This window comes from Cryptomeria japonica, chromosome 4 (assembly GCF_030272615.1).
Source record: "Cryptomeria japonica chromosome 4, Sugi_1.0, whole genome shotgun sequence".
Taxonomy (NCBI): Eukaryota; Viridiplantae; Streptophyta; class Pinopsida; order Cupressales; family Cupressaceae; genus Cryptomeria; species Cryptomeria japonica.
The window spans coordinates 181,141,010-181,205,463 of NC_081408.1; the positions used below are offsets into that span (position 1 = coordinate 181,141,010).

The window sequence follows — 64,454 nt, forward strand, 5'->3', positions numbered from 1 at the left end:
CTTGACCTGCGGAATGGTTCGGCAATGGTAGTCGCTCCAACACGTCCTTGCAGTGGCCACAGAGGTGATTCGACTAGAGCTCCAGTCTAGCTTTTGGGTTGCCTGGCGGACTGGTATAGCCGCGATCGAGTTCCGGCCATGAACGTTTTAGATAGCTCTTGGGCTTTCTGGGATGGAAGTCGGAAGTTTGGGCTGTTGTCCGATTTGATGACCATTCTTCGGATGTGTGAGAATCGAACAAATAACTTATATAGGGGACTGTCACGGGCTTTGGGAGTTAAGCCTGTGCGGCACCGACAAGTCCCGACCCGACTCGGATCCGTTCAAGGTCAGAGACCTTCGGCCTACACCTCGTCCCTTCCAAAATTGCGCTAAAGCGGAATGCACAATGAAAATGCAGATCGACCCTCTCCCAAAATGCATAAAAGGATACAGGATGCAATGCGGAATAAGATAGACAACACAACATTCAAAGGTGGGGCGAGGTGCCCAAATCCTTTATTATGATCCTCAAAGATTACAATGCTGGATAGAACTCAGTATTGAGAAATACTGGTCGCCCCCAAATGGTTTGCCCAGCCAGCCAATCTGACTCGGACAATTACAAAGAGTCCCTTCGACTCAGACTGGGATCAACTCGCTCGAGAGGAGAACCAGTTAGCTCCTCGAGGTGCCAGATCGCCAAGTCACAAGACCCCAATGCTCGCCTGAGCACTAAAGTCCCTCACTACAATATTCGCACTCAGCCCTGCGACGCCGAAAACTCGCATCTGTCTGCTCGTCTGCTCGCTGCCGAATGCTTGATCGCTGATGATCGCTTGATGCTTCTGCTTCTGATTGCAAGAATGAGCATCCCGCTCATCTTATATACTGGAGGGTCGGACCCAAATAAAAGAGCCGTTGGGCGGATAGGGCCGGCCCAAAAGAAATCCCGCCAATGAAAAAGTAGCGCCCATATAGGTCCGGACTCAAATGAGTTAAGTCCGCGCTAAAAGAAGTCATCGGCCAAGTCCCATGTCAGCCCCTGCCAAAGAAATAAAACATGTCGGCCCCGCCGATGAAATGAATTAAGTCGGCTGTGCGAAACACCAACTCCATGTCGGCTATGCAAAAGAAAGAGTTCCGATGCAAAATGGAACCCCACTAAGGCTGGACCCGATCCAAAATCTGTGCAAGTATTCTACCCAATGCAGACCCGTTACATCCTCCCCCACTAAACTAGTGGCGGCGCCCTCGACGCCAGCACCCCTGCACAAAGCATTGGGAGGCATTCACCCAGAAATCTACTCCTGTCTGGGCGGGATCCTCCTGGAGAGGAACTCCATGATTATCTCCTCGTCTCGCCATAACGACTCACTGCGTTCCCAGGAAGCGGAGTCGCGTCCCTGTCCTTCGAACATCACCAAGAACTCACGGATGTCGTTCTTGCCTCCTCCTCGTGTTCGCATTGCAAGGACCTGGCTGACTCTGCGGTCCGGATTGTCCAACACATTCGCCGGGCCTCTGTTCGGAATATTTCTTGTCAAATCTTCCTCATCTGCACCAAAGACTTCGCCGGGTAGACGAAGCAATCTGTCCCAAAGCGGTTCATACGGCCTTCTCTCATGTTCCTCCCAGGTCCAGTGATCCACGGCCTCAGAACAACTCGTCATGATTTGCAAGGTTTTCCTTGTATTTTCTTCATCGGACAGATTTGTGCTACCTCCAATCGACATCAAGTCGCCATATCGGATCATTCCCTCTTGATCCCAAGTGGTGAAGATATCATCTTCACAAAGAGCCTCATTGAACCCAATGAAGTCTGGAAAGGTATCAATGTGTAGCTGCACAGGTCCCCCTTCTTGTCTCCTGAAAGTGAGGGATGCTGTAGTGAAACCTCCTGCCTGTGCCTGTTCAGGAGAAGTGACATCGCCCTGCGATCCACCTCCTTTAGCTGTGACATCCCGGGTAGGTCGGGATTCCTCTTTATCATCCGCATGCTGGTTTATCAAACGTAAGGTGCCCAATCTCATCTTGGTGCTCACCTCGGGAACGTCTTAGGTCATGACTTCCCTAGCTGCGACGATCTTAACATCATCCAAGCAGGCCAACCCCTGCGGCTCTGCTCCTACCGGCTTGCAAACAAATTTGTGTGCCAACAATTCCGCCAACTGATCCAGTTTGGCGCTGAAAGGATCTGCCTTGGCTTCTGGCTGTTCCATCCAGACCCACCGCTGCAAAGCTTCCGAACAGTTTGCCACGAGCTCGGATGCACGGGGGTAGTCTTCTGGTCGAAATTCTCCTCCAGAACCGAGAACCAACAAGTCTCTCAAGGAGATGACTCCGCTGTTCTCCCAACTATCCAAGATGTCTACCTCCGAGTAGATGTCTGGCAACTCGGCGGACCCTGTCAAGATCTCAAAATCCACATAAAGTCGGGCTGAGCCTCCTCTCAGTCGTCGGAACAAAAGGCTGGTGGTTCGAGTGTTGGTAAGGAAGTCGTTCCCCAATGGTTCCTTTGACTGCTTTGATTTGTCCCGCCTAATTCTTTCGAACTCATACAGGCCAAGCAAGACATCCTCCGATGTCATCTCGCCCCGACTCGGTACAGTAAGAGCTGATCTCTCTATCAAAACTCCTTTCAGCATCTCAAATGCTGACTGCTGCTTATCGCCCCATTTCCATCCGCGGTCCTTCTTCAACAGGTCCGTTAAAGGGCTCGCAATTCGGGAGTAGCCTGCTACAAACTTGCGGTAGTAGTTAGCTAAACCAAGGAACTGTCTCACCTCGTGCACATTGCGAAGCGGCTCCCAGTCTCGGATTGCCTGAAGCTTCTCCGGGTCTGGTCGGATCTGTCCATGACCAAGAATATGGCCCAGAAACGGCACTTCCTCCTGCGCAAAGGCACACTTCTCCTTCTTTGCGAACAGCTGATGTTCTCTCAACAAGGCAAACAACTCCTGAAGGTGCTTCTTGTGTTCCTCCATGTCTCAACTATATACCAAAATTTCATCCAGATACACAACAACGCACTTGTCCAACAATGAGCGAAACACATCGTTCATCAAGGTGCTGAAGGTTGCAGGAGCGTTAGTGAGACCAAAAGGCATGACCAAAAATTCATAGCTACCATACCTCGTCGTGATTGCGGTGTTCTCCTCATCACTTGGCGCGATCCTGATCTGATAGTAACCCTGCCTCAGGTCCAACTTGGTGAACACTCTTGCATCGACCAGTCGATCAAAGCTATCCGCTATGAGAGGTAACGGATACTTGTTCTTGATGGTGAGCTTGTTCAAAGCTCGATAGTCCACACACATCCGAAGGCTTCCATCCTTCTTGCGCTGGAACAATACTGGAGCAGCATAAGGTGATCTGGAGGGACGCAAGTACCCCGCCTCAGCGAGCTCTGCCAGCTGCTTCCTCAACTCCTCCATCTCCGGTGCAGAGAGTCGATAAGGAGCCTTCGCTGGTGGTCTTGCTCCTGACTCCAGTTCGATCCTGTGATCAACGTGCCTCCTCGGTGGCAACACAGCTGGGAGCTGGTCTGGCATAACATCCGCAAACTCGGACAACACTTCCTGGATCGCCGAGGTGTTAGAGGGTCCTGACGACTCTCCTTCATCCCAATCTCCAATCAGTGTGGCCAAAAAGAACTCCTCCCGCCTTCCCTTGCCGACCTGCTTAGCACTAAGCGCATTCAACAGGAGGTCCTGTTCTACGCTCTTCATCATCGGAACCATACTCGGTCTGCTCGGATCCAATATCAGCAAACAGCCCAAGTGTGGCACAACAGCTGCTGATGCCGACCTCAAGAACTCCTGCCCGAGTATGAGGTCGAACTCATTCATCCCAATGGCGATTAAATCAAGCACACCCTGCCACGATCTAACTTGGATGACTTCCTTATGGATCTCACCGCTCACCTGCTGCGCGGGTGCGGTCACCGCCTTGAACTGATTCGAAGTGGGCTCGATCTTGAGTCTAAGCTTCCTCGCTCGGCATGCGGAGATGTAGTTGTAAGTGGCGCCTGAGTCCACCATAGCTAGCACCTTCTTGTTGCCAAAGAAAGTCTCCACAAAACACAACTCGTGCTTATCGGCCACTTCGGTAGAATGCTGCACTGCATTGAGGAGTTGCAAGGTGCTCATTGCGGGCAACTTCTTCTCCTCGAACAACAGCGCGTTGATCCTACTCCGGTCTAGACAACTCCGTGCCCAGTGATCATCTTTGCCACAGATGAAGCACCCTGGATCACGTTCCTTCTTCTTCTCAGTCTGTGCGTGATCTTTCTTCTTCGGGTTGCCTTCTCCATTCGACTTCTTCGGTTTCTTTTTCCTGAACTCGCCGTTATGATCAGAAGGAGGTCCGCCTCCCTTCTTCTCCTTCCGACGGAAGTTCTTCTTGTAGTCCATTCGAGCTACACCAAAGCCGCTAGCTGCATCGCCCTTATAGTCGAGTAGCCCATCCGCAACTGTGATCGCCTCGGCCAAAGTCTGAACTTTTTGTCTCCTCAGCTCATCCTTCGCCCAGGGTTGCAGACCCTTGGTGAAGAGGAATAACTTCTCGAAGTCGCTCAACTTGGTGCATTCCAAATCCAACACTTGAAATGCCTTGACATACTCCTGTATGGTGCCAGTATGCTTGAGTTCATCGAACCTGGATCGAATGATCCAATCCGAGTTCCCAGGTCGGAATTGATCATAAAGCGCTGCCTTCAAGTCAGCCCAGGACTTGATCAGTTTTACCGTCTTCCCAGCGCGTTCATCTGCCTGATGCGTTCGCCACCACAGCTTCGCACTGCCGGTAAGGTATGTTGCAATATCCTTGACCTGTGCCTCATCAGACATCTTCGGTGCACACGACAGGTACTCCTCAACATCCCAGAAGAAATTATCAAGTGCCTTATCGTCGCGCTCACCGTCATAAGTTCCAACTCGAGTTGCCTTAGAACCATGCGTTCCACCCTGCAACAACGAATGGAAGATCTGTTGGCCCTCTTTGAGGAAATGGATCTCTCCCCTCAAAGATTCTATCTGTTCCGCCAGCTTCGACCACTCTACCGTCATGCGCTCCTCGAGGTCGGACTGTTCCAACTCCTCGAGTCGATTTTCATGGTCTTGGAGCCAATCGCGGTGCTTCGGATCTTTCCCCTTCGAAGACACCTTCGCAGCCTTACTCTCAGGTTGCACGACCTCCACTTCATGCTGACTGTCTGTATCTGCCATCTCGATCTGCACAACTCCGGATCTGATCCGAAGCTCTGATACCAACTGTCACGGGCTTTGGGAGTTAAGCCTGTGCGGCACCGACAAGTCCCGACCCGACTCGGATCCGTTCAAGGTCAGAGACCTTCGGCCTACGCCTCGTCCCTTCCAAAATTGCGCTAAAGCGGAATGCACAATGAAAATGCAGATCGACCCTCTCCCAAAATGCATACAAGGATACAGGATGCAATGCGGAATAAGATAGACAACACAACATTCAAAGGTGGGGCGAGGTGCCCAAATCCTTTATTATGATCCTCAAAGATTACAATGCTGGATAGAACTCAGTATTGAGAAATACTGGTCGCCCCCAAATGGTTTGCCCAGCCAGCCAATCTGACTCGGACAATTACAAAGAGTCCCTTCGACTCAGACTGGGATCGACTCGCTTGAGAGGAGAACCAATTAGCTCCTCGAGGTGCCAGATCGCCAAGTCACAAGACCCCAATGCTCGCCTGAGCACTAAAGTCCCTCACTACAATATTCGCACTCAGCCCTGCGACGCCGAAAACTCGCATCTGTCTGCTCGTCTGCTCGCTGCCGAATGCTCGATCGCTGATGATCGCTTGATGCTTCTGCTTCTGATTGCAAGAATGAGCATCCCGCTCATCTTATATACTGGAGGGTCGGACCCAAATAAAAGAGCCGTTGGGCGGATAGGGCCGGCCCAAAAGAAATCCCGCCAATGAAAAATTAGCGCCCATATAGGTCCGGACTCAAATGAGTTAAGTCCGCGCTAAAAGAAGTCATCGGCCAAGTCCCATGTCGGCCCCCGCCAAAGAAATAAAACATGTCGGCCCCGCTGATGAAATGAATTAAGTCGGCTGTGCGAAACACCAACTCCATGTCGGCTATGCAAAAGAAAGAGTTCCGATGCAAAATGGAACCCCACTAAGGCTGGACCCGATCCAAAATCTGTGCAAGTATTCTGCCCAATGCAGACCCGTTACAGGGACTGTGTTGTCTCACACAGCCCCCTTCGTGCTCCTCTATCTCGACCGATGTTGGTGCTTGAAAGGGTTGGGATCGCTCAGATTTATAAACGTGCACCACCATTTGTCAAGTGTGAGGGACGCGGTAGGTCTCCTAAATGCTATGCGGGCGCTCTCTGAGAATCTCTATCCGGCCTCGACACAGGCTCGTCTTGCTGAATGGTTTGGCACTGATAGTCGATCCAACACGTCCTTGTTGTGGCCGCCTAGGCGATTCGATTCGAGCCCCCGTCTGGCTTTTGAGTTGCTTGGCGGATTTTGCCCTATCCGCAAGTGAGCTCGGTCCCTAAACGTTCGAGAAACCTGATTGCTATGCGCCGGCTCTCTTTCTTGGGAGCCTCCATCTAGCTTTTGGGTCTCTACGGAACAGAAGTCAGAATCTGGGACCGTTGTTTGATTCGACGAGGCAGACTACGGTTGTGCGAGAATCGGACAAATAACTTATATAGGGGATGTCACGGGCTTTGGGAGTTAAGCCTGTGCGGCACTGACAAGTCCCGACCCAACTCGGATGAGTCCAAGGTCTGAGACCTTCGGCCTACGCCTCGACCCTTCACCAAATTGCGCTAAAGCGGAATGCACAATAAACAGGCAGATCGACCCTCTCCCAGAATGCATAAAAGATACAGGATGCAATGCGGAATCAAAGATAGAAACACAGCACAAGAATTAAAGGTGGGGCGAGGTGCCCATATCCTTTATTATGATCCTCAAAGATTACAATGCTGGATAGAACTCAGTATTAAGAAATACTGGTCGCCCCCAAATGGTTTGCCCAGCCAGCCAACCTGACTCGGACAATTACAAAGAGTCCCTTGACTCGGATTGGGATCGGCTCGCTCAAGAGGAGAACCAGTTAGCTCCTCGAACAGCCAGATCGCCAAAGGACTCAAGACCCCAATGCTTGCCTTCGCACTAAAGTCCTTCACTGCAAACTCAGACCTGCGACACCGAAAGCTCGCATCTGCTCTTCGTTGTCTTGCTGACTCTGCTTGATCGAATCTGATTGCTTCTGATTCTCCTTTCAAAAATGAGCATCCCGCTCAACATATATACGGGAGGGTCAGACCCAAATAAAAGAGTCGTTGGCCGGATAGGGCCGGCCCCAAATGAAATCCCGCCAATGAAAATTCAGCGCCCATAAAGGTCCGGACTTAAAAGATTTAAATCCGCGCAAAAAAGGAATCATCGGGGAAATCCATGTCGGCCCCGCCAATGAAATAAATCAAGTCGGCTGTGCGAAATGCCCAACTCCATGTCGGCTGCGCAAAAGAAAGAGTTCCGATGCAAAATGGAACCCCACTAAGGATGGATCCGATCCAAAATCTGTGCAAGTTCACTGCCCAATGCAGACCCGTTACATCCTCCCCCACTAAACTAGTGGTGGCGCCCTCGACGCCAGCACCCCTGCACAAAGCACTGGGAGGCATTGACCCAGAAATCTACTCCTGTCTGGGCGAGTTCCTCCTGGAGAGGAATTCCATGATTATCTCCTCGTCTCGCCACAATGACTCACTGCGTTCCCATGAAGCGGAGTCGCGTCCCTGTCCTTCGAACATCACCAAGAACTCACGGATGCCATTCTTGCCTCCTCCTCGTGTTCGCATTGCAAGGACCTGGCTGACTCTGCGGTCCGAATTGTCCAACACATTCACCGGGCCTCTATTCGGAATGTTCCTTGTCAGGTCTTCCTGATCTCCACCAAAGACTTCGCCGGGTAGACGAAGCAATCTGTAACAGTTTTTCAATTCTGAACACAGACACGCCTGTATACTTCACAGACGTGGTTTCCCGACACAGATGCGGTTCTATTTAACACAGACGCGCTTCTGAGATTTTTTTTTTTGCCAAATGTAATGTTGACTGTTGGAACACAGACACGATTCTGCCCTTCACAGACGTGGTTATACAACACAGACACTATTATGTCCAACACAGATGCGTTTCTATAAAATTTGTCCAATTTTTTCCAATCTGTGAAGTCGTTTTGTTGTGACCAAATCTGACTGTTTGACTGTTTTTTCGTGACAAGAGGACATAGTGTTGATGAAGACCCAATGTTTGTAAGTGTCTAGACCCAAAGTGACTCTAAGAAAAGTGTGTTGTTTGATGTAAAATGTTTTTGCATACACTTGAAGACACAAAAGACACAATGTTTTGCTGTTTGGTCTTGAATGTTTTGAATGTTTAACATAAGTCAAGCACAATTCTTATGGCTGGCCAAGACAATAGTTGTTGATCCCACATGGGGTTTTACCCCCGAGGCTACGCTATTCATAGCAGATACTTAGATGCTTGACCTCACTGGCTCCACCCTCGGCACTCACTTCTCGGGTCGGCCAAGCATTAGTCCCCACGAAAACTCCCCGTGGCGAACTTTGTATCTCTACTAAGAACCGTATGTGTGTGGGCCGCTACCAGAGGTCTGACCTCCTGCCCCAACAACTAGAAGGATTTGGGCTTTGAAAACAAAAAGGTGGTAGTAAGGGCATCCGCTCGTGTGGCCATACATGCGGCACTTTCAGCTCTGTAAATATAGAAGGCTCCCAGCCAATAGGGGTTACGCCCTACAACTGATCAAATAAATTTGATCAAACAGGTTTATGGGGAGACATAGTGTCGGTATGAACTAATCAACACACGTTATCCATAGTTTTCACCATGAATACAGTTGTTTATAGTGGTTCGGAAGAGGTGGGCTTTCCTTGCTACCACTTGGGTCGTTCTCTTCTCACTAGTAGTCCTAATGACCACACGGGAAGACAGACCCTCTAAATATTAAACAAAAAGAGCCTATTGCTCAAGACACAAAAGACAATGATTCAATTTTAGTGCACCAATTGAAGTGTTTGCTAGTCTATGAAAACAAGGCACACAATAAAAATCCAAAAACCCTTGCCAAGGACCTACAACAAAGAGTTGTTAGTAGTTTGGATTGTTTCAAATAATCACCCCTTCCTGCAAGCACACAAGTTAGGTAAATTTTAAACCCAAAAGACTTTGTGAAAATAGGGGCCTTCAACCAAATGATTTAGCTTCCAAGGCAAGCTGCACCAATTTTGTTAGCTAGATCTGAAAATGTTAGCTCAAAATAAACCAGATCTGAAACCCTAAATGCAAAATCTGAAAACTGAATCAGTAAAAATCCAAAATTTGAAACTGGTAAACATAGACGCGATTACAAACGCGGCTCTGTGCGACACAAACGTGACAACAGAACTCAGACTCACTTCCTGGACACAGATGTGGATAAAAACAGCGCAGACGCGACTTTACAACACAGACGCGCTTTCCTGGAACCTGCAAAATAAAATATTGCCAATAACATAGATGCAATTCCAGATGTCGCAGACGCGCCAGAAAATCAAAAACGTGATCCAAAAGTATGCAGACGCGAAAAGGTCAAAAAATGTTGTCGAAAACATTAGATCTGCAACTTCAAAATACAAAATCTACAACAAGATGTTAAATGCAAAAAGGGGACAAGAGTCCCACCGGGCGTGCCAAAATGTATATGGTGAAAATGGATAACGACAATAACAATATTGAAAGGCTAAATGAATTCAACCATAAAACCCTAGCCTAACAACAACAAAGATCCACCATAACATATGAAGATTACCTAAGACAATGCAAATCAAATGAAATCACAAAGATTATACCATCACATGTCCAATAGGGTTTAGATCTCCATTCCTCCTATCTCCATTGATCTTGCTTGATATATTTGCTCTCAGTTTTTATATGCACAAGAGCTCAACAAAGAACGAAATGTGGTTGCAAGTAGGATCATAGTGTAGTCAATTGCATAAAATGATTAGGATGAATAGAACCATTAGGGTTTGATAATAAAGGAAGCATCTCCTTATATAGAAGACACTATATGAAATGGAGGGATAAGATTGAGAGGTGTAAAAGGAGGTCGGCTATGATTAGAGGGTAGGTAAAAGAAATAATAAAATAATGAAAGGGGTAGGTAGTGTATGAATTAAGAGATGAATGACATGTGTCATGGGTAGAAAAGGCTAATTAATTAATTAAATAAATAAAGATTTATTTAATTAATAGAAGAAGTGGGATAATTAAATAAATAAGATATTTATTTAATTTAGGAAAGGATAATTTAAATAAATAAATGTATTTATTTAAATGAGAAATAAGGCTAAAAGAGGATGAATGAATTAATTAAATAAATAAAGATTTATTTAATTAATAGAAGAATTAAGCTTAGATAATTAAATAAATAAAATATTTATTTAATTAGACATGACAATTTTAGGTGTCTACAATGGGTGCATTTGATTTTTGCTTGTTGTCTTGTAGGCCTCCAACAAATCAGGTGCACATAAACAAATGTCCTTCTACTATAGTCATCAATGAATAAAATAAACTACACAAAATTTGAAATTGAATGAACATTAACAAGACCAGAACATTAGAATGTATCAAGTCCAACAACCTAGAAGATTTGTAAGAATTAGAATAAAAATTAACATGATTTTATTTACCATAAATGAAGTGTTTGCAAAAATCAAACTCAAGATTACAATCATCAAGCCCCTCAATGACACATTTAGTTTTTAGGATTTTGAGACCTTTCTCACCAATGTGGCCAAATCTTTGGTGCCATAATCAGCAATTGTGTCAATCTAGAGGGATCTCTTGTTAGACACAACACCAATTAGTTTGTTTAATTCATCATTCTTGATAAACTTCAATGCAGGTACAGTTTCAAATGAACATAAACCAGTTAAGTCAGTTAGGGCCAATTTCAAATTTTGATATGGTCAATCCAACCATAGACAATCCCCATGAATTCTGTCCAAAACTATCTTAATTATCTCTTCATCCTAAAACATAGGAAAATCAATCTAAGCATCCAAACCCTTATGCCCTAGGATAGCATTCTCTTCCCTAAATCTCTGTGTGCTATGTACTAGATGAATTCTCTTGAAATTTCTAAGTTTTCTATGATCATATTAGATTCCAAAGGAACATGAATGTAACTGAAAATGTCCTCTTTACATACCACCTTGCTAGGAACAACTGAAAATGCACCAATCGAATCTTTCAATAATGAAATAAAAGGCCTAAATTCAGAACTAGGTCTTGCTCCGCTATTACAACTGACAATATTAGGGTTTGTCATCAAAGATTAATTTGAACAAGAAAAATACTTTGAAAAATTCTTCTTCACTTCTCCTCACGCTCTGATGCTCTTCAATCACAAATTGCACAAATGTTTTCAAATAAGCAATGTATAGTCATCAATTAGGGTTCCTCCAAAAAGATGACACACTGTATATCCGCAAACAATGAAAAAAGTTCTGAACCATCAAACTTGCTTAGAATCCATTGAAAATCACTTCCACACATCTGCAGTGTTGAGAACAACCCAACACAAAACCAAGAGGGGATGATAAATGTGCTTTTTTAAGATCTCCCCCTTAGACATAGATGTCTGAGTTAGTTACTAGAAGAAGGGTTTGCACCAATAGAAGGTGCATATCCATCCACATTCTTTTCTTCAGTCTTATCATCACATTTCTTCACCCATTTCATCTTCATCTTCTCATTTTCCTTATTGACATCAATTTTCCTTTATGGACCATTCCATTTTTCAATTTTGTTTATGCACTGTCTCACAATGTGACCCATCTTGTTACAATTGTGACATATTGGACCTTTATGAGGTTTACCACCATTCCTTTTGTTATTTGCAAATCCTTTGTTTTTCCTGCACTCAATTTCTTTGTGCTTGTATGCATTGCAAGTATAGCATATTCCATTGAAGAAATGAGTATAACTCAAATTCCTATATCCATTCCTCATCATCTTTACTTTTGCATTTAGTAGCCCTATGTCCAAACTTATTGGAAGAGTAATATCTTATGCTAATTGTTTTATTTATGTTCTAAATACTGCATTCTCTAGCTCTATGTCCAAATCTATTACATGAAAAACAATTACCATTAAAAGAGGAATACCTGATAGGAACAAAAGGAGCTCTTTGGACATTTATTATGTTTTGATTTTTCTAATATTTGCTATCTTTAACTGTGTCTTCTCCTTTATCTTTCTTCGAGCATTCTCCTTCCTCAAATCCAAGTCCACTCTTGTCTCTATTCTGTCTCTGAGAATTAAGAACTGCATCAAGCACCTCACCTCCGCCTTTAAGTTTCAATCCACTTTCAATCCGTTCTTTTCTAACTTTTAGTTTTTCCTTAAGTTTGACAACTTCTTCTTCAAGCTTTGCACACTCTCTAGTATTCTCATCGAGCTTTGTTTCAAATTCATCAATTTAACATTTTTTTCCTTTTTCCAGCAGGGTTCTTAAACAAGAAATCTTCTCAACTACGTTCTTGTAGTTCTCTCTACTATCATCCAGGTCTGCAAGAGAAGATCTTAATTAGTCTTCCATGTCAACTATACCATCCACATTGTTCCATCCATTTTGATCCATATCATCCATGTCATTCAACTCTTCGTAAAAAATATTGTTCAAAATCCAAGATCTACCTTAGCAGTTAAGCCGACTCTTCAAGAACCAAAGCTTTGATACCAATTGTTGAACACTACCAAAAGTTGAGAGGGGGGTGGTGAATCAATATTTATAAAATATTTCCTAATCAAAATGCCACAAACCGATCATTTATCCATAACATTATGCTAGAAAGAAAATAGCAGTAACAGTAAAGACATTCACACAAGAACACCAGATTTTTACGTGGAAAACCCAGACTGGGAAAAACCATGGTGAGAATCTAGCTCACAATATATAGTAACAATTTTACAATGACAAAAAAGCTTCCTGTTGAAAGAGCTTATTGCTCTAGACTTGTAGACTGAGGCACACAACCTCGAACAAGATACAAAAAGGACTTGCTCAACTGAAGATCACTTCTTCAGGCCAAGATACAAAATTGCTAGTAGAAATAGATCGAACTATATATAAAAAATGCATATGTTAGAATGTAGATAATAGTTCATTGTGCATACTCATCTGTCTACTCTTTTATTCTCTGAATCTTCTCACTTTCTATCTCTGCATCTATTAGTCATTCACCTCACTCTCTATATATCCATCTCCATACACACATACTCGCACATATGCACCCATACACCTATGTCTTCTAACTCTGCCAATCTACTCAATATATACTAATTGAGTCCAAAACAAACAACACTAGGTTGGCCAAGATAATATGTAACATGTACACAAAATTGACCCAAAAATATATCATCCAAAAGGTAAAAAGGATGTGTGAAAGGTTTACAGCAAGTTAGCATGCCTTCCAATTATCACCAAAATACTTTACACCCAACTATTCAGACCAATATGCATAAACTGTTACAAAACTTGTTCTGCTAGAAATGTATTGTCTAAACCTAGACCAAAAACAGATTAAGCAGTTCATCCAAAGCAAATCATAACAGTTGTCTCATCAAGAATAGAAACATGTAATTACTTGAGACATATTCGATACAAATACTTATTCCAGTCCATAATAAACTTCTCCAAAGCAAACAACATAAATATTCTTGGACCAAATAGGGAACACCATACCTCCAAAAACATACTATACCATTACTTCATATTATCTTTTCAAGGAAACAAACATCTAGACCACCAATAGGATCAACTTAACATATCCATATTCGGATCACCAACAACAACTGGACAAAATGAGATTGACAAAGGTTTGACATCAATAACAACAATGACATCCAAATGTGAAACATTTATAGCCATACATCTTCTAATACATATGTTGCGAAGGCTGTGAGAAATGCGTCACCATCATCCTGAGAGGATTTGTTTGAATTTGAATCAGAGGGTCTCTTATTCTTTGTTTTCTCCTCCTTATATTCTTTTCAAAAATGACTAGTTTTGTCGTAGTTCCAACTTTTTTTCTTTGACTTTCCAAGAGACTTAGGTCTCCCACAAGATTTGGATATGCCTCTTTAATCTTTCTTGTCCTTTTTCTTACCTTTGTCTTTTGATCTACCACAAATTGGAAGAGCCTCCTTAGCTAACTCAGAAATATTCCTCTACATCCCTACAAAAAATAATGATGCTACCACCTCATCCATCTTGAACTTAGTGGTTGTAGTCCCAATTGCCATAGCAAGGTGACCCCATGAATCTAAGGAGAGAAAACAATAGTAGCATGCAACAATCCCACTCCTCAGTTGTGTAACCAACGAAACCCAACTGAGAAACAATCATGTTGAATGCATTGAGATGATCACAAAGGATCCTTCATTTTCTATCTTCAAAGAATATGTATCTTCTTTCTTAGGAAAATATTTTTTACCAAGAATTTAGCCTTATAAACATATCCAAGCTTCTTTCAAAGATCTTTCATAGTCTCCTCTTTAGGGACATTTAACATAATAGAATCTACTAGAAACAAAGCCTTATGAGGCCCTTAGCTTTTTGATCCATCATATCCCAGACATCTTGTGTTGTAGTTTGAAGTTTTGTTTCATATATTGTAGCCCATAGATCTCAATCTATGAGCATATCCTCCATCTTTAACTTCCATAGTTTGAATTTAGTGTCTTTAAACTTCTCCATATCAACTTTGTAGACGCTCTTTCCATCTTTGTAAAGGTTTGCAAAACTCCTTTAACACTCCCACAGATCCACAGATCTAGATCTTCCTAGAGCGTTGGACTGCACTCCTCTCTCTCACACACACTCAGAATAAAATGAAGAATGACAGATGGATGATTACTCCATGAAAACCCTCCCCCTTATTTGTATTGATAACTCCCTATATTTATGCCAGAGTAGCTGTGCCCTAACAGTTCGAACTGTGAAATGTGGGGAGATATCTAAGTCTTCTACAGAAGGCGTGGAACATTCTTGAACATTCTTACATATTCTTCCTGGTTTAGCTAAAAAGGTTTGTAACGTTGACAGATCTCAACATTACACTGGGCCTTCTCTAAGTTACGTGGGGGGAAGAATTCTGTCATCGTTTAATTAATCTAAATCATGTTAAAGTGGTATTCAACTACCTGTGCTATCTTAACGTCTTTGTTAACCTTTTTCAATGCCACATCTTCGGCTGGGCTTAACCAGTACAGAGTAACCGTTAACCATTGACAGTCCAGTTTGTCATCTTTTGTCTTGTTTGGGTTCGTTTTTAGAGGGAGAGGACTTACGTCTATCCAGTTTCTAGGTGCATCTAATGCATACAATACATGTTATACATACATATAACTGCATGGTAATGTCTGTCACATCCTATGCATACAATACATGTTACCCATACATTACATGTTATATATATATATATATATATATAACTGAATGCCTGCATGCCGGTGCATCATAGGGGTTGGGTAGACATTGTCTTTGACGAGTCCCCTGCTTATAACTAAGATTTTAGGAACACATCATCAAATATGATGCCACATCAGCATGCTTTTTGTCAAGGGTAAACCCCACACACTAAGCAACATGTTAAACCTAGAGAATGTCTGTCAACTCTGAGTGTTTAACACTTTTAAGCCTGGAAATCAAAGCTTAATGTGTGTGATTTAAGCCGTCCGGTTCAGAACAGCAAAAAAAAGGTAAGTCCAATGGTCTTACAAAAAGAAAACTCATAATTGTGCAGCTGATGAAGCATCACATAATTGATTGTTTTTAACAACTTTGGGTAGTCATCATCAGAATAACAACTTTAAAATCAAAACTATTAATGCAATGTTTTCAAAAAATTAAACAATAGAAATATTAAATCAACAACTATTATCACAACTATTAAAACAGACTTAGATACTAGATCCTCTACCCTCCCCACAGATTTCAAAATCTAAACGAACCCGTTTCCCCCGTTTGTAAGATCTATATATGCAGGTTTCTTGCTTTGAACAGTTTTCATTTGTCAAAATGGAAGTTTTGGAAAAGGGTATCGATATCCATCGAAGTGTATTCGAATGCTATGATTGCCGGATATGCACAATGTGCGTTTGCTGAAAAGGATTTCTAAAGAAACATTCAAACGATTGCCATTGGCAGGTGTAAAGCTAGAACCCACAACCTCGGCCAGCATCCTCACAGCTTGTGCAAAAATGGGAGCTTTGGAACAGGGTATGAACATCCAGCACACAATGAATGATAGAAGAATTCTGCAGATGTTGTAGCTACAATTGCCCTGAGAGATATCTATTCAAAATGTGTAAACCATAGACAAGGCACGTTAACTGTTTGACAAAATGCCTCCACAAAAACAGGACTGTTGTAGTCGATCAAGGAAGGATGGTGAAGGCTTATCAATACATTTGCGCAGCTAACTTCTCCAACACTTGAGAAATCTGACAGAGATGTAGGTATAGTCTAGAGGCACAGTATTTCCATCCACATTTTTTAACTACGCACTCACCACTCAGGTAAAGGAGATGTAGATCAGTAAGTTAGAATTGTACAAATTGAAAGTAACGCTTTTGATTCAGAGCTATGAAGCGCATGATATGTCATTGGGTTTTATGTGAAACACTTTCGATTCAGAGCTATGAAGCGGTGAGGCCACAATCGGGGAACCTCATCCCCACAATGAAACACTTTCGATTCAGAGCTATGAAGCGGTGAGGCCACAATCGGGGAACCTCATCCCCACAATTCATTTGTTCAAACTCGCGAGCTCAAGGGCCCAGAGCTTGCGAGCACAATAGCCCAACAAGGGTTTGAACTTTGGTGGCCACTTCACCAACAAAGTGCTTTAACCGCGACACTACAAGTCTAAAGACATAAAAAATGAAAATTTTAATTAAAAAAGACTGTTGATTTAATCTTTCATAGACATACAATCTTTACAATATGAAACTATCTTTGAATTCACTAAATACTCCTTAACATTAAATTTTATTAGGCAGCCAACATTTAATTTTAATTGGATTCAACAAATTTAATCATGTCAAAATATAATTTTATCAATATTTCATCATGGTAGAAAAAGTTTATGTAGTAATAGGTGTAATCTATTATTTATTACATTGCTTAGAAGACATAACTAATTGAATAAAATTAAAAATAAGTGATGGAATGTCTAGTGTAAGAGACATATTTGAAATAAGTTAAAAAAATTTTAAATATAATTTATTTATTATTACCAATTTAAGAACATGGTGTATGAATATAATCACCTATTAATTTCTTTTGCCCTGCCCCTTCATCTTATTACATGTATAGTATCATAAGTGGAAACTAAATAGAGATAAATATGAGAAAATATTATATGTTATTGAAGAGTGAGTTGAATCAATTAATGTTGTATGAAAATTATATTTCATTAGATAAGTGTGATTTCTAATTATTAACATAATATTATCTTAGGTCTACTATAATAAGGTTTAGAATAGGTGTATTAAGTGTCTTATACCTCTACTAAAAGAACATGTATAGAGTAGGGTGTATTAAGTGGGTTAGTGTTAGAGTAAGTGTCTTATGTGTCTTGAACATCTACTAGAACCTATATAAAATAAGTGTCTTATGTGTCTTTGATCTACTAAAATAAGGTATAGAATAAGTGTCTTAAGTCTACTAGATGAAGGTATAGAATAGGTGTCCTAGATGGCTTGGGATACTAGAAGAATGTATAGAATAGGTAGTCATTGGACTGGGTTAGGGAGGCCACATGAGCTTCTACATTCATGTGGTTGGTCTTATGAAAAGAGAATACATATTTATAAAACCAAGGGAACCTCTTTTTTATTAGTCTCTAATTTAATTGTAACATTTAAAATAAAATATTATATGTTACAACCTTAATTAAAGTTTGTATTAATTATATAGAATGTTAACTCATAATTTATAAATGTATTATTACCTTTAGACATATCCTAGCATATGTACATTCACACATAAAAATGCATAAAAGATTTAAAAAGAGTGATGCACAATAAATTATAAGTGATGTCACCAAATACTTATAATTGATCTTGATAAATGTCTCTTTGAACATGTTTTTGCAAGTGACATTTTCAATTTTCCTTTTGGATTTATACTTACTCTTTTCTTTTAAATGTTCCTTAAGAGAATGTGGTAGAGGATTGATAAATATTTGAGGAAACATGGTTAAATATTTATGCACTTGTTTATATATTTTTGGGGACATGTCCTATAAATTCACTCAGGTTTAGATAACTCTTAACTCTTAGTGTTATGCTATCGAAAAAAAAGTTTATTGAAAGTTTCAAATAACCCTACAATTTAATGGTTTCTACTTATAAATTGAAGTTACAACGAAACATGTTCATTCTCTCTTATAAGAATAAGTTTGATGGATTATCCATATAAGACTTTAAGTGTTTTATGAGAAAAGAGGTGTTCTATTTGAATGAGAAGGGAACCAATATTGATTGGTTGTGACCCTAATTCAAAAATCTAAAATATTCATCTAAAAATATATATTTTTTAAAGTTATATTTTCTAATCTAAACAAATGTTAGAGTAAACTTCATGTCTTACTAAAGAAGAGCTATTTTTTTAATCTTATAGAACTATTAATTGAAATACATGTTATTGTAAATAGTCTCTAGTAACAATTTGAATTGAATTGAATTTCAAAAAAATAAAACATATGTGCAATTAGTTTGTCTTGGTGGAATGTAAAGAAAAATATTGTTTCTAAGTTTATGAAAATCAACTCAAAAAATCAGTATGGCTACTCAAAATAAACCTATATAAGGTGGTAGGTAGCAAGGCACATTCTTCAATTGATTACATCAAAAAAGAAAATTAATTTCATAAAATGCTTAAAAAACATGCCCTCATAACAAATAACCTTGCATTGAGGGTACACCAACTTATACTTCGCAAGCTTAACTAATCAAAACAATGACGTATCCTTTTACTCTTCTTATATTCTCAATAAAACTCAAATTGTGTGCTTATTATTATCTTTCTTTAATTTCATATTGAATTTGGTTACTAATAAATGATAATATCTATACAAATGATTATAAATTAATATTTAAAATAAAATATCATTAAGTCATATGGAAACTTTATTACAAAATATAATCCTTCTAGTCTAATTATGGGAAGATATCTCACGCTCTTAATACATCAACTTAAGTATAATCCTATATGACACGTTGAAAAGAGTAATTGGAATCTATTTTTTTATTAATTCATCCTAATCTTTTGGTAGTAGTTTATTTACTCTTGTATCGATATCTTTACCTAAGGAACCTTAACTAATTGCTTCATTAATCACATACAATTTTTTCGTTGAAATCGAATCCATGTTAAATTAATAAAAAGATATAAAATCATTAATCTTTAGAGATTTCCCATTGAAGGGCCTAAATTAAATTGCAAATTTCCTCTATCAAAGCTCTTTTTAAAGTTTTGTTACATCTCACTCCTCTAAAATTTTGGGAATACTCTTTATATAGACCTTCCTAGCTATAATGCTTCTCTTGTTATCACAATTACAAATATAAAAAGATTTTATAGAAATGCATAAAAACATTCTTCATTTCTCTAGGATTACATATAAAATTATCAACAATTTAAATAGATCTTTGTCATCTTTTTATCATAGATCCTTATCATATCTTTATCATAGATCCTTATCATATCTTTATCATACCTATGTTATTGAATATTGAAGAAATTTTTCTATACTTTTGTCCCCATTTTTAACTTGATTGACCTTTGCTCTTTGTTGTGACCCCTTGAGCTAGATGATTTTGATGAAAATCATATTTATATTTTAAAATAGTCAATTTATCTTAAAGATTTATATTCTTTGGAGCATCTATTTAGTATTAATCATTTTTTTCACAAATTTTTCATTATTCATTTTACTTATGATTGTATTTATACAAATTATTCTTATAAATTTTTATCATCTCTTAGTGATTTAATTCTAAAGCTCTAAAGTAGAGAAAATGAGGGATAACATTTTTTATTATCTACAACACATTAGCAATCTTTGTCTTTCAATATATACATATTAAGTTTATAGATACCTCTTTACTAGTGTTCCTACCTTATTTTCTTCCATTAGTTTAAGTAAAATGTTAATAGGGTAATGATCGAAGATACTATAAGGGATTTACTTTAATGCTATTGTTATCAGTTGCGTCACAAGGTTGAGAAAATGCTTTATGTAAGTAAATTTTGTTTAGTCTTAAATACAATCTTTTTTCTCTTTTTGATTATTGTGTTATGTTGAATAAATATATTTATTACCTTATTTCTTTTACTTTGTGACATTAGTTAAATAAAAAGTTTTATTAAATTTGAACCGATAAGATAATTCATTTCATTTCCACCTTAAATTAGTATGTACAATATTTTATTTTATTCATATTCAAACCAGCCTCTATTTAATCCATGGGAAGATTATTTTCCAATCAATTCTATGTATCACATCTATCCTCATAGTCATTAGAAGAAAGTATAGAGCAATGTCCAAATTTAGCCTTTTAGTCTTTCATTATCACCCAAGTCACTTTGTTAGATGAAAAGTTAACTAGAACTTATAACTTTGTCTACCTATTTGGAGGAAATTGAATTGGTTGGCCTACTCTTTCTTTTCTTATGATTTGTGAAAGAATACATTTTATTTTTAAGAATATATGTAAGATTTCAGTCCAAAGTGAAGCCAATAAATTTCACTTTTTATCAAAGAATCTAAATTATTCATATAATTGCAAAATACTCTAGAAATTTATTTTGCATTAAGATCTTCTACTTCTCTTACATTATAAGAAACACAATTAAAGCTCATATTTTTATTAGGAGATGGGAATGTTTTAAAGCCTTTAGATTGAAACAGAAATTATTGTTTTGTTTATGGACCATTTCCAAAATTTAGATTTTAGAAGGCTTTAAAATTGATCATATTTAATTCAAGGTGGTGATAAATCTGTGGATACCACTTAAATTCCTTAAAAAGCTTACTTTTCATCGACAAAATCATTTTAGCTACTCAATACATGAGCATGAGCCTTAGACTAAGACCTCTTGAGCTAAGAGCCAATGATGCCAAATTTGGTGCACGATCTTGAAAGACTTTCAATCCCTGGTAAGCTAATTAAAGACAAAGAACCTATTGACATCACATTTTTCTAATTTTACCTTTAACCATTCTTAACTTGATATTTCCCTATAATTGTACCTTCCCTATCACCCTTATATATTAACTTTTTAATCATCTTTTAACTGTAATAAATAATAACAAAATTCACAAATAAACAATATTTGCTTGATGTCCAAGAAAACTAAATTCTCTCGAACCTTCCCCAACAGTAGTTGACCTAAATAATCTTTTGTCATCCTGAAAAAGGCCTACAGGATCGATAGGGACAGGCCACGTATTTGGCATACCTTTCTCTATCTGTACATTTAATGAAGATTTTGATTTTATTGGTGTTATCGGGTTTTGGATGTGCTGCCGTTGGTGCCAAAGAAGCTTTAACTGGAAAAACCAAAAAGGCCCGTCAAATATGACGCATTCAACAAAATAAAATACTTATTTGACCGTTTCTTCCGAAGTAAATTAACAGGATACCTTTGCGGACTTCTCCGGAGTTTAAGCAAGATCGATGCTTGTTCTACCTTAGAGAATTCAATATTATACTATGTAATCGCATAGTCTAAAGATTCCATGAAGATCTGTGATAAAAAAATCTTTCTAACTTGGAAAATTCAATATTATACTATGTAATCGCATCGTCTAAAGATTCCATGAAGATTTGTGATAAAAAATCTTACATTTCGCGCCTCTAAGGTCTTCTGTTGTGGGAATATCCCGAGTAAATACTCTAAATTGAGGATTTGGTGGACCTACAGCCTGCACAAGTTATTAGTTGACATTTCATTTGGTTTCCCTTTGATCTTACATTCTATACTCTTCAGTGTTCGCAATACCAATGTTTGGGTGGCATGGCAAAAGCTTTTCTCTGATGAACTGATCTGTGATCCCTTTCTTGTTGTTTTCTCTATTCTGGTCATATTCGGCTTCTTCACTACCCCCAAAACAAAATCAGGTTTGGTTAATAGGGATCACCTGATGGGATTGCCAAGAGTACGAACCCAGTAATCCTCGTCTAGGGAATTGCATATACCTCCTAATAGGAGGAGTATTCACCCCAGAATTGCATATGGTAAGACATTCTACTCTCAAACTCAGAGATTGACACCTAATAGCAGGAATAAACTCCCTAGCCAAACCCAAGAGCAAACACCCAACTCAGAGATTTCATTAATGACAGGAGAAATTGCCCCAACCTTGCATACAGTACAAGTTCAACAGTCTCTGGCTTAACACTATTGCCAAGAGTAAAACGTCAATGGTCTCAAACACTGAGATTAGAGACATCTAGCTTTGCAAATACTGGAATCACAATAATCTCATTTAGTAAAAAGGAATTGTGCTTTGATTTAGCAGAAGAAGAAGAGAGCAATTCAACAAGCGGTAATCTGTCTGTAATTAAACTGATAAATTATGACAGTGACTAGATACAAACCCTCACACAGGTCTCCGTCTTCTACATCAAGGATATACGATGTTTTCTTAAGTTTTAGAGGGGAAGACGTAAGAAGAACATTTGTAGATCACCTGTATGTGTCCTTAAAAAATGCAGGGGTTAATGCATTCCTGGATAGCCATAACATTAGAAGGCAGGATGAGACCAGATCTTCTATTCAAGAGGCAATCGACAATAGTGAGATTCTCATTCCTATATTCTCCAAGAAATTTGCAGATTCCCATTGGTGCTTGGACGAGGTAGCTCACATGTGCAGAGCAAATGGTATAATTATTCCCTTATTCTATGATGTCAAGCCAACAGAGGTAAGAAATCCTTGGAAAGGTGCCTATGCCAAGGCTTTTGAGGAGAAGAAACAAAGATACGCACGGAGAAGAATAAACGAGTGGAAAACTGCTCTCCATAGAGTTTCCTCCTTCTCTGGCTGGAGTACAGAAGATATATACGGGTATGAAAACTAACCGCTTATTTTTTGTGAAATTGTTAGTCATAAGTGATAAGAGATTTCCAATGGAGAGATAATGTTTTTTCTAGATTAATTTGTGTTAAAGATTTTTGAACCCACGTTTTGAATCACACTCATGAAGATGAAGAGAACCAAAAGAGTCCAAATGTTCATGCTACTCTGAAGAATCGTAGGAAAGTTTGGTAATGTTTAATTTATGTTGATGAGGTCAACTGCCGAGAAAATTTCCTCTGCTTGACCTCAGCTGCAGATAAATCCTAATGCAGGGGATACCCATCATTTGTGTAAGCTCGCAATGCCAAGGACCATAGACTAAACCTTAGGTTACAGATGGAATCGTTGCACTCTTTGAACCCTAAAGTTTCACTTCTGGATATCTAGAAAGTGCATTTGCCTCACCTGTTCTCAAATACTGTCACCTAAGTAAAATCACTGTTATTTATGTGTAAGCAAATTGCTTGTTAGGCATAAAATTAGAAAGAAACGCATCGAGACCTAAATTTAAGATACTTTGATCATGCTACTCTGTGAACAATAGATTTATTACAATAAGAATACTAGCGCAGTTCAAAATATGGACGCTATTAATTTTAGCGCAGCATTATTATGGATTGTCACTTCTGAGAGGGCTTATGAAAATTATATATTGGTGTAATTGATACTATAAGAGGGAAGAAGTAAATTTTCCATTGCCATTTTCTTCATTGGTACTGTTGTATGTTGTATACTACAAGTGATGATGAAGAAAAATTTGAAGGACGGACTATGATCTGCTGATAGTTTACGATATGGCAAGATTGGCAGGAATAGATTTGTCTGTCAATATTTTAAGAAATACTTTCTTCCTCGCCATCATTATAATATCGTTTCCATTCGGTAGCTCTATAGTTCTTTTTCTAAAATCTCATGTTATGTGCTCACAAATAGAATAATATCCAAATATTTTTCCTTTTGCTCGGAAATAAATCCTCTTTCTCCATTGTTGTTTGGGTTACCGATGTTTCTTCTCTATTTATCATTCTTTATTACTGTGGCGTTGAATTTACCAATAACAACGGTCAGACTTCACAGAATTTGTCTAGTTTTTCCTGAGTGCATTGTGAAGATTTCTCTTATATGATTCTGAAAATCACAAATTCTAGTTCTCAGTTTAAAGATAATCTTACTAATTATTAGAACCAGTCTAAGTGTTACAGGAAACATATATAATTAATTATTGCACAAAAACCTGGTAATATCTTATTTTACAAACTTATTTGTGTTTCAGGTTTGAAGCAGAACTTGTCAAGCTTATAGTCCAGGATGTTTTCAAGATATTAGATCAAAATGTGACCCCAGTGGACGAAGCTGTGCCCCAGCCATTAGAAGAAGATCCCTCAGATACAATACCCCAGGACATCAGAAATGAACCACTCAGAATTTCAAAGACAATCTTAATGGGTATGGAAGAACACAAGAGTAAAGTTATAAATTTGCTCAATACAGATTCTGATGAGAATGTCCTCACAGTTTCCATTTATGGAAATGGGGGTGTGGGGAAAACGTCACTTGCAAAGGCCATTCACAATCACATTTATCTCAAATTTGATGCTACCTGCATTGTTTATGATGTGCGTCATAAAGCCCAAAATACAAATGGTGTAGCCAAGATGCAGCGCCAGATATTGAAAGACCTCGTCAAGTTCAAGGATATAGTTAATGATGAGGCTCATGGAAAGATGTTGATGAAGGACCGTTTAAGGTCCATCAAGGCCCTTGTTATTCTGGAATATGTTGATGACTGGAAGCAGTTGGAGGCTCTAGCAGGTGATTGGTTTGGACCAGGTAGCAGAGTGATTGTAACAACGCTTGACCCCAACATACTAAAGAAGGAAAATGGAAGTTTTGTTTATGAATTGCGGGGACTGGATCAGGAACATGCTCTTCAATTGTTTAGCTGGCATGCTTTCATGAGAGATCAACCTGAAGAAGATTATAAAGAATTGTCATGCAAAGCTGTGGATATTTGCAATAGGCTGCCATTTTCACTTGAAGTTCTGGGTGCTCATTTGTATAACAGAGACTTAAGTGATTGGAATCAAGCTATTCAAACGCTAGCATGTTCAAGTTACTATGGCAAGTACGCCATTCCTAGACTTTGTTATGATAGCCTCAAATCTGAACAAAAAGAGATGTTTCTAGACATGGCTTGTTTATTCACAGGAAGAAAGAGGGAAAATACTATTAGCTTTTGGGAAGCTAGTCATTTGCATCCTAATGAAGGCCTAACAGAAATGAAGCTAAAATCACTCATTAAATTAGACGAGCATAATAGACTTGTAATGCATAGTGAGCTGAGGGATATGGGAAGAGCCATTGTAGCAGATGAATCACCAGAACCAGGGAAGCGTAGCAGATTGTGGAAGCCAGAAGAGGTTGAACAAGTTATAATAGAAGGAAAGGTGAGCTTTGAATTCTGTTTACTTTATTCTTCCTCCCAATATTTTCTAGTCTTTGAACTACGTCTGGGATGCGATAGGATACCAGTTTCCTTATGAATTGGACCAAACCTTTGTTGTAGACAAGATATTTGAGATGTGCTTCTAGTTTATCTTTGTATTTGGTTTTTCTACTGTGTTTCATTGGCATGTTGCAAAGGTCTGTAGTTTGTTTCTATTTCCCATAGCATAATTCAAATTTCAAAGTCAATAATTATATTGTATCGATTGTAATCTGATCAGGGAACAGAAAGGGTGAGATGTCTTACATACCTCCAGCAAGATGTAAAATTTCAAACTCATAGTTTCCAAAGAATGTGTAATTTGCAATTGCTTTGGCTTGATGGAGCTCTTCTAGAGGGAGACTATAGAAAAATGCCTCCAGATTTGAAGTGGCTAAGATGGGAAAACTGCCCTCTAAAATGCTTGCCATGTGAATGGAATATGAAACATCTGGCAGTTCTTGATCTAAGCTTCAGCAAAGGCATTGAGGCACTGTGGTCGGAACCATCCAATATAGAGGTGATATCCATTATTTTTTCCAATGACACAAAATTACAAATGCTTTAATGATATCAAAAAAATGAATAGACAGGAATACTTGCTTGATGTGTTCCTAATTATATGCCTTCTCTGTTTGTAGGGTCCGAAAAACCTCAAAGTACTTAAGCTAAATTACTGCACAAGTCTTCAAGTCCTTCCAGATTTAGCCAATCTGACGTCTCTCATGGAACTGGAGATCTGTGGTTGTAAAGAGTTGCGGGAACTGCCAGAGTCCTTTGGATTTCTGACAAAGCTAAAGTACCTTGATCTGTCAAATTGCTGCAACTTAAGCCAACTTCCAAATACCATAACTAACTTAATATCGCTGGAGGTGCTGTTTCTATCAAATTGTCACAGCATCAAAATCTTACCTGACTCATTTGAAGATCTGGGAGTTCTAAAAAAGGTCAAATTAGATGGAATGCCCTTAAAGAATTTGCCCAAATCCTTTAGATTGTTGTCCTGCTTGGAGAAGCTATCTCTTCATGGTTGCCATAAATTAAGTAGCCTTCCTCAACCAATAGGAGAATTGAATCGTTTGCGGTATCTGGATTTAAATGGTTGTTCTAGTTTACAGACTCTACCTGACTCAATCTATGAACTTGAAAGCTTATGCCGGTTGGATATGACTGGTTGCCAAAGAATCAGCTTAGGAGCAGAGATAGGGGACCTTGTTTGTCTGGAAAGGTTGGTTCTAAGTAATTGTACAGCAATATGGAAGTTGCCTACATCAATAGGTCAACTTAGTTCTTTACAATATCTGAACCTGAACCACTGCACTTCTTTGTTTCGACTGCCAGAGGAGTTGGGAAATCTGGTCTGTTTAAAGGAGTTGGTGCTCAATGAATGCTACAATTTATTGGAGCTTCCACAGAGCATCGGGAAACTTTCTTGCCTAAAGACTCTAGAAATGGAAGAAACCTACAGCCTATCTGTTCTTCCACCTAACTTCACAAGACTTACTTCCTTACAGATTCTAAAAGCGGGTAGCTGTCCTCTACCACAACATATTGGAGAGTTGTCATCATTAGAAATTCTGCATCTTAAATCATACAAAATGTCCTTTTTGCCGCCGACTTTTGGCACACTTTTGCGGCTAAGCAAACTCTACCTGCATCACTGTACAGAGTTTTTGGAACTTCCACATCTTCCAAAGGAACTCATTGAAGTGCGTATTCAAGACTGTTTGGGAATAAAGAAAATATCTAACATGTCACATATGAAGAGGCTAAAGCTGCTGATCATACACAACTGCAGGGAACTTGTTGAATTGCCTGACTTTGGGTTCTTAAAGTCACTGCAAGAGCTCTCAATATCGGGATGTAGGAATGTGAAGCGTATTCAAGGAATGGAAGGGCTGAAATCCTTAAGAAGAGTGCATGTTACAGGTTGCAGATTGGCCGGCTCTGGAAGCTTAATATTGAAACCCTGCCAATTAATCAAGGTATCTCTCATTTTCCTTTTAATCTAATGCTTATCAAATACTAGAAATACTTTACTGTAGTTACATAGATTGGTTACTAGTTTCAGAACATTACAGGAAAAGAAAGCTCAAGGACAGTAGATTCTAGCAGGCCTAGAAACTTTCTCTTCGGCAATAACCCTTTAGAAATATGGGGTAAAAAGGATCCAGGACACACGGTTATATGGATAGCTTCATTAGTTTAAGCTAGTAACCCCAACATAGACCCCGCATACAATTTGGAATGTCTCATGCGTCCAACATGGGATATTTAAGAATCCAACAGAAGATATCGAACATGGAAGTAGGTAGCTTGCTGAGGACTTCCTTTTTGTCTCTTGATTAAGAACCCATCTCCAGAATTACAATGTGATGAGTTCCATTCTGATTGGCATGCAGCTAATATAGATTATTTAAATTTTCAAAAATTGAGAGTACCTTGTATGCTAATCACTATAATCTTCTATCGGAATTACAGGAAGCACATTGTCTAGAGTTACTCAGTTTTTCTGCAAATGGGGTGCCAGAGTGCCTAGAAAAGAAGATGGAAACAAATGGTGGTGATTTACTGTATGTTACATTGGACAGTAATGAGCAATGTTCAGGGATTATCTTATGCTTTATGGCGAGTTTCAAGCGTGGGATTAATTCAGTCGGTGTAGAACTATGCACTTTACGAGATGGCAAGGAGATTTTCAATACCAGGCTTGTTAACCACTCAAAAACTATAGAGGGAGATCAGATTTTTGTGCACATTTTGCATAAAAATCACCCCATGGCTATGATGTTGCAGAGTGGAGATGTAGTCCAGGCAAAGGCAGACAGAGATGAAGAAAGAATGTTAATAAGAAGTGGTGGAATGCAATTCTTCTCTGTAGGAGAAGATGGGAAAAGAGAAGATCTAATACTGGAGAGCTTGGGAAAGGATTTGACAATGTTAATGGAAGATTACCATGAAAATCTAGTCTGTGAAGATGACGAATAAAACTGGGGCTGGAAAATCTATTCAGTGTTACAGTATTGGTCAGTGAGGCTCAGTTTTAATAGGATGGTCCCCTGTTTTTCTCCCAAAACAAAGAGGATGGTATCCGGAAATGTTTTGAACCATAAACAGAAATCAAGATAGCTAGATCCTATATTACATTTATGTGATATTGTAGCATGTTGCCAAAAAGGTCCCCGCAGTGCAGTTGCGTTTCGAGCCGGTGCAGAGGTCATCAATTTTTTTTTCTTAACTATCAACGGCTTCAGCTGAAATAAAAAGAGCATAGACAAGTTAAACATTAGTTTTATGATGATTAAACTACAGATCATTGAGTTTAAAAAATAGTTTTGATTTAATTTAATTGTGTTTTAAAAAGAGTAAAATACATCATTAAATAATTTATAATATAATTATATTTTATATATTTTTATTTATGTTAAATTTTTTATAATAAAAGTATATATATATATAACTGTTGGATAGGTTTTAATAATCTATTATCTTTTATCACATTACTAAGGAGTGAAATAGCATAGCTTTGTTGGGTGGTTGCCATTCTTATTTTATAATTTTTTTCCCTTTTAAAAAAAATAATAACACTTAGCTGACCAAAAAATAATAATAACAAGTAGAATGCCTATCTTAAATATTAAGAATTATATATATATATATATATATGCAACAACTATGTAAATTGCATATAAACATCAAAAAGTTCTTAAAATCTTTTCTATCCATTCTACATGTTAGGGATATTAGAAAAAAATGTTCTTATTCTAATTCTATATACAGAAATTGAGAATGATTCTCAATTAGTCTTCATTTTTTTGTAAGATGAGCCTTATCTAGTTTATTTTTTCAATTATGAAGAAGTGTTGTGTGAGATCTGTTTGATGTGTAAGAAATAATGATCTATAATAGATGATTATTCTAGTACCTCAACGATGTTGTAGCTATAGTTAATTCAGAGCTCTCATTGTATTTGATATAAAATGCACAATGAAACTAGTTTATATCATTTGTTTGTAACTAATCAACACTATAAATAGTCTTGAATATGGTTTTTGTCATAACCAACACTCCTAATTACTTAAACGATAGGCATGCAGACTATTTTCTCCATAGCATAATAACATTTTTAAAATACACCTCTAAAATAGAATCACTCAGATGCAAATGTTCTTTCATTTCCAAGAGGGTATGAAGAGACTTTTCTAGCTAGAAGAAAACTTATAGACTCTATAATTGAGTTACTCGAAATCAAGTTGAAGTGGATCTAAATACTCTTTTTTGTTTAAGAAAAATAGTGATCTGAAAACGTGGTTAACAACTTGTGCTCCAGCTGTAATCCAAAATTACATTGAAGGTATATCCGTGAGGATGTAGCTATTCTGGTTCCAAAATGTTAGAACCGTACAACATACATGCATACTCATGTCCATTTGTGGCCACTTGGTAGGATGGCATGGAGGTCCGACCCCACAACTAGTGATGGTGTGGAGATGTCGGAGACCAGGTAGCCCAATGTAAGTTGACCGTACGGTGAACGACGAATTATTGACTGCGTCGCGCAGTTAACTACACATAACATGTATATAAAATCATATGATGAGAAAAATCATGTATTCAAACCATATTTGAATGACCTCATTTTTTGAGCATTACCACTTATTATGTTGTCTCATAATTGGAAATAGTATTTTCCTATTTTTTCTCTTACTTCTCCTCTTCTTCATGTTTTTCTTTTATGTATGCTCCTTGAGATTCTTACATATTTTTATGTTAACATTAAATACTTTGCTCTTCATTATGTGTAATGTCTTTATACTTTTTTCTCATTCATATTATTTTTTTCCCATTGATTGTAATCAAATATACCCAAGAACAATATTTAACTCATCCATATCCATATAGAGCTTAAAATCTTTTTTTTTTAAATAGTATTCCCATTTACTTGACTATCCTTGATTTGGTTTTCTTTAACTACACGAGTAAGTCCATATTAATGTAACTATAACTATTACTTGGACTTATAGAAATAATAGTCTTACATTTTGAAAGCATTCATGAAATTGAAGGATTGAGTCTTCCATTTTTTTGGAGATAAAGTGCATGTAATTATATCTTTTATCTTTTCTTCATCATTATTTTTTTTTTCTTAACCAAGTATCAATTATTATTTATTTTGGTCCACTTCTATCTACAAAAACTAATTTCAATTAATTTAAAGGAAAAACATCTTTGTTTATTTTTCAAAACTAGTAGTGGTCCATGAGTTGTACCTTATAAATATGATTTTTTTTTGTCTATTCTATCTATTTGTGTATACAACCTTATTTATTCTTGCAAGCTCATTACAACTTGTGATATTAGAGCTCAGTATAGGATTGTGAGATGTCAATGGGCTATCACTACATGTAGGAAATAGAACCCAAGAGTTCTTTCATGACATAGCCAACCATTATAGAAGATCATCCATCACCTTTTAATGAATACACATAACCACCAACCATCACATGGAAATTTGATATTAAACTACACATGGAATTCTAATAACCATATCCTAATTGAAGATCACCCATGAACCTTACACAATGTAAGCAATCAACTAAAATAAAAATAACTAGAGAAAATAAATTAGGGTCATGATCTCTAAATCAAGAAGATAAAACCCCACCTACAAACTAGGAATCAAGCCATTGCCACCATTGATATATCCACATAAATAACCATCAAGTGTCAAAGCTCCATGCATACAGTAAACTCCATGACACCATGATCACTACACTTCAATGTACCTATGCCAAAATCAACTGAATTGAGATCTACAATCTTTTATACATTATACTCAACAACAATAGGTTCAACAATACAACTATCTTAGGTAATGCCATATTTCTACATCACAATGATAAACATACCAATGGACCAAGTAGCCAAAAAAGGACAACTATAAGAATCTAAATCAACACTAAAACATCTATGGGTATAGATGACCCACATTTGAGTTATCAATTTGGTTTGTAATTATAAACAACCTACAAGAATACATAAATAATGGAAATCACAATATAAAATACATGTACACTTTACATTAATGGCTATATAAAATCAATAAAAACATAGATATTGCAAATAAATTATCCATTACTCAACAATAAATCACCTCTATATTTAATTTGTCAAAAATTGCCATAGCCATGGACCCCCCAAAAAATCTATACTAATATTAGTTAATAAATCATATATAAACACTTCCAAACATAATTCCCTCTATAATACTTATTAAGTTATCTTAGACACCTATAAGAAGTTCAAAATTGGACACTATGGGCACAAGATTGGACCTATTGAATCATGGAGAGAAAAAAATAGCTTCTAGCTAGCATTTTATATCATTAATATTTAAATATGGAAAAGCCACTAATACCATTATGAAGTTATCATAAAGATATTTCTAGCAACTATGAATGTAAAAGCTAAAATCTTAGGTGAAAATTGTGCCTTCCAAAAAAAGGTCCCTTGTGGCATCTAAACAAGGTACCCTACCACTATTTTGGTGGTTCATGGGTTCATTCCACTGGTTGACTAGATCTGCAATCATAACTATGACATACATCTTTTCCTTTTCTCATAGGTGTATTGGTTACAGATGCCTTAAAAGCTAATCCAGATGTCTTAGAAACACTACTATCAAAACCATTTAATTCAAATGCAGTTAGTTTACCAATACGAGAATCAACAGTGAATTTATCACTACTTACTGACCTTAACTCTTGAATAGCAGAAACTCTTATAACATAGGTAGGTAAAAGAGTTTTTAACATTTTACTTACAATAGTGTCATCTTCAATCTTTCCTCCAACACTTTTAATACCACCGATAACCTCTTTGATTATATGTCCATAGTGAGCTATATTCTCACCTTCTACCTATTGGCATTGTTTTGTCATTTATGTCAATCGATATAGCATGATCGGTATGGGAGATTGAAGTGTATTGGTGACATTGATGTCAGCTAGTATTGCAGGTCACCGGTACACAAGTCAGTGTTGGCATGTGTTGAAGACATGCACTGGAGACCGGTATGGTATGATGACCAGTAAGTAATGTGTTGGCATTGAGTGGTTGCCAACCGGTAAGCATGTGCCTGGTAAGAGAGCAACATGTTGGGATGTTGATTGTGATGAAGAGGCAAAATGTTACGAGAATCACATCAACACCAAAGGCGAAGCATGTGCAGGCCACTTGTAAGGGTTGGATGTTATACAACATGACTCCCACTGGATGAAGAGAAGATTGACAGAGAATGTGTTTCTTTAGTAAGCAAGGATGGCATATGGGAAAGCTACCAAATCATATGTCAAGTTGAAGATGCATCTACTCCTCAAGGATGTCACATTAATACCAGCAGGTGACACAGATCCTTTCCCACTAGTAAGTTGTAATACCTTGCTTATCCCATAGTATACATGGCATACATCATGACTCCCCAGGATAAGACAACCAGAGTAAGCCAAGGCAGTTGATTGGATGCATAGACTAGATGACCAAAGTAGAAGATGAGGAAGCCTCCAGAGTTTGAGATCAGAGATGAGCACTAGATCTGCAGAGAAGGCATGATATGCTACTGGAACAGAGAAGAAAGAGTTAAGATGATGAGTTTTCCACCTTGACAAATCGGTTGAGAGGAGAACCAGTCAGATGAAGAAGGATGGAAGTGTATCTGAAGTTACAAACATGGAGTTACCAAGATGCAGATGGTGAGTGGTGTTGCCATAGGTGCATAACAGTTTGAGATTGATGGCATGGTTTCATCAAGGGTATCACCGTTAGACTTCTTACCCCTTAAATGATCACAAGGGTCCTACAAGAAAGGACTCCACACCTTGGATGAAACTACACACAAGTTCACTAGGCTTGGGCCTACTCAAGATGAGTAAATGCCTCAATACCTACACTACACCATCCTATGACACCCTACTCCTAAGGACTTAGGATTTGGTTCATTTATGGCCATTAACAACTAACCCAAACATTGATTTTGAGATTAGGCTCCAATTCCTTATACATCCTTTAGAAACCTACCCCCTAGGCTTGTAGCCCTATTTGGCGATAAAATTGATCTTAACTCCAAAATGTTCCACACACCCATAAAAAAAATTGCCATCTCAAACACCCTTTTGGAAGTTGTACCGATCCCCAAATTGGTTTGACCAGGTCTGCAATTACAAGGTATGATTCCTTTAGAGGCCAAGAGACCTAATAGGGGCAATTAGGCCTATTTTCCAAAGCAGCTACCAATCAATGAATCAAACTGGAAAACCAACTCTATGGGCATGTGGGGGATGGTGAGTAACCTTTAATTCCAGGGTTGCACGCCTAGAATCCACCGCTATGATATTTTATGATGACTATCCTAAATCTTGTCCTAGGTAGTCACATAGAGATGCCTACCTAATTTTGCTCCTTTCTCCACACAACCAAGTTTCCCTTGCAATAAACCATGAAAAATCTAAAGTACAGAGTCTTATCCTGCATCCCGACAAAGGAAGAGTCTTCTAGTGGTCTATAATGCAAGATAAGGCCATGTTTGTCCAAAACCCTCTCCAAACCCTCAATTTCTGGGTTGCAGTCAGAAGAATGGAGGGTTATCACTCCTCCAGAACAATTCGGACCTCAAACCACCACCAAAACAAATATATTTCATCTGTCTATCTACTCCATGGATGGTGTGATTCAAATCAATCCGTACAGGCACGTGCAACTCCTGCAAACTCAAAAATTATGGGAAAACTGCAGTATTTTGTGTTTTATTACTTCACAAAATCCAATTACAATAGCAACAACCTTGGGAATCATGTCCACAAGGCTTAAAAAAATCTCCAACGGTTTCCCACCAAATTTGGAGTAGGTTGGAGCCGTTGAAAGGCTTCCCCCAACCGTATTTCAAAAAGTTGCAATTTTGCAATTTTGCCCAAAATATTGTCATACTTTCTAAGGTTGCGATCCACACACATGGATCAACCAAAAAATCCTTAAACATGTCTAAAACCTAACAAACACAAGACTAAACCATCTACTATCCCTATGGACCACATTGTCCCAATTGGCTTATCAGTTTGCCTAATTGGTGACATGGGCTTACATGGTGGGGTTTATTGCATACATGAGACACAAGACACACTAAGAAAATCTAATGGTCCTAGTCTTCATCCTTATGGTCATGATTTGAATGTAGAAGAGGTGCCCTTGCACCATTAACCATCAAGGTTAGTTACATCTGCAGGATTAGAGAACCGGTAGGCGAGTTGGACCGGTAGTATGATGCATGCACCGATTGTGTGGTGTTGGTCGGTGACCTTGTCTGTACTGACGCATAGGTCTAAGATGAGATGGATACCAACATAGGTGCCACGTGGAGTTGAAGTGGAAAACATGCATAGGTTGGTGAAGTGTGTCGGTAAGGTAGTTGGCGGTAGGTTGACATTAATGTCGATTGCGTATTTCATGGATCAGTTGCAGAGGTGTGCGGCTTTAGGCAAATCAAAGGATTCCCCTTGATGAATTGATCGATGCAGGATATCTGATCAGTATGTCAACCTGGAGAACATAACTGCGAGATCATTCAATGTGATTGACAGAAGAAGGACGACAAATAGGGTTGTGGTTGCTAAACATTGAAGGCGTGTACTGCAAGGCACGACAATGGTCGTGATATGCAGGTAACCATATCTGAGATAGGATCCAATAAGATTTGTTTGGATCTGGTACGACAAATTGGTCGGTGAGAAAACCCTAAGGTGCCAAGTTCAAACTCATGTTCTGGTGGGAAAGCTTTGTTATAAATATGCACATCGAAGGAAGAGATGGATGATGTTGAAGATAGAGAAGGAGGGTATGAGCATGTAGATCAATCTGATTAAAAAATAGTAGAAGACTATAGTGATTATATGTAGGAGAGACACAACCAGCAACAGGGTTTAGCAGAGGCTTAACTGGTAAGGTTAAAGCAACTAACAAGCAGCAAAGGAGGATAAGTGCAAAGGTGAACTGGTGGTGTTCAAGCCAACCACAGGATCTAGCATAGAGTGAGGCGGTCATGAGTGTGTTGCAGAGAATATCCTGCAGGCACAGAACATAGTAGGGTGGAACTAGTAAGCTGAGTAACCGGTAGTCAAGTGTAAAGTGTCAGATGAACAACCGGTAGAGCCCGAGTCGACAAGTGAGAAGCAATAGGAGAAGGTGAGCAAGGAGAGGAGGTGAGAAGAAGGAAGGAGAGGACATAAAACCTGCAGAGAATAGAATAGAGACAAAGTGACAGAAGGAAGAGGAGTCAACCGGTAAGGCAGAGGAGAAGTGAAACCGATAGGGTGAAGAGTATGCAGTGGTTACAAGATTCACTTGTAATAATCTGCAGTGGTTACAAGATTCACTTGTAACCGGATTATTAGTTTTGTAATTGAATATATTCATTATAGATCACTAAGTTGGAGCTTGGTGCTCCTTGGGTTGGTGCCTTAAATCATAATTGGTACTCCTTGGACTGGTGCCCTAAATGTTGTAACCGAATGTTTCATTGTGAGACTGGATTGGAGCAATAGTCTCCAACAAAAATTCTCACTGAGGTTTTTCCCATCTTAGGTTTTCCTCATACATATGGTGTTATGTGGTATCCTTTTTATGTGTGGTTGCATTTGTGTCATTCTCCCTTCTAACCAGTATTTCTGCTTTATGTTAGATCTGTTAATCGGTTTATACACATAGGTTAGAAAAGGGATAAGATTGGAAATCACTTATTCACCCCCCCCCTCTCAATGACATCCTGTGTTCAACAATTGGTATCAGAGCCTGGGTTCCCATTTAGAAAAGCTTTCTCCAGCTTGGGTAGATTCTAGTTTGTGGACAAGATGGTCAAATTTGATTCCATCCCAGCTCAAGTGTTTGATGGTTCAAACAGTTCTATTTGGAGTTGTATAATGGAAGTCTACCTATCCTCTCTAGGGTTTGATGTCTTGATGTCAATTAAAATGATCTCCCTAGTCATGTCAGTCCTCCCACCGGTCCTGAGGCAAAAAGAAAAACTATGTGCAATGCTGAAGCCATGAAGGCTATATTCAGTGGACTTACCGGTGATGTTTCTTCACAAGTGGACAAGTGTAGTTTAGCAAAGAGTTTGTGGGACAGATTAAAGAGGCTCTCTGGAAATGAGCCTACCACTACCGGATTAGTTTGCAAAAACAAGAAGAATGATTGTGCATACAACAAAGGAAGATTTGTCAGCAGCCGCAGTAGCAATGATGAAGAGGAAACTCATCTCTTCATGACACAAGAGATAGAAAGTGAAGTGCACACATCAGAATGTCACAAGGCAGACAGATCCCACCAGCAAGATGTGTTTGGTAGTGATGAAGAAGATGAAGCTGAAATTGATCTAGAAGGTAAGTTGCTAAGTGCCCTTGGTGAACTCAAATCTGTTAGAAATGAATTTAATATTTACAAAAAATCAGTTCATGAAGAATGCAATCAGTTGAGAACATGCCTTGAAGAGTAAAAAAAAATGTCTGCATGTTGACAACTCAACTTGAAGATGCCAAAGGAGTGACTGATAAATTAAAGTCAATCCTTGATGCCAATGAAAGAAGATGTGAGGAGTTGTAGCTAGAAGTGGAGACAAAAGACAAAGAGGGTCAGAAGTTGAAAGAGGAAATGGAGAATCTGAGGAAAGACCTTGAGAAGTGCAAAAATGAACTCAAGGTAAGAAACTGGTATGATGACAACACTGAAGCCTTGGACAAAATGTTGAATCAACAAAAATATTCCAAGGATACCGGAGGATTAGGATATGCTGTCGGTGAATGCTCCACAAGCAAGGCTTCCCCCAACAAATATATATTTTTTGTCTCCTCAAATGGAAAGAACAAGGGTTAGACCTTCACAGTTAGAAATCGCTCCAAGGAAGAAGATTGATCTAAATACAACTGGTGAAGACATGAAGAAGAAGACAGGTACTACAAGGAGGAAAAATGTAGATGCAAAAGGAAAAGTGAAGCTGAGAGGAGACAACTTCACCAGTAGCAAGAACTTGAAAAGACAGTCTAGAAGACCACCTATCGGTAGAGGACAAATAAATGCTGCTATCCTCAAGTCAAGACAAGTGTAGAAAAAGGGACTAGAGGGAAGAAATGCAAAGAATGGACAACCTAAGGTCCATCCCCGGAGAAGTAGAAATGGAGATGCCAAACCGGTAAGATCTCCTCATGCATGACAGAACGAGTTTGTAAGTTATAAATCTTCCTTCCTTGGTTATTGCTTTGCATGTAATGGTTATGGCCATAGAGAAGAAGAACGTAAAAAGGGATCTAGGAGAAACAATTTGGGTTTCCATAGATATCATGTAGATGGGCATAAAACTTCAAAGAGTAGAAACATGCATATCCCCTCTCCTGATTATATAAATGTTGCATGTTACAATTGCAATGGATTTGGCCATAGAAGTTATCAATGCAGGATGAAGAACACTCAGTCCTATCGCAACTAGTGGAACAAACATGCTCAGTATGGAAGCAATAATAGGAGATATGAGAGACAAAGTCCTGCATGGAACCAAAGGAGAAATGTCTCTACATGATCAAGAGGTCCACCGGTTCCGGTAGCTAGCCACAATAACTTGACTAGAAGGAGATGGTCAAACCGGTTTGATAGAAGGTCCCTCAATCACTTGATTGGCATGAACATAGTGTCCTTCTACAACAATGCAACCAATCATGCTGTAGATTTTGGTAATGAAAAGACCAATCAGTAGAAGAAGATAAGACCTGCTCCCAGGGCTGAAAATGGGAAGAAGAGTGAAACCAAGAAGTTTGGAGGAAGAAGGAAAAGAATAGGACCATGGACTGACACTGTGCATTCAATGCATAGGTGATATCTCCTAAGGCATAAAGGAGATGCAAGACTTAGGGGGAGCAACATATTGACCATATCATTCACCCCCTCAGTGGAAGAAGACATGTTGCCACCGGTATAAATGAAGAAGATGAGATGGCAGTGTGTGTAGTTGCTGCTTTTGGCTACACACCGACTGATGACAGATGGATTGATGTTGCATGTGTCAATGGATGGCTAATTTGCATTTAGAATCAAAATAATTTGACACAAGAAGACAAGAGTTAGAGAAAGATGCTCTTGTTGCATGGATTGAAGTGATTATGTCTCAGGTGATATTGGAAAAGACCTGAATGACAAGTGTTGGCCCGATAGCTGACCTTATGAGCATACATTATTTTGGGCTAACCGGTTTGATATTTTGACATGATAGTGATGTAGTATGGAATTGTGATTATTTAAGATCATGTCATAAGCTATGGTGGATATATTGGAGCTGAAAGATCATTAGTTGATCACATATGTACAACTGAATCGGTATAAGGTGCAGATTAGAGCCCCGGTTTAGGTCCTGACCGATAAAGAAGACCCGAGATCTCTGGTTCAAGGGAGTTCACCGCCATATTCTCTAATTGGTATCAGACATACTAAACACAGTGGAAGATCAGGCAGATGGTTGACAACACCGGTATGTTGGTGACTTTGGGAAGGTGTCTATGCAACTTGATTATCTATAAAAGTCACAAGTTGGAATCACCAGGAGAAAGGAATAGGAGCCTAGACTACTGATAGACCTACCTGCAGAGGAGGAGATAAGCGCCCACTTAGTCGGTTGTGAGCAAAAAATGGGAGAGTTACCTGCATAGGGTGAGAATATATCAGATTGGTTACTAATTGCCATCAGTAATTGGTGTCAGAGAAATCCCCACAAAGGGAGAATATACCATTAGTATCATATTTGTATCAATTGGTATCAGTGCCTGCATTAACAAATAATATCAAATGGGGAGAGATGAAGTCTGACCAGTAGTGTGTGAGCCCTCCATTTCATGTGTTGTGGATTGAGAGGATACAAAGTATGATGGTCAAAGGAGGAGACGCATTCAGTAGAGAAAAAGGGGATTGGTAGAAACAAGGAGGAGAGAAACTTTGTTAGTACTGCCTGGTAGAGACAAGGAGGAGAGAAACTCTGTCAGTATTGCCTAGTAGAGACAAGGAGGAGAGAAACTCTGTCAGTGCCCTTTGCCATTGTTGTTAAAGGGGGAGAAAGTATTTGTAGTATACCGGATACTACATGTGTGTTGACATCAATGCCAAAGGGGGAGACTGTTGGCATTGTGTTATCATTGATGTCAACCGGTATAACATGACCCGTATGGGAGATTGAAGTGTATTGGTGACATTGATGTCAGCTAGTATTGCAGGTCATCGATACACAAGTCGGTGTTGGCATGTGTTGAATACATGCATTGGAGACCAGTATGGTATGATGATCGATAAGTAATGTGTTGGCATTGAGTGGCCGCCAACTGGTAAGCATGTGCCCGGTAAGAGAGCAACATGTTGGGATGTTGATTGTGATGAAGAGGTAGAATGTTACAAGAATCACATCAACACTAGAGGTGAAGCAAGTGCAAGCCACTGATAAGAGTTGGATGTTATATAATAGGACTCCCACCAGATGAAGAGAAGATTGATAGAGAATGTGTTGCTTCAGTAAGCAAGGATGGCATGTGGGAAACCTACATATGTAAAGTTGAAGATGCATCTACTCCTCAGGGTAGTACATTAATACCAGTAGGTGACATAGATCCTTTCCCATCGGTAAGTGGTAATACCTTGCTTGTCCCATAGTATACATGGCATACATAATGACTCCTCTGGATAAGACAACCAGAGTAAGCCAAGGCAGGTGATTGGATGCATAGACCGGATCATAGACCGGATGACCAAAGTGGAAGATGAGGAAGCCTCCAGAGTTTGAGATTAGAGATGAGCACTAGATCTACAAAGAAGGCATGATATGCTACTGGAACAGAGAAGGAAGAGTTAAGATGATAAGTTTGCCACCTTGACAAACTAGTTGAGAGGAGAACCAGTCAAATGAAGAAGGTTGGAAGTGTATCTGAAGTTACAAACATGGAGTTACTGAGATGTAGATGGTGAGTGGTGTTGCCATAGGTGCATAACAGTTGGAGATTGATGGCATGGTGTCATCAAGGGTATCACTGGTGTGTAGGCAAGAGTATTGTCCACTGGTAAACATATATATCGGTACATTGGACAATCTTCACTAGAGACATTTGATATGTTGGGTCAACCAGTGAGAGACCAAAGAGACAAAGGTGAAAGGTTCTCATTTGATGAAGAGGAGTGCAGACATGGAGGTTAACCGACAAGGTTAGTTACATCGGTAGGATTAGAGAACCGGTAGGCAAGATGGACCGGTAGTATGATGCATGCACCGATTGTGTGGTGTTGGTTGGTGACCTTGTCTGGACCGACACAAAGGTCTAAGCTAAGATGGATATCGACAGAGGTGCCATGTGGAGTTGAAGTGGCAAACATGCATAGGTTGGTGAAGTGTGTCAGTGAGATAGTTGGCAGTAGGTCGACATTAATGTCGACTACGTATTTCACAGATCAGCTACAGAGGTGTGCGAATCTAGGAAAATCGAAGGACGCCCCTTGATGAACTGGTCGATGCAGGAGATCTGATCAGTATGTCAACTTGGAGAAGATAACTGTGAGATCATTCAATGTGATCGACAGAAGAAGGTCAACAAATAGGGTCATGGTTGCTAAAAATAGAAGGTGTGTATTGCAAGGCACGACAATGGCCGTGATATGCAGGTAACCATATCTGAGACATGATCCGATAAGATTTATTTGGATCTGGTACGCCAAATTGGTTGGTGAGAAAACCCTAAGGTGCCAAGTTCAAACTCATGTTTTGGCAGGAAAACTCTGTTATAAATATGCACGTCGAAGGAAGAGATGGATGATGTCAGAGACAGAGAAGGAGCGCATGAGCGTGTAGATTAGTTAGAGTAAAAAATAGTAGAATACTATAGTGACTGTATGTAGGAGAGACACAACTGACAATGGGGTTTAGTAGAGGCTTAATTGGTAAGGTTAAAGCAACCGGCAAGCAGCAAAGGAGGATAAGTGCAGAGGTGAACTGGTGGTGTTCAAGCTAGCCAGAGGATATCATAGAGTGAGGCAGTCGTGAGTGTGTTGTAGAGAAGATCCCGCAGGCACAAAATAGAGTAGGGTGGAACCAATAAGCTTAGTAACCGGTAGTCAAGTGCAGAGTCCATCAAATGAACAACTAGTAGAGCCTGAGTCAACAAGTGAACAACAACAGGAGAAGGTGAGCAGAGAGAGGAGGTGATAAGAAGGAAGGAGAGGATAGAAAACCAACAAAGTACATAATAGAGACAAAATGACAGAAGGAAGAGGAGGAGTCAATGGGTAAGGCAGAGGAGAAGTGAAATCGACAGGGTGAAGAGTATGCAGTGGTTACAAGAATCACTTGTAACCGGATTATTACTTTTGTAATTGAATATATTCATTGTAGATCACTGAGTTAGAGATCGGTGTAGGGGTTGGTGCTCCTTGGGTTGGTGCCCTAAATCAGGGGTTGGTGCTCCTTGGGTTGGTTTCCTAAAGCAGGAGTGGTACTCCTTGGGTTGGTGCCCTAAATGTTGTAACCAAATGTTTCATTGTGAGGCTGGATTGGAGCAGTAGTCTCCAACAATATTTCTCATCAAGGTTTTTCCCATCTTGGGTTTTCCTCATACATATGGTGTTATGTGGTATCCCTTTTATGTGTGGTTGTATTTTTGTCATTCTCCCTTCTAACCGGTATGTCTGCTTTATGTTAGATCCGTTAACCGGTTTACACACATAGGTTAGAAAAGGGCTAAGATTGGAAATCACTGATTCAACCCCCCTCACAGTGACATCTTGTGTTCAACACTACCATTCTCATGTCATCAAATTTACCTCTAAGACTCTCTTCCTTAGCTTTTTGGACTTTTTTGTCACCACCATAGATTAGTTCTAATTTCTCCCAAACTTCAAATGAAGTTTCTAATCCATGTACATCAATGTATTTAGTATCAGACAATGCACTTACAATTGCTTCCAATGCTTGATTGTTCTCTTGTTGTTCTTTACTTGCTGATGAAGAGTCAAAGGACTGGTAGGAGGTACATATTTAGTAGTAACATGTTGCCAAAACAGAGAACCCATACCTTTGATATAAATCTTCATTATGTCTTTCCATTTTGTGTAGTTGTCCTTGGTAAACTTCGAACCCTCTTTCTTCATCATTTTCCTCTGGATCTTTTCCTCAAGTGGTTAAGCTTCTGCACACAGAGGACTAGTGCTCTGATACCAATTGTTATTTGTGAGAATCTGGTAATTACTGAGAGGGGGGGAAGGGGGGGGATGAATAAGTAATTAAAGTAAACTTAAAAAATTTAACAACCACTAAAGAATTCTTTCAAAACAACTCATAAATAGTACCGGTAATAACTGAAATTATACTGCTAATTAGATTCATCAAACTATTCTTCTAAGTGTTCATCAATATGCATGTAATAGAAAGATATTAACTTCAACACATAAGAAATCAATCAACACATGAACACCAAGATTTTCACATGGAAACCCAAATGGGAAAAACCACAGTGGGAATTGGTACCTACAAGATTTTTGCACTCTTTTGAAATGCGCCCTGTTAGGAGCCTAGCCTGGTTAGGAGCTTACAAATATGCTCGGTTAGGAGAAGACCCTATTAGGAGTCCCCCGGGTAAGGGATTTATCTCAGCCCTGTTAGGAGATTTACTCTGTTAGGAGTAACCTTGTGAAAGGATTTAGAACCCAAGATAATGAGTCACCCGGTGAAGGGATTTATACAATCAGGCCTGCCAGAACCTACCCGGTTAAGGGATTTTGAGTCTGCTGCAACTGTTAGGGAACAACAGATGTATGATCCAGAAAATAGCACTCTCTGCTTACTTGTACATATCCTTCTTATCTCCAATCTGCTTCTCTTTTGCAGTAACACACACTGGTTCGACCACACACTCTACTTTTGATCATTGACACAATAAATCATCATAGACTTACCCTAAATAGACTTTACAACTTAGTCGGTTACAAAACCCTATCCACATACTAAGATTTACATCATAGATCATCACAAATCTTTACAAATCATTACAAATCATTATATGGATCATTACAACAAATTACAAATCAATGACAATCGTTGAATGATCATAAATCATCATCGCACTTCGATCTAATAAGCAATCATGCCCTTAAAACATTCGTCTATGTTCTTCATTGTTTCCCAAGAGATTCCATCTTTAATCGTGCCAAAACAAAAATTCATCACTTCATGCGGATTCAGCCACATCATCACCAACTTACAAACATAATGTAATACACCGCCGAACTCAAAATCATTACCGGTTATAAGATTTTAATACCGGTTCTTAAACCCTACATAAAATACATTAGTCAATCTCAAACATGACTTCCGATAACCAAAACATGATGCGGTTCCGACCATATCCTCATTATAATGTCACGAACACATATTCCAAACCGCAACACCAAATTCCTCATAAATCTCTAGGTCCAATTACTTAAGCATAACATAGTTTTACATTTACCAACTTTAAAGTCCTATTTGCCAGATAACTGTCAAATTCATTCTATAGCTTTTGAGTCAATCATAGACGACTTGGATAACATGATTGAACAATATAATCACAGTTTGCCATCAATGACAACACAAAACTGATCATCAAGTCATCAAACAACATCTCAACTATATCATCACCAACAATCCTTATACCAGTTCATCAATAACATCAATAGTTATGTCAATATGCCAACACATTATCATTATGCCAATATGCCAACAGAAACAATAGCTATAAACTATTAAATTGCATACAAAGAAAAATATATATTTAAAATTTGATGTATCATTTAGAAATCTGACATGCTCAAATTAGCTAAAACGAATAGGGGAAGGGAACCAATAGTTGACATAGCTGACTCTGTGCATCTTAAGCTCCTAAACAGTTCATCTAATTTTGACATTTTTTTTTGGTTCTCGTTGTATGCGACTTAACTGCTTAAAGATATTGTTTTGACTTGTGGGCATCGATGATGCATTCTATGGATTCGATTATGCGTCAAAGGGTCAAAAGATGGTCATTTCAAAGTGTCACTCGAAACATGACCTTTATGACCCCAATAGTGGTTCACTAGACAAAAACAAGATAATTTTGTTGTTTCTATGTCAATTACAAATTCATGACTTAACATGTATTGATGTAAAAGTAATTATTTATTGATGAAAATTAAATTATGTAATAACTAATTTGTTAAAAAAAATTGAAAAATAAGATTGACAAAAACATGACTACCATTGATCTTATCTCCATAACCTTCCCATACCCTTCCCTAAACAATTTTTGCTTGGTGGCCAAGAAAACTAAGTTCTCTTGGACCTTCCCAATGCTATTCCTCAATCGTCGTTGACCTAAATAATCTTATGTCATCGTGAAGAAGGCCTGCCCTCGATCGATAGGGACAGGCCCCATCTTTTGGCGTACCTTTCTACATCTGTACATTTAATGAAGATTTTGATTTTATTGGTGTTAACGGGTTTTTGATGTGCTGTCGTTGGTGCCAAAGAAGCTTTAATTGGAAAAACAAAAAAGGGTATTTAAGCCCCAACAAAAATGACACATTCAGCAAAATAAAATATTTATTTGACCGTTTCTTCCGAAGTAAATTAACAGGATATCTCTGCCTTCGTTGGGGACTTCTCCGGAGTTTCAGCAAGAACGATGCTTGTTCTAAATTGGAAATTTCAATATTATACTACGCAAACGCATCATCTAAAGATTCCATGAAGATTTGTGATAAGAAAAAATTTACAAGGTCTTCAGTTTAAATGGGAATATTCCGAGTAAATGTTGTAAGTTGAGGATTTGGTGGAGCTCCAGCCTGCACAATTCATTTTTTTTAATATGTTGGAGGTATTTTTGCGATCTAGTCCAACGTCTAGCAGTTTATATCTTGGATATCTGTGCGAGTTAGGGAGGCTAATCTCTTCATGAGTGAGATCATCCGCTGGCAAGTCGTCTCACCTCTTTAAATCAAGAGTAAAATCAAATCAGAGAAAACCAAACAACCCAAATCAACTCTGCCACACTAACCTGACTAACCTGCACAATTCATTAGTTGATATTGGGTTTCTATGAATCTTCCAAATTCCACTTTGGGATCATATTCATTCATAACTATTTTGAGTGTTGACGATACCTATGTTTGGGTGGCATGGCAAAAGCTTTGCTCTAATAAACTGATCTGTGATCCCTTTCTTTTGTGATTTCTCTGTGCTTGTCATGTTCGGCTTGTTCAATGCCCAATAAAAAATAGTGGGGTTTGATTATTAGGGACCATCCCAACGGACCAATTATCAAATATATGCCTGGTACGATTGCCAAGAGTACGATCTTAATAGTCTCCGTCTAAGAAATTGCATATAGGAGGATTCACCCTAGAATTACATATGGTAAGACCTCAGAGATGACACCTAATAGCAGGAAGAAACTCCCTAGAGTAAGCACAGAGATTTCATTAATGACAGGAGAAACAGTGCAAGTCCAGTTATCTCTAGCTCAGAGATTAAACTGATAGATTATGTCAGTGACTAGATACAAACCCTCAAACAGGTCTCTGTCTTCTACATCAAGGAGTTACGATGTATTCTTATGTTTTAGAGGGGAGGACGTAAGAAGAACATTTGTAGATCACCTGTATGTTTCCTTAAAAGATGCAGGTGTTAATGCATTCCTCGATAGCCAAAGCATTAACAGGGGTGATGAGATCGATTCAACTATTCAAGAGGCAATCTACAACAGTCAGATTCTCATTCCTATTTTCTCCAAGAAGTTTTCAGAGTCCCACTGGTGCTTGGACGAGGTAGCTCACATGTGCAAAGCAAATGGTAGAATTATACCCTTGTTCTATTATGTCAAGCCAACAGAGGTAAGAAATCCTTCGAAAGGTGCCTATGCCGAGGCTTTTGAGGAGAAGAAACAAAGATACATACCGGAAAGAATTAACGAGTGGGAAAGTGCTCTTCGCAAAATTCCCTCCTTCTCTGGCTGGTGTATTGATGACACATCTGGGTATGAAAATTCATTATATCGAGAGATAATGTTGTTTCTGAATTTAATTGTGTTAAACATTTTTGAATCAATCTTTTGATCATATTTATGATCCATCATCAGAATAAAGAAAGCAAAATGAAAAAACTGTTGAAAGAAATTGTATTCATTTGCAGAAAAGTTTTTGGCAATATTTAACTTGAGTCGGTGAGGTTGAATGCTAGGACGCATGAATTTGTGCTGGTGAGGTCAACTGCCAAGAAATTTCCTTTGCTTGACCTCAGTAGCAGATAAATTCTTATGCAGAGGATACCCATCATTTGTGTGAGCTAGCAATGGCCAAGGGCCATAGATTAAACCTTAGGTTACAGGTCGAATGGTTGCACTCTTGAAACGTAAAATACCAAAGTTTCACCTCTTAACTTTCTCTGAGAGCAAATTGCTTGTTAGTTGTAAAATTAGAAAGAAATGAATCAAGAATTAACTTTAAGATACTCTGATCATTCTACTCTGCGAGCCATAGATTGATTACAGTAAGAATACCAGTGCAGTTCAAAATATTAATGCTATTTATTTTAGCGAAGTATTATTATGGATAGATCCTTCCGAGAGCGCTTATGAAAATTATGTATTGATGTAATTGACAATGAGGGAAGAAATATATTTTTCATTGGCAATTTCTTCATTGGTACTTTGTATGTTCTAAAATTTTCAACATAATATATACTAAAAGTGATGATAATTTTTTCCTTCGAAGAAAGGACAACGATCTGCAAGATTGGCAGGAGTAAATTTGTCTGTCTATTATTCTAAGAAATGCTTTCTTCCTCGTCACCATTATAAACATATATCTTTCTCATACAGTAGCTCTATAATTCTTTGTCTAGAATCCCATGCGTATTAACCAGTTTAATAATATCCGAATAATTTACACACTTTTCTTCCTTCTGTTTGTTGCTGAATCCTCTTTCTTCATTGTTGTTTGCATGAATCTTTTTTCTTTACCGTTCTTCTCTCTTCATCGTTCTTTAGTATTGTAACGTTAGATTTAGCAATAATAACAGTCAAACTTTGAGAGAATTTGTCCAGTTTCTCCTAAAGTGCATAGTTATACGATTTTGCATCAGAAATCCTAGAAATTCTGAGGAGAAACAACATTTTACTGATTAGTACTAGTCTAAGAGATCTTGTTGTAATTATTACGCAAAAACCTGACAATATCTTATTTAGCAAAATCGTTTGTCTTTCAGATCTGAGGCAGAAAAAGTCAAGCAAGTAGTCCAGGATGTTTTAGAGATATTAAAACAAAAGGCGACCTCAGTTGAGGAAACTCAGCCCCAGACCCTAGAAGGAGAACACTCAGATACAACACCGAGAACTGAACCACTCAGAATTTCAAAGTCAATCTTCATCAATGTGGCAGAACACGTGAGTAAAGTTATAAATATGCTCAATACAGATTCTGATGAGAATATACTCACTGTTACCATTTATGGAGATGAGGGTGTTGGAAAAACGTCCCTTGCAAAGGCCATCCACAATCACATTTATCTCAAATTTGATGCAACCTGCATTTTATATGATGTGCGTCATAAAGCCCAAAATATAACTGGTATAACTAAGATGCAGCGCCAGATATTGAAAGACCTTGTCAAGTTCAAGGATAAAGTTAATGATGAGGTTCATGGAAAGATGTTGATGAAGGAACATTTGAGGTCTGTCAAGGCCCTTGTTATTCTGGAATATGTTGATGATTGGAAGCAGTTGGAGGCTCTAGCAGGTGATTGGTTTGGACCAGGTAGCAGAGTGCTTGTAACAACGCTTGACCCCAACATACTAAAGAATGAAAATGGAAGTTTTGTTTATGAATTGCGGGGACTGGCTCAGGAACATGCTCTTCAATTGTTTAGCTGGCATGCTTTCATGAGAGATCAACCTGAAGAAGATTATAAACAATTGTCATGCAAAGCTGTGGATATTTGCAACAGGCTGCCATTTTCACTTGAAGTTCTGGGTGCTCATTTGTGTGATAGAGATTTAAGTGATTGGAATCAAACCATTCAAACACTAGAATGTTCAAGTTACTATGGCAAGTACGCCATTCCTAGACTTTGTTATGATGGCCTCAAATCTGAACAAAAAGAGATGTTTCTGGACATGGCTTGCTTATTCACAGGAAGAAGACCGGAAAGTGTTATTAGCTTTTGGGAAGCCATTCATTCTGATCCCAAGGTAGGCCTAGCAGAAATGGAGCTGAAATCTCTCATTAAATCAGACGAGCATGACAGACTTGGAATGCATAGTGAGCTGAGGGATACGGGAAGAGCTATTGTAGCAGATGAATCAGCGGAACCAGGGAATCGTAGCAGATTGTGGAAGCCAGAAGAGATTCAACAAGTTTTAACGGAAGAAAAGGTGAGGTTTTGAGTTCAGTTTACTTTAGTCTTCCTCCCAATATTTTTGTAGTCCTTGAACTAAATCTGGGCAGTGATAGGAGTCAGTTTCCATATAAGTTGGACCAAACATTATTCTAGACAGGATATTTGAGATGTGCTTCTAGTTTATCTTTTTATTTAGTCTTTCCATTGTATTTCATTGGCATGTTGCATAGGATAGTAGTTGTTTCTATTTACCATAGCATAATTCAAAGTCAATATTGATGCTAATAAAATTGTATCGACTGTAATCTGATCAGGGAACAGAAAAGGTGAGATATCTTACATACCTTCAGCAAGATGTAAAACTTCAAACGCATAGTTTTCAAAGAATGTGTAAATTGCATTTGCTTTGGCTTAATGGAGCTCATGTAGAGGGAGACTACAGAAAAATGCCTTCAGATTTGAAGTGGCTAAGATGGGAAAACTGCCCTCTACAATACTTGCCATGTGAATGGAATATGAAACATGTAGTAGTACTTGATTTAAGCTTCAGCAAAAGCATTAAGGCACTGTGGTCAAAACCATCCAATATAGAGGTGATTTCCAGATTTCCAAATTTTTTGGAAGTAAAAGAGATTGAAGACACAAAATGATACTCAACTAATTTTTCCATTGATTAACAAAATTACAAAAGCTTTAGTGATATTAAATAAATAAATAGACAGGTATGCCTGCTTGATGAGTTCCTAATGATATATGCCTGCTCTAATTGCAGGGGCCGAAAAACCTCAAAGTACTTAAGTTGAATTACTGCACAAGCCTTGAAGTGCTTCCAGATTTAGCCAACCACACGTGGCTCATGCAACTGGAGCTCTGTGGTTGTAAACAGTTGAAGGAACTGCCAGAGTCCATTGGATCTCTGACAGAGCTCAAGTACCTTGATCTGTCGAATTGCTGCAACTTGAAGAATTTACCCAAATCCCTTAGATGGTTGTCCTGCTTGGAGATGCTGTCTCTTCATGGTTGCCATAAACTAAGAAGCCTTCCTCAACGAATAGGAGAATGGAAGTGCTTGCAGCATCTGGATTTATATGGTTGTTCTCGTTTACAGACTCTACCTGATTCAATCTATGAACTTGAAAGCTTATCCAGGTTGGATATGACTGGTTGCAAAGAAATCAGCTTAGAAGAAGGGCTAGGGCACCTTGTTCGTATGACAAAATTGGTTCTAAGCAATTGTGCAGCAATATGGAGGTTGCCTGTATCAACAGGTCAACTTAATTGTTTACAACATCTAAACCTGAATCACTGCACTTTTTTGTCTCAACTGCCAAAGGGATTGGGAAATCTGATCTGTTTAAAGGAGTTGTTGCTCAATGAATGCTACAATCTACACGAGCTTCCAGAGAACATCGGGAATCTGTCTTGCCTAAAGACTCTAGAAATGGAAGAAACGTACAGTCTATCTGTTCTTCCAGCTAGTTTTTCAAAACTGACTTCCTTGAGGAATCTAAAAGCGGGCGGTTGCCCTCTACCAGGGCTTATTGGGGAGTTATCATCACTAGAAAATATGCATCTGAAGTCATATAAAGAGTCCTTTTTGCCACCAGCTTTTGGCACACTTTTGTGCCTAACCAAACTCTTCCTGCATCACTGTACACAGTTCTTGGAACTTCCACATCTTCCAAAGGAGCTCATTGAAGTGTGGATTCAAGACTGTTTCGGACTAGAGAAAATCTCTAACATGTCTCATATGAAGAGGCTGAAACTGCTGAGGATACACAACTGTAGGGGACTTGTTGAATTGCCCGACTTTAGGTCTTTGCAGTCACTGCAAGAGCTCTCAATATCAGAATGTAAGAACGTAAAGCCAATTCATGGAATTCAAGGGCTGAAATCTTTGAGAAGAGTGCATGTTCCAGGTTGCAGATTGACCAGCTCAGGAAGCTCAATATTGAAACCTCGCCTTTTAATCAAGGTATCTTCATTTTCCTTTTAACTTAATCCTTATCAGTTACTACAACCACAAATAGTGTAATTACATAGATTGGTTGCTAGTTTCATAATATTATAGGGAGAAAAAAGATCAAGGACACTAGATTTTATTGTTAGCAGGCCCGGAAATCTTTTCATCGACAATGACAGGCCTAGAAGTATGGGATAAAAAAGGACGTAGTATACATGGTTATAGCGATAGCGTCCTTAGTTTGAACTAGTCAGCTCACCAGCTTTATGGGACAAGCGGGCCGAATACAATTTGGGAGGTCTCACATGTCCAACAAGATATATCCAGGAATCCAACTTGGATATCGAACATGGAAAGTAGGAGCCATCTGCACAACCCATTTTTGTGTTTTGGTTAAGAACCCATATCGATAATCACAAAGTGATGAGTTGCATTCTGATTGAATTCAGCTAAGATAGATTATTTACATTTTTCAAAATTTGAGAGTACCTTGTATGCTAATTACTTTAATATTTTATTGTAATTACAGGAAACACGTTGTTTAGAGTTACTCAGTTTTTCAGCAAATGGGGTTCCAAAGTGTTTAGAAAAGAAGATGGAAATTAACGGTGATGATGTACTGTATGCTACATTGGACAGTGACGAGCAATGTTCAGGGATTACAATATGCATTATGGTGAGGTTCAGGAGTGGTATTAATTCAGTGGGTGTAGAACTAAGCACTTTAAGAGATGGCAAGGAGATTTTCAATACCAGGCTTGTTAACCATTCAAAAAATGTAGAAGGAGATCAGATTTTTGTGCACATTTTGCATAAAAATCACCCCATGGTTATGATCTTGCAGAGTGGAGATGTGGTCCGGGCAAAGGTAGACGGAGATGAAGAAAGAATGATAAGAAGTGGTGGAATGCAATTCTTCTCTAAAGGAGAAGATGGGAGAAGAGAAGATTTATTGCTGGAGAACTTGGGAAGGGATTTGGCAATGTTAATGGAAACTTACCGTGACAATCTAGCCTTTGAAGATGAGGAATAAAACTGGAGCTGCGAAATCTTCTCAGTAACAGGTTACTGTTAACAGGATGGTCCCCTTTCTCTAAGTGGCCTCAAAAAATATGATGGTCATGGTATCCGTAAATGTTTTGAACCATAAACATGGGTAAGTTATCTAGATCCTATATTACATATATGTGATGTTACAAGTCCTCTACAGGAAATTGCAATTAATTCAATTGCAATGGTCCACGCTGCCCATTCGAATGGATTTCAGATGTATATGTTTAATACAAATGGAAGCAAACCTGTTTGCAACAACTATGGAAACAGCATATAAAAAGCGTAAGTTCTTAGATCCTACATGTCTGGTATATCAAGAAAAGTAATCTTAATTCTATTATATATACTGTAATGATTGTCAATTATTTCCGGTATTTTTAAGGATGAACTTTATCTGGCTCATTTTTCTGATTATGAACATGGGTTTATATGATCCATTTGATGCGCAATTGATCTGATTATTCTAGTTCCTCAGCAATGTTGTAGCTATTTGATATAAAATGCACAATGGAAGTAGTTTATTGTCACATCCCCACCATTTATTCTAGTTCCTCAGCAATGTTGTAGCTATTTGATATAAAATGCACAATGGAAGTAGTTTATTGTCACATCCCCACCATTCATAGTGGGCATGGGGGAGAAGTACTATAAAAAGAAGGAAATAAGGGTCATGAGAGATACCAACCTGATCGAGGGACGCCTGAAACCATTTAAGAGACTAGCTCCCCTCAACATTGAATAAGGAATCAACTCATTCATTCATTGATTCACCGAATCAACTTATTTTTTCCTCTTAATCTAGTGCCTATCAAATGCTAGAACCACTTAAAGTGTAATTACATAGAGTTGTTGCTAGTTTCAGAATATTATAGGGGGAAAAAGATCAGGGACACTAGATTCTAATGTCTGATCGAGGGACGCCTGAAACCATTTATGAGACTAGCTCCCTTCAACATTGAATAAGGAATCAACTCATTCATTCATTGATTCACCGAATCAACTTATTTTTTCCTTTTAATCTAGTGCCTATCAAATGCTAGAACCACTTAAAGTGTAATTACATAGAGTTGTTGCTAGTTTTAGAATATTATAGGGGGAAAAAGATCAGGGACACTAGATTCTAAAGTTAGCACGTCTGGAAATCTTTTCATCGACGATAACCCTAAACTATTCAGGAAAAGGACCTAGGATGCATGTTTATAAATATAAAGATAGTTTATTTAAATGTGAAATTGAGAGATGGATGATATCTAAAAAACGGGAAGATATAAGATATAGATATTGATTTCGTAAACATCATTAAAAACATTCACTCATTCATCAATTATTCATCAATTAATTTGAGCAGTTTCATTGGATAAACAGCCCGAATACAACTTGGGATGTCTCGTGTCCAACATGGGATATTAATCCAACATCACATATCTAAAAATCCAACTTGGATATCGAATATGGAAAGCAGGAGCTAAGCTGTAGACCCCATTATTGTCTTTGGTTGAAGGTCCATATCCATAAATACAAAGTCATGAGCTCCTTTCTGATTGACTTTCACCTATTATTTACATTTTTGAAATTTGAGAGTTCTTTGTATACTAATTACCTTAATCTTGTACTGGAATTACAGGAAACCTATTGTCTCGAGTTACTCAGTTTACCAGCAAATGGAGTTCCAGAGTGCTTAGAAAAGAAGATGGAAACCAATGGTGATGATTTACTATATACTACATTGGACAGTACCAAGCAATGTTCGCGGATTATATTCTTCTTTATAGTGAGCTTCGAGAGTGGGATTATTAGTTCAGTGGATGTAGAACTAAGCACTCTGAGAGATGGTGAGGGGATTTTCAATACCAGGCTTGTTAACCACTCAAAAACTGTAGGAGGAGATCACATTTTTGTGCACATTTTGCATATAAATCATCCCATTGTTTTTGATGGTGCAGAGTAGAGATATCGTCCGGGCAAAGGCTGATAGAGATGAAGAAAGAATGATAAGAAGATGGGAAAAGAGAAGATTTGATACTGGAGAGGTTGGGAAGGGGTTTGCCAATGTTAATGGAAGCTTACTGTGAAGATGAGGATTAAAACTGGAGCTGCAAAATCTTGTCAGGTTAATCTTCTGGTCAATATGGCTGATTCTTAATAGGATGGTCCCCTTTTCTAAAGTAGCCTCATAAACTAGAATGGTATCAGTAAATGTTTTGAACCATAAAAAAGGTTAAGTTAATCTAGATCCTATATTATATATATGTGATGATATAAGTCTTATATGGGCAACTGTAATTAAGTCAATTCAAACAGTTCACAGTGCCCATTCAAATGGACTTTATATGTATATATTTCATACAAATGGAAGAAAACCCATTCAAATGGACTTTATACGTATATATTTCATACAAATGGAAGAAAACCCATTCAAATGGACTTCATATGTATATATTTCATACAAATGGAAGCAAAACTTTTTGCAATGACTTTGTAAACTGCATATAAACAGCGAAAAAAGCCCTCATATCCTACATGCCTGGGATATCAACAACAATATTCTTATTCCATTCAATTGACTGTAATGATTCTCAATTAGTCCCAGTTTATTAAGGATCAACCTTATCTGGTTATTTTTTCTAATCATGAACATGGGTTGGTGATATCTGTTTGATGCGTTATAAACAAAGTTCCCAGACTCGAACTCGGCTCGGACTCGGCAAGGCCGACTCGACTCGTGACTCGGCTATGGCTCGGCAACGACTCGGCAATGACTTGGCAAAATAAAAAAACCCTTGAAATTAAGAGATTTTTAACAATTTAAAACTTGTTTCATGCACCCATTATTGAATAAAGCCCAATGATAATGTGTGCTAGATTGTTATACCATGAAAGGCATGCTAGTAGAGTATCTACTTGTTTGGGGCTTCTGTTTAGTATTTTCTTTGGCCAAATTGAAATTTTGGGAGCACCAACATGAGACATCATGAACATCTTCACTTGGAAATTGTAAGGAATGCTTGTGTATGGTAGCATTAAATAGTCTGCTATTTGAACTTAGGTTTTACCTTGGGACTATAGTTGACCTTGGTCTTTCTTGGACCTCTTAGTTTTTAGGCTATATATATGTTGGATGGAAGGGGGAATTGTGAGGCCAGAAGGGTTTGAAAATATACTCCTCAAAGACATGTCCCTTGCCAAAAATAACCTTGTGCCCCATGGGGGGATTTTTTGGGATGTGGGGATAGGTAGGAAATGTCCCCAACTCACCCCCTTTTTTCAAAATTTTAAGAAACATCCTTGTTGTGAGGTACTCACACATTGCCCCATTGCAAATGAAGACCCCCACTTTTTGCTTTCTAGGGTTAGCTCTTTTAGTTTTGTTGTTGGCCGTTTTAGTGTCTTAGCCTTTGCATTGAAGGGATTGAGTTTCTCAAAGGTCATCAAATCAGGTGGATCTCCTCAAGGTGGAGTGAAGAAGGTTAGGTCAGTTGAGTGATTAGGGGTTATTTAGATCATTCCTAGGGTGTTTGTGTACTATCTGGTCATGCTTCAAGTTGCTAAATCAAACCTTGGTTGACTGCATAGTGTCCTCCTAGGTCTCGTCCCTTACATCAAGGTCAGAGCGAACTCGCCTTAAAAGTCTGGAATGTCATCTTGATCCTAAAATGGCCTGAAATTTGACTAAGTCTGAAAATTTGAAGGATCCTCCAAAAACTAGATTTTGCATTATAACTCATGGAGGTCCGAAACCACTCTCAAACATCCTGACAATATATATGGAATATAACTTTAAGTATAAGAAAGAGAAAAGACATAAGGAAATGTCACTTATACTTAAATGTTATATTCCATAAATGAATCCTGGTGGAGAGACTAACTTGTCAAACAAGTCAAAACATTGACCTATCGTGGGCGATTTTTGCCATAACTCGCCGAGTCTGAGTCCCGAGTCAGCAAAACTCGTCGAGCTTGGCTTGACTCGCCAACTCAGCGAACTCGCCTGACTCGCGGCGAGTTTGGGAACTCTGGTTATAAATAATGATTTGTAATTGATGATTATTCTAGTGCCTCAGCAATATTGTAGCTGAAGTTTATTCAAAGCTCATATTCTATTTGATATAAAATGCACAATGCAAGCAGTTGATATCATTGGTTTTCGACTAGTCAATATCATAACTAGACTTGAATATGATTTGTTTTCATACCAAGCACCTCTAGTCACTTAAGTAGGTATCGATATGTAGATTATTTAGGTTAAAATACACTCATTAAAAATATTGTAAGAACATTCAAATGTAAATTTTAAATAATTTTACTTTATATTTCATGTCTAAGTATGAGACTTGAGAGCATATACTGGGGATGTGCATATTTATTAATGAATTGAAATTAAGAATTGTTATATTTTGAATTTCATTTAATTAATAAATATGGTCAAATGTACATCTAGTGTTTGGATAGATGTTGTCCAATAGCATCGTTGTTATTCTTACAATGTATTATTTATGAAACATGATCTATTAAACTAGGAGACAAACTCTTAATGTATTTCATCTCAACTATCCCTTTTATACTTCCACTATGGTCTTCTTCCATAGATTAATGTTTAGCAAAATACTTGGGATGATCTTGCTTCTAAGGTACATGAGGAGTGTTTTCAAACTAGAAAGAAATAAAAGGAATATATAATCGAGTTATTTGAAGTCAAGTTGCAATAGATCTAAACTCTTTTAAGAAATATTCTAAGCTAGAAGATTTGGTGTAGGAATGGATATGGGTTTGGCAGTTTGAGTACATTAATACCACCATGAAATGTAGAGATTTTTTAAGGACAAATGTTTACTATCAGACCTTTGATAAATCAAAATTAAAGACATAATAAAATTACCAATTATCAAATAATTACAAAAACCAACCTGAGTTGAAGGAAGCAACATTTTAAAATATATAAATCATACTCTTAAGGTTTTTAGGTTTATAATATTCATGGTTATAATATTCATGACATCAAAAGTAAACATCAAATGCCAAAGTCAAGAACTGGTGTATTAAAGAGCTTGTATTACTCTACCCAACTTCACTAGATCTATAAATATGGAATCTTGAGCTTGTATCTTGGATAGGTTTGCCAATACAACTATAGGCATAGAAAAACTTCTTAGAATTTAGACTGACTCAAGAAAAAAAGAGAAAAAATTTAATTCAATTACTTAATATTTTATTGCGTAAAAGTCAAAGAACAAACAATATTGATTACCTATCTAGCTTGAGTCCAAATGGTTTATATTTTTTTTATTTTTAAAACTAATCTGAGGGTCTAGGGGAAGCAATCCCTAGTGGGATTGAGGGGCAACATCCCTAGTAGGATCAATAAGAAACTCCCCTAATGCACCTTTTGTTGTGATGCATGGTTGGCAAGAGAGTGGAACCCCCATCACCAAGTCCAATTTAAATCCTTTGAGACTATTGGGTCCCAAAAACATTGTTCACACTCCTAGAGGAATCAATTCACTTCAAGGCCAAATAAATATTCACCTAAAGGGGGATTGATCAACTCATTAATACAATGTGAGTAATTTAAGGTCAATTACTAGGAATGGATATTCTCTTCTTCACTTTAGGTTTAGCTAGATCCAGGAGGGTATTCCTAGAGGTATCCTCAATAGAATAATGATAACTAAAGATAGAAAAACTAAAAGTCTTAAAATAGCATCCAATGTAAGGTTGTTCCCAAAACTTATCATAAAACTAAAGAGTAACTTATTGCACCCAAATTCCTTTAAGCTAATATGAACATCACTATAAAAATGCAAGATAAAGGCATGCAAAATATGATTCCTTAGGATAAGTACTCATATGGCTCACTAAAGATGCTTCTTTGGATGAATAATTGAATTATGAGATGCATACAAACTACTAAATTACTCCTAAATTAGTAATAAAAATTGTTTTTCGTTTTTAGTGTATGGTTGATCATAAACTTCCAAGATTTGTGCACACACGCACATACACACACATACACACACATCATAGATACAACTAAACATGCCTAATAATTTGTCTCTAAATTGTAAAAATTATAATAGAAGATTTGCTATGCACACACGTACGCACACACACACACACACACACACACACACACACACACACACACACACACACACATATCATAGATACAACTAAACATACCTAATAATCTCTCTCCAAATTGTAAAAATCCTTATAGAATAAAGACAATATCATCATAAATAATTTAATGACTTCAATACTACCAAATTTATCAAATCCTTATTATAATCATACCAACAAAGCCCTAAGCTAGAATGTTGTCACTTATCTTGAGGATATACAAATAGTTGAGGAGACATTCAATTATAGACACCAGTTATAGATTTATGACCTTATGATTTAAAAAATTGTACAACTTTATAAGCAACTACACTTTAAAGAGTTGAAACCATAGACAATACTCAATACTTGAAGTTGCATATAAATTTAGAAATGACCACCCCTTTCATGGAAAACCAACTAATATTTATAGGCCTTTGCTTAGTTACCAAGTTGCTTGTGGGTAAGTGCACCAAGATGGTGTGCAAAAAGGGGGTATAAGTGAACACTTTTTTCCTGAAATCAGGTAAACCTGAAGTTGGAGGAGAAAGTTGAGAGCCATCCACTCAAGATATGAAGATACTCAAACAACAAATATTGTAGTACTCCGAATCTAGTTTCCAAACTACTAATTTTTTTCAAAATTGGATAAGATTAAGGGGGTCAAATCCTTTTCACACAAAAAAAAGACCTTAATTTTTTCTAAAAAACATAACATAGTGTCTGATGTGTGCATCAAAAAATTCATAGTTAGAATTATTAGTTTGACAAATCCTTTGGTAGAAAGATAAGTAAGAGTGAGAAATAGAAGTGTATTTTTTTGTTATTTTTTGTTGAGATTTTTTTTTTAATGATTTTTCCAATCGAGCACATCCTGAAAATCAGGTACGTGTTCGTGTGCGAAGCATAACTTGCACCAAAATAATAAAAAATACAATTTTTTTTTTAAAATTGTAAAGAATCAAGTGCACTACAATAATATATAAAGTTTTTAAAATTTGGATAAGCATATCAAACGTTATTAAAAAATGGTACACGTATGTCTCTGAGAGCTATGGAGACATTGGTAAAAGAAATTCAATAATAATATGTTATTGCTGTTCAAATTTTAAAAAAATTATATGGTTAGAAAGCTCACAAGATGGGTGAAAATATGGTGGCAATTTTAGTAATACCCACTTGATGAAGTGTAAACTTGATGATGACAAAGTTGAGAAACCAAGTTCATAAAACAAAACACGTCAAAAAGGAGGGAAATGGAGGGAAATCAAACTTCCAAACCACAACTTTGTCATCCAAGCCTATTCACAAGCCTAAACAGACAAGAGCGTGTATGGTGTTTCTTTTGAATAAGAACCGCGTACGGGTTTTTTTTTAATAAGCAGCGTGTACGTGGTTCTAAGGAGAAAATACCTCATACACAGTTCTTCTTGTGATACTATACCATAAAGAAATTAATGTGTATGTTTAAAATGTGTGTGTGTGCATACATATATGTATATGTATAATATGTATATATGTAGATATTGTATGTATATATAATATGTGTATATATACACACACACATATGTATGTATATGTATATAATATGTGTATGACATATGTATACATATATGTATGCTTACAAAAATAACAAACCAGCATGCTCCCCCTCTCTCCCTTCCTCCATACCACATCCATACACAAATTCAACTTGGTAAACAACTTCTTTATCTAAAAATTGGCTGCAAGCCTTGCAAGTTATTTATAATTGGCAAAAATTTCACTATCACCCACTTTTCTTGTGTAGAAAAAATTTAGAAACACTTTCAAGCTTTCTCCTCCTACCTCCTCCACTATCACTTCTACTCTTTCGTTCTCCATGAAACCCGTAACTTGTAACACAATACTTTCTGCTCCCACCTCTTTAATCATTATATTATGTTTACCACTTTGAGCATAATAATCTTATCTCTCTCTCTCTCTCTCTCTCTCTCTCTCTCTCTCTCTCTCTCTCTCTCTCTCTCTCTCTCCATCCCTCTTCCTCTCCCTCTCTCTTCCTCTCCTTCTCTCCCTCTCCCTCTCTCTTCCTCTCCTTCTCTCCCTCTCCCTCTCTCTTCCTCTCCTTCTCTCCCTCTTCATCCCTCTCCATCCTCTCTCCCGCCTCCCCTCTCTCCCTCTCTCTCTCTCCCTCCTTCTCCATCCTCTCTCTTGCTCCTCTCTCTCCTTCTCCCTCTATCTCCCTCTCTCTCTGTCCCCCTCTCTCTCTCTCTCTCTCTTTCTCTCTCCATTCCTCTCCCTCTCCATCCTCTCTCTCTCTCTCTCTCTCTCTCTCTCTCTCTCTCTCTCTCTCTCTCTCTCTCTCTCTCTCTCTCTCTCTCTCTCTCCTCTCCCCTTTCTCTCCCTCTCCCTCTCCATCCTCTCTCTCACCCCTCTCTCTCTCTCCCTCTCCCCCTTCCTCTCCCTCTCCCCCCCTCTCCCTCTCCATCATCTCTCCTTCCCCTCTCTCCCTCCCCTTTCCTTCACATTTTATTTACTGGAAGTAACACGTACATGGTATTGGGAATATGGATGTTGGCCTACTGAGCATTTTTAGGGACCAAAAGCGCACACGGGGTTACTAAACATAGTGTGTACGTGGTTCTTGGACATAGTTTTAGTTGCCCAACAACCTCAAAAGAATTTTTTGAGGTTGTTGAAGGCCCCACTACAACTGTTACTATGCTTTTGTGACAGTTTTATATGTAGAAGTAAGTGAAATTTTTGTTTTGCATGATTTCAAATGATTGAATTGTTGTTCTTATTAGTTTGGTCAATGTTATTGTGATTGTTTAATAGTTTTGATTTAAGAAATTTTGTTTACATATATATGTTATTTAATAGTTGTGATTGTTCAATTTTATGGTTATTTGATTGTTTAAGAACATTTGTTTACATATATATGTAAAATGATTCTATTTAGGACAACATGTATTAATGATGGGAAAGAACAAGCGAGGAATAGTGGAACGACGAGAGGTTGATAAGGAAAGACAAAGGCAGCATATGAAGAAATTACGTGACATAAGAGAAATGGGACAAGAAGGTACGTCATCCTCAACATATCAATTCGATTTACCAAATGAACATAATGCAATTGAAGAAGAGATCACAATGAATAATCAAACAAACGATGAAGATGCACCAACAACATTTGATTTACCATATGAACCTAATGCAATGAATGTATCTAATGCATGCAATGATGAACATACACTGTCTCTATTTGATGCGATGAATGTACCTAATGCACACAATGCACCAATGTTAACACCTCCTATAATTATTCGTAGGAAACCAAAGTATCTAATTGACATCGATGAGAATATTTTGAAGCCAATGCTCGATAAAATGAATGAACGAACTTGTAGGAGAATGGTTAAAATAATATGGCAAAACATTTTTGAAAACTTAAATCAAACTGCAAGATGCAAATTAATTATTGAAATGATTAAAAATTTGAATTTTAGAGAGAATGAAAATTCTAGGCCTAAGATCATCCAAAAGTAATAGCGAAAGAACTATTGTGAGAAATCTATTTGATGCATATCAAGCTATTGGTTCAAAAACATGTACTAAAGATTCTAATGTTACTAGGGGTGAGTGCACAAAGATGGTGGTCAAAAAGGGGGGTATAAGTAGACACTTTTTTTCTGAAATCAAGTGAACTTGAAATTGGAGGCAAAATTTGAAAGCCATCCACTCAAGATATGAAGATAATCGAAGAACAAATATTGTAGTACTCTGAATGTAGTTTCCAAACTACTAAACCTTTTCAAAATTGGATAAGATTAAGGGGGTCAAATCCTTTGTGCACGAAAAAATGACCCTGATTTTTTCTGAAAAACATAACATAGTGTCTGACGTGTGCATCCAAAAAGTCATAGTTAGATTTAGTATTTTGACAAATCCTTTGGTAGAAAGATAGTTAAGAGTGAGCACTAGAAGATGTGTATTTGTTTTTAATTTTTTGTTGAGTATTTTTTTTTTAATGATTTTTCCAATCGAGCACATCCTGAAAATTAGGTACATGTTCATGCGCGAAGCATAAGTTGCACTAAACAAATAGAAAATACAAATTATTTGTTTTAAAATTGTAAAGAATCAAGTGCAGTACAATAATATATAAAGTTTTTAAACTTTGGATAAGTATATCAAAAGTTATTCAAAAAATGGTGCACCTATGTCTGTGAGAACTATGGAGACACTGGTAAAAGAAATTCAATAATAATATGTTATTGTTGTTCAAATTGAAAAAAAAATTATATGGTTAGAAAGCTCAAAAGATGGGTGAAAATATGGTGGCAATTTTAGAAATACCCACTTGATAAAGTGTAAACCTAATGACGACAAAGTCAATAAACCAAGTTGATAAAATAAAACATGTCAAAAATGAGAGAAATGAAGGGAAATCAACTTCCAAACTGTAGCTTTGTCATCCAGGCCTATTTCCAAGCCTAAACAGTCAAAAGCGCGTATGGGGTACTACAAGTTTAAAAAGCGCATACGAGGTACTTATGGTGTAAGTAGCATGTACGCGCTTGTTTTCCTATAAATAGCGCGTACGCGCTCTTTTTACTATAAATAGCGTGTGCACGCTATTGTATAATATGATATTCTATATATAATGTGTGTATATACATATAATATATTTAATATATAATATGTGTATAATATGATATTGTATATATAATATGTGTATATACATATGATATGTAATATATTAAACATATATATATCTCTCTCTCTCTATCCCCTTCTTCCTTCCTCCATACCCCATACCTCTCTCTCCCTCACTCTCTCCCCTTCTCCCTTCCTCCATACCCCATCCCTCCCTCTCTCCCCTTATCCCTTCCTCCATACCCCATCCCTCTCTCTCTCTTGCTCTCTCCCTTCTCCCTTCCTCCATACCCCATCCCTCTTTCTCTTCTTCTCTCCCTCCCTCCCTCCATACCCCACTGCAACTGTGTCTGCACTTCTATAGAAGTAAGTGAATTTATTTCTTGTCTACAACTTCCTCTTTGATTTTTATCATGTATGCTCTCCTAAGAAAATTGACTGATGAATTTGTGTGTGTATATTGAATAGGAGGAATAGGGTTTGAAATTGAACCACGGGTGTATTACTGTGACAAACAAGGAAACTTGCAGCAATATTCTTCTTAAATGTGTTTTTAATGACCAGAGAAGATATGGAAAAATAGTGTCAACAAAGCAACATGATGAGTCAGAGTACCTGCAATATGTTTTTTCAAAAGGAAACAATAGGTAGGAAGAGAAAGAGGGAGAGTAACATAGATGATGTCTTGTAGAATGATAGTGGTGGGTATGCAAGAGTTCCCATGTTGTTACACAACGCCTATCACCTAAGGAAATTAAAGTTTGTTGTATGCATGGCACTGGTAGTCTATGATGATCATCACTTGTCAAACAGCTTGGAATGGTACATACCCATGAAAGAAATCAAGTGTGTAATTCCTATAGTCACAATCGAGATCATTCTTATAACCTTGCAAATTTAATAGCATCATATGTTTTAGAACTTAGGCAGTAGTCTTAGGGTTAGGTCAAGCTCTTAGACTTGCTTTTAGCGAAGCTTCATTGTTTGTTCGCTTGGAGTCTCGTTGTATGATGTTTCTATTCATAACTTTAAATTTAATATATCATTTTATTAGCCCACCATATGACCCCTTAGGTTTCATTAGAGGTCGTATTGTTTCCTAAGAGGTCATATGGTGTCCTGTGACCCCTTAAGACCCCTCAGGACACCAATGACCAATAACAACACCATATGGTGTTCTAAAGGGTCCTATGGTGTTCCAGGACCTCTTAGGACACCATTTGGTATCATTATAGGTCCCATGGTGTGCTATAGGGATAATATAGTGTCATATTGTGTCCCAGATTCGACATCTCTTCCACTCCCTCTGTCCCCCCCTCCTTCTTCTCTCCCTATCTCCCTCTCCCTCTCCCTCTCTCTCCCCTTCTCCCTTCCTCCATACCCCATCCCTCTCTCTCTTGCTCTCTCCCCTTCTCCCTTCATCCATACCCCCATCTGTCTTTCTCTTCTTTTCTCCCTCCCCTCTTTATCTTCTTTTGTAATTCCTATAGTCACAATCGAGATTAGTCATATGGTGTCCTGTGTCCTTTTCTCTCTCCC

The 64,454-nt window shown here is 38.0% G+C and overlaps 2 protein-coding genes across 2 annotated transcripts; one reads left to right on the forward strand and one right to left on the reverse strand.

The window, feature by feature from the left end:
• Positions 1-2,969: 2,969 nt before the first annotated feature.
• Positions 2,970-5,207, reverse strand: LOC131875002 (uncharacterized). Its single transcript, XM_059218994.1, has one exon. It carries the CDS (start codon positions 5,205-5,207, stop codon positions 2,970-2,972), a length of 2,238 nt encoding a protein of 745 aa, XP_059074977.1.
• A 16,557-nt stretch (positions 5,208-21,764) lies between these two features.
• LOC131032040 (uncharacterized) lies at positions 21,765-54,431 on the forward strand. Its single transcript, XM_059218995.1, has 12 exons — positions 21,765-23,204; positions 24,490-25,663; positions 25,943-26,221; positions 26,343-27,686; positions 28,183-28,686; positions 46,312-46,805; positions 48,035-49,199; positions 49,480-49,758; positions 49,938-51,140; positions 51,658-52,463; positions 53,806-54,013; positions 54,125-54,431. Exons 1-10 carry the CDS (start codon positions 22,714-22,716, stop codon positions 52,159-52,161), a joined length of 7,437 nt encoding a protein of 2,478 aa, XP_059074978.1. The 5' UTR covers positions 21,765-22,713; the 3' UTR covers positions 52,162-52,463; positions 53,806-54,013; positions 54,125-54,431.
• Positions 54,432-64,454: the final 10,023 nt, after the last annotated feature.

Excerpts from the sequence above, each read along its gene's own strand:
- LOC131875002 (XM_059218994.1), bottom strand. The coding sequence starts at position 5,207 with ATGGCAGATACAGACAGTCAGCATGAAGTGGAGGTCGTGCAACCTGAG.
- LOC131032040 (XM_059218995.1), top strand. The coding sequence starts at position 22,714 with ATGACAGTGACTAGATACAAACCCTCACACAGGTCTCCGTCTTCTACA. Across the intron at positions 46,806-48,034 it reads TGTATTGATGACACATCTGG|ATCTGAGGCAGAAAAAGTCA; the intron begins GTATGAAAATTC and ends TTTGTCTTTCAG. Across the intron at positions 49,759-49,937 it reads CAAAACCATCCAATATAGAG|GGGCCGAAAAACCTCAAAGT; the intron begins GTGATTTCCAGA and ends CTCTAATTGCAG.